We start from the raw sequence: 72089 nt of genomic DNA on the forward strand, positions 1-72089 counted from the left end.
ATGTTTCTGACAGTTACACTTCATCTGCTCCTTTGTCTTCTTTCTTTACAAAATCAGAGACATCCACTACTCTGTTTCTAATACAAAAATTCTACAAGAAAGCCAAATACCAGGTCTTCTAAATTTCCCAGAGGAAAATATTTTTACCCTGAAAAAGTCATTATTTTTCACATAGCTCTTGAATGTATTACACAAAATGAAGATATACACACAAACTCAGACTTTTCCAAAAGAAAAGAATCCTAACAAATGGCAATTTCAAATGGCAATTTCAATATTTCTAAATTTCTCTTGGCTGAGAAGTAAAATGTCTGCTTTCACAGAATCACAGAATCACAGAATTTCTAGGTTGGAAGAGACCTCAAGATCATCGAGTCCAACCTCTGACCTAACGCTAGCAGTCCCCACTAAACCATATCCCTATTTCCATGAACCTTGGTGGCAGTGAAATAAAACAACAAGTGGAGAATTGAGCTGTAGACTAGTGCTGGAAGCAAAATCTCTATCCTGAGAAATTCTTTCAGGATTTTCAAAATGTTTCCTTAAGTTCCTCACAGAGAGAGAAGTGCTCCTTGCATCTTCTCCTCCTTACCCTTGCCCCCAGCTACCCCTAGAGCAGGGTAATCAAAGCACCTACTTGGAGTGTGGGAAACCACAGGCTATTTAAATCAAGCAAGCCATCTGGATTTTGGTGGGGAATGAAGCCTTCTTTTGCCAGTCTCCCACACTTCTTCCTTTTGTCGTCTGTTTCCCCTGGCTAGCTCTGTTATTCAGGTTAGAAAACAAACAACAAAAAGGAGAGAAGAACTTTTGTTGCTAAAAAGAGAATAAAGTGATTCATGGAATAGGTTTTTTAATTATTATTATTATTCCCTATTTGGATGATAAGGCATCTGATGGATGGTTTAGAAGGAATATTTTTAATTCCTGATTTTCTGGTGGGTACACATAGCTAACATCTGGCAAGAGTGCTCAACACTTCACTGAGGAATTAGCAAAAACAACAATAAAAAATAGTCTCTTATTTCATGTTTTTTGTTTATTTGTTTGTGTTTTTAGTTCGGTAATGTAGAGAGTAAGATGTGGTGACCAATAAGCAAAACTTTAAGCTCTTCCTATCTGCATAGCACTTACATAGAGGATATTAGTCTGTTCCTTTAGAAGGTTCATTAGTCAATAAGTCTTGGATAACTATTTTTCTTCATTTTTCTTCACAGAAGTATATGCAACCTTATCCTTTTGCCATCTGTAAAAGTCCCTTATCACTGGAAATAAAATTCTCTCAAGTAATGGTTATCATAACATGAGTTAACAAATCCGTGCTCTGTAGGTACACCCTAGAGTGCCATAACCTCTGAGGTTTTGTGGCTCATAATGGCCTGAGGTGTGATGTTTCATTATGGCCAAACATGCAACTTATGGTTTACTTTAAGACCTTTGTTACTGGGGTAAGGAGATGAATTTATTCCAAATCAGTCTTTTCTTGCAGTATTTTCCCCCAAACTATTTAGGAGTTTGGACTGTTACATTCATTGAAAATACAATGATTAAAATCACCTTTGCAAAATATTCTGTAAAGGAACACCAAAGACTCAATTTCTGTGGCCCAGTTTTAGGGACTTACTATGCATGTGTGTGCACTGAAATTTAATGGACTAAAATAAAAATAAAAAAAAAAAAAATGACAGTGCATTGGGCAAAGTAGGGAAGAAATTGGAAGCTTTCCTGACAGTCATCAATCAATGACCTAGTAAAATTGATTTAGGGGCAGAAAGGCTAGGAGTGTGTTATTACTACAACATCTTATAATGATGTGAAGATCTCCCACTTGGATACCTGACTTCTTAAGGTGCTCTTTTATTTTTATTTTTGTAATTATTATTATTTTATTTTATTTGTTTCCCTCCAGGGGAGTCCTGGACAAATTACCTGTTTTATTCTGCACTGAGTAGCTCTGTGGGATCCTGACAATATATTGATCCCTAGCTCCACTCTCATGGTGGGCATTAACTTTCATTCTTGTCCCCTACACTTCACATTCATTTGAAAAAAAAAAAAAATGAAATCACCTTTCTGACAAGATCACTTAATAAGCCTCCTTAGCCTACCTCAACTGTGCAGGGGCTACCTGCTTCTATACTTCTTCAACTGTAGGACCAAGCTGGTGATTTGCCTGAGCATCTGTAAGCATGAAGGTCAGATACTATACTTTTTATCTCCAAAACAGATAATTTTACTTCCTTTGAATGAGAAAAAACACACCGCTTTTTCATTTTCAAGTGAAGCATTCCTGTGCCCCTGCTTTTCTCTGTGTTCTATTACTGAAGAGCTCCAATTCATACTTGCAGAATGCCTGGCTAAATGGAGCTTTTTAGGGATGCAAATTTTTTTATTTTTTTTTAAGGGTATACTACTGTTCATTTGCAAGTTGCAAAGATAATGTAATATCCAGAAGCATTAGATTTTTAATATACAAGCTCAAAAAAAAAAAATTGGAGCATGTCCATTAAGCCTTTGATGTTTGTGCTACAAAGCCAGTTCTGGGTATAACAATAAATGTAACTTAGTCATGCTTTTAATCCAGGCACTCTCCATCACGTTGAGTCAGAGAGGCTTTAGCAGAAAAAGGGTTGATATGTTTAGTGCTCATCTGAGTCATTGAGTGCATGTTCTTAAAAGTTTGTTAGTATTGATTTACTTGCACCAAAAGCCCCGTACAAAAATAATTGGGTTCAGAATATTAGACTGCTGGCAAATATGTGTATATATATATATAGGCAATATGCAGCTTGCATTTTATTTCTTGCTACATGAGTCTGGGAAAAATCTGGTGTAGTACTCAGGTACAACAGCTACTCTAGATAATAGCTAAAAGGATAAACCAGGCAGTTTGGTATAAATCCCTTTTTGTTCCATGCAGAACAGCCAGAATTATGCAAGCTTCTATGTTTCAAAAAATAGTCACCATTTTCAAATGAACTGGATTGGGAAGAGGCTGCAAGTGGTCATGTGCTTTAGGCAGTTCTTGAGAGCAGGTCAAAAGTAGTCAGAGTTGCAGAAGTCCTGTCAGACACAAAGCCGTGTATATTTATATGAAGTATATACATTTCCCTACTGTTCTTCATTTCTTTATCTTTACAACTTTCTTCTGCCAAACACAAGTTACAAAGCTGCACCCATATTTGTTCTTTGCCCTTAAGGGAGGAGCCCATTTCACTCAGGTACTGGTCACTTTTCAAAATAAACCATTTTATCAGCATAAATTTGGAGAATCAAAGTTGCAATAGGTGACTTTTACACGGATATGCTCTCCTCCTCATTGACTACAGAGCTTGCAACTTGGAGCTTATACAGGATGGTATCTGAGGGCATCTGATTCACCAGCTACAGGCAAAGACCCATATCCACACTAACCTAGGAAGAAACATGATTAGACTCATCTCAGTCGTACAGTAAATACTAAAATATCTGCCACTCTGTATATTTAGATTTTGCCTGCCACTTCTTACAGAGAAACAAAGAAGGTTCTGCTGGTGAGCCATCTGACACCTCTAGGATGGGGACAAACCTCTTGGTGCCTAATAAATCTCAAAGTCATCATGTGCAATCATGCTTCTACCACTGCAAATGAAGTGATGCTGGTCTCGCTTTCTCTTATGTGCACCCATAAATTGAAGTGTTTTTGAAAATATGAAAAATGGCCAGATTCTTGTTTGATATACTGTGTGTGCTGGTCTCTGAGCATTTCTGAAAATTGGTGAGCTTGGATTTGCAGGTGAATTACACTGCTTTTCCTTGTACAGAATTACAACTTAGTGAATCTTTTATTTCTGCAAGAGAAACTGAAAATAGGTCATCTGAATTCTCCATTACTATACTCTCTGTGCCCCTCGGAAATTGGAAAAATTGAGACACGTCAGTTAAATACTGCAGACAAAATAATATGCACATCAATCAACGACTGGAAACAGTGTCCAAAATGTTATTGATTGCAAGTTTTCATCAAATATGCATTATTCTAATGATGGACACATTACAAAGACAGACACTTTAGAGAAAAATGATATGGAAGGAGACTAAAAAAGATTGCAGTCTACTTGGTTGGGAAATGTGGTTTAATTTAAAAATCATATAATTGTTATGGGAAGAGTCATATAAATCAAACATTTCAATGTTGACAAGATTTTTATCAGGCATTCTAGTCCTCCGTAGTCTCACAAGTATCACCCAATGAGCATGTATAATAAAGTCAATTTCCAAGCTGTTGCAGTAAGAATAATGGCATAACTTTGCCTCTCTCTCTTTCATTATTGGGAAAGTTTTGCCCTATTTATTTGAACGACATTGGTGTGAATAGGGAAAAGTGCATGAATATAAAGAAACCATCCACTGTGCCTATAAACTCACATACAGTACATTGCCCTTGGCACAGCCACAGTTCTTAAGTTCTTACAAAGTCAATAGAAAAATTCAGTTCAATTTTTTTTCCTCCGTAGTTCAGTGAATTGGCTGGGTGGAAGAGTCCCCGCTTCTTTTTCTTATACTGGAATGAACAGGTAAAAAAACAGACTGCATGGAAAATGGCCGCAGGGAATATAGCAAAAACCTCTCAGCATCCTTCCTGCCTATACCACCCCATCTCTTGCACAGGCACCCATAAGGGCACCCATAAGCATGCACCCACTTCCCATTGATTTGATTTTTCTCCCCTATTTTTCGCTAAGTTCTGTGTGTAAATTAGCAGTCATGCATGGGGTTAGCTCTCGTTTTCAAGTTTGCATAAAGGAAGCTCTATATGCACTGCTGTTTATTGTGAAATCTTCAGTCAGCAATGAGCTTTCAGATGAAAGACACAGTAGTGGAAGACTGAGCATCTCTGCAGGCTAGTTAAGAATGAGTGTCAGTCTGTTTTGGAAGGGAAGATGGCAGCTTAAGGAAGATTCGGGCATTGCCTAAAGACTGAGCTAACTTAAGAGGAAGGAAGCCTGAGGACTTTTTTATTCTCAGCAGCAGTTTCTAATAACATGGTGAATCAATTTTACAGCACACCTTGACAATAACATGCAGTACTTTTTTTTTTTTTTTTTTTTTTTTTTTGAGTAGGAATTGCATTCTGAACACCTGGAGACTACCTTGTAGACAGCATTTTCCAATAACCCTCACAAAAAGAAAAAAAGTGACATCAGTGGGAGAAGGTGGAGAAGTAAGAAATGAAACTTGTGGCAAATAGGCCTTGCAGCAGTGTGACAACTGACTCTTCTTGGAGTTCAACTTTTAAATAGAAGGCTTGTGTGCCAGTTCCCTAAAATTAAAAATGGATCCAAAGGAAATGACTTCCCAGAGAACAAGCCGACCACTTTGGACTGACTGGACACAAGCCATCAACACAGCTGCCTGTGGCTCCAGCCAATTGCTGGTCTGCATGCTGGTAGGGGAGTGCTGTATCTTCCATAGAGCAGCGAGCATATGGGCCTTTCGACAGCTGGCTCAAACAGAGGAGGAGGAAAAAGTGGCAGCAGAACCCTGGGGTTTGCTTTGTTTAATTATGGTGGACGGGAGAACTTCATGTGCCAAGGAAGCACATGTAAGATGTGCCTGGAAAAGGAAACAGGAGATTGTTGCCAGGAAGGTGGGTAATTGTCCTTAGCCCTGTGCCATGGAAACATTTTGCATGAGGCTTTCTCTCATATTATTGAATTGATATTTTGAAATGACATATATTTCTGTCCTTTGAGTAAACTCTAAAATACATAAGCAAGCTGAAGCAATCTGCATGGTGCCAGCAGGGAAAATGTAGCATTCATTTTTCTTCTACTCATACCTTTCCTGAAGCCACTCAGAACTGGGAAAACAACAGCCTGGTGATACTTCTGTTGTTGGTTAAAAATAAAGTTTATTGTCATGGTCAGAAAAGGGAGAAGAGCTTTACAAGTGTGATACACAGATCGTATATTGTGTATCTGCACAGGTTGTAAATAGAGCTAGCTGCCTCACCATGGATTGGTCTAACATTGGTTCAAATTAGTGTGAGATTTTTCTGGGACACTTGTGGGCTGGAGAGCAAGAGTACTTCAAGGTTTGGTCCAGAAAGCTATGATTCTTACTGCTGTAAATGCAGGAAGAGTGGGCACTACATAAATGGCAGGAGTATTTGAATTACTTGCTCTTCCTCCTAGGGAGAGACCTTGAATGGATGACATTACTGCAAAATGCTGTGTTCTGGATGTATTATGCAAGATGTTTATTACAGCTTGATTAAAATTGTGTTGAAAATACACGTTGCCCTTTAAAGCGGGTTAGGGAGAGGGAAGAAGAAAAAAAAAAAAGAGGTACATGTGGATGTGCCTTTTTATTAAAAAAAAAAAAAAAAAAAAAAAAGGCAGTTCCAGATGGGGATAATCACCCTTTTGCAGTTCATCTTGTTACTGCTTGGTTTTAATAGTAAGTTTTATTTGGAAATACACACTTATTTATTATTATCGATCAAAAAAACTTAAGAGAATGTATTCTCTATTCTTTTCACAGTAATGCCAAACTTAGGTGACTTGCGTAATAGCATTTCAATATAGTTGTGGTTTTGTTTTTGTTTTTTGCTTTTTTTTCCAGAAGGGAAGGAAGACAGTAACTGGATTTTCAACAGTTTATCTTACACCAAGTAGTTCAGGTGGAAATTATAACATCCAGGCCAATCCTTTTTGTTTTGAATGATGCCACATCCCCCATTGTCTACAAATAGTTCTGAACCATTTTGTTTTCCGGATTGCATCTGTATGGTAAAAATGTAAATACTGGAGGATTTTTTTTTCCATTTGTTAATGAAGTATTTGCAAACAGTTCTTGTAATGCCCACTTCTTAAGAAAGTATACAACCCACCCCAGATTCCTAGAGTTGCAAGTACAGGATGGTTAATAAGTCGGCAAAGGTACAATACCTAAATGTTGGATCCACAAACATGTTTACAACATTGCAGTTTTGTTATGAAAGTATGTTTATAATACGGAAGCTCTGCATTAGCATATGACATCTATATGTTACTTTAAAATGCCTCATTTCTGCTCACAAAGCAGGGAAATCAGAAAATAGTTCTTGGTAATTGTCCAGAGTTACTCTGCGATCATTTTGTTCAAATATGCTTTTCATCTTGAAGTGGAAGTAGGGCATGATCCACATGCAGTTCCTTTACATTGAGTGAAATCTACTGTATATGACTCCATATCTGTACGATTAATGAGTTAGTCTTTGTAATCTGGTAATGAGATTTAATTCAATAATTAGTTCTCATTTTACATATGCTTTTTCCCTCTGTCTCTATACAATAATCTCGAATGACCAAGTGTAGTGTCCTCTCTAGCCCTCTTGGTGCGGTTGTTTTAGAAATACACAGTATTTCATTGTGCCAGCCAATATATTCCATCAGTGAGAGTCCTCCCGTTGACCCCATTAACTATAGGATTATCCATATTTCTCCCTGGGCAGGGCACACAGCAGAAGGCTGGGAAATAGCAGTGGGACAGTCTTGGCATGCATGCAGAAGACAGGAGCTTACGAGGCTGCTGAACACCATGCTCGCAACCCAGCACACGAAGTTGGAGGAAGAGCATTGAGCAGGGGGTTTGAGGAGCAGCTGCAAGGTAGCAAAGTGGAACAGAGCCAGGGGCTTGAATTTTACGTTTACAAGTGCTGCTGGAGCTGAGGGCACAGTCAGACAGAGGCTTTGTCCTCAGTGCCAGAAAAGGAGGGGAAAAAATAGTGTGTACTTTTCCCAAGATAACAAGTTTGTATCAGCTATCCGGCTGTAAAATCCTGCACAAACAAGACACCTATAGTTTCTACCACAAGTTCAATACAAAATTATATACACTTCCTTTCTAGGTTCATCTTGCTTGGATTATGTCACTGAAAAAACTGCCAGTACGTTATCTTGACTGGGACTTTTACTGAAAGATATGGCTAATATACAACAGCTGTATTGCTATAAAAAAAAAAAAAAGGACTAGGGCTTTTGTGTTTGTTTTTTTCTTTCTTTTTCCTCCTAGGAAGGATACAGTCTCACTACCCCCTGAAGAAGTGCTGCAGACATTTTCCATATCTTTTTGTCTGCCTGTATAATAATAAAATCAATTAAGTGGGCACCTTTAGCCTCCTGCTTTACTATACTGTTTTCTGTTCTGTTACTTTCAACCACTTTTCCTATCTGTAGCACCTAGCAAAATCTTCCTGAATTTCTTTCAGCTGAACTAGCAATAAAAATCTCTTAGTTATTCCTTGCTGGCTCATTTTTCAGTTCCCCACCCCTCCCACCAGCAACCACACCCCAGGAAAAAAAAAGAAAAAAATCTACAGATAGTGAACATGTCCAGCAAGATGCCCCTTTCTTCTTTTGGAGAAAAAATGCATGGGATGTTCTGTTGCCTGTTCTAACGGTAGAACAAACATTCATGCCAAAGCATTATATCTGTAGGCAAGAAAGACTTTAAAATCGTAGGTGTGCTCTTCAGCTCTCCTCAGTGAAATGGAAAGAGGTCTCTGTAGGGCCTTTTCTAAAACTTCACCTGTTATAAAATGTGATTTTCTCAAGCCATGAGATTTTCATGATTTCCTCTGGAAAATAACTCATATTTTAATGATTCCTGCTCATTTTCCTATATAAATGTAGCCTTTTTGACTGTGTCTTGTTACTACTAATTTCTATCCTTTTGCCATCTTGACATTTCCTTTTGTTTCCTCTTACTGCTGTCTTGGACATGTGGAGGTTAAGAAGCTATGAGCTCATTGTAGGACTTAAGGTAGCCTAAATTGTGCCCAAATTTCAAATTTTGTCTTCTAATTACTGGTGGATGATTTTAAAAGCAGAAGCTCTGCCTTTCTGCAGTAACTGGCACAGTGAGGGGTAAGTCTTGGAGGGCCAAAACCCTGGAGAAAGTCATGCTGTAGGTTTCTGTGAAGTGTCCTAAATCCAAACTCACGTTAGCAAATATGGCTAAGCTATACTCCAGCATAGTTTATTCTCGACATGATATTAAAATCCTCCAAAGTTATCCTGGCTGCTTGCTACAAGTGAAGGCCTTGAATTCTAAATGCTGTTGTGAGCAAGTGGGACAATTCTGTCCTTGATTAACCTATTAGGCCCCATCCTGCCATCAATGGATTACATAAATATAACTCAGAGCAAACCTACCCTGCTGAAAAGGGGAAATCTTGCTGCTGTTACTCCACTCATGTTCTGTTCTGGTGTTTCCAGAGCGATTGTTCTCCTCTGGACAAAGGAAGGACTTCCCATACTTGTGACTTTTTTTGGACTGGATCATAAAGAAGTGGAAACTGTCATAAAGTCCTCTATTTCCAGTTGAGCTACAGTCTTGATTTATAGGCAACCATGATTTATAAGCTAAATCCTTTATCCCTTAAGTCCCTTTTTGACTGGGAAATTTTGTCTCAAGTGTATGAAGCTGAAAAATAATTTTTGAAATTGAGATCTGATATAACCTCTTACAGAGAGCAGCATAAGTCCAATTAAATGCCTCTGAGGATCTAAGAAAAACTGTTTAAGGTTACAAATGTCTTTTAATTGTGTTTTCTGTTCTTCTGGGAGAATCCCATTTGAATGAGAGCCTTGAGAAAGCTCAAGCAACTGATCTCTCTAACCACAGTATAACTAAATAGAGCATCCGAGGATCTCATTGCTTCCCCTACAAATGCTCACATTTAAGATGTCAAGGCTGAGCCTAGGCTACACAAGGAGAGAGCGCTAAGATAAAACAAACATTTTGGGAAAGCAAAACAAAAGAGTCGTTTATCTCTCAGATTGGCCCCATTTGCCATGCTCCTGCTGCTATGAGAAACATTCTTCACACCAGGTCTTCTCAGGAGATTATCCACAGAGAGAGGAAAGTGGTTCCCACAGTGCCAAAAGTCACAGCATCCATCAAGCATTAAAACAACCCTTTCTGAGGCCTGTTGGGTTGCATATCTTGGGAATGCCATGATGGTGAGAGGGAGGTTGGAGGGGAGGAGAGGAAAGGGAGATTTATACAAGAAATTGCTGTTTTAATAGAAAATCCCCTTTCTTGGAAGCATGGAAGAAATATGCCACTTGTCCTAATGCTTACCTTCTTAGTCACAAAAGAAGCCTGCTGTTTGCAGACAGGAATTTGCAAATATAAACACTGTAGGCAAACTGCTGAAGCAGTGCTCTGTGAACAGCCTGCTGCCAGGGCTGCTGCTGCTGGAAATGATGCTCAGAGAGCTCTTGAACGCGTGGCACTGTCTTTCTATTCCATGTGCCCATTCGGCTTTGTGATAGCCAGCTAACTCAAGTACCACAAGGATACTTCTGGGTGCCTAACCTCAGTTATAGCTTTGTTGGAAATTTCACATTGCCATGGAAATGTCTAATGTCTGACAATTTTTCTAAGTATGTTTCAGCTAGCAAGATGTTGTAGTGGATTACCTGCCTTAGCAAAGGTTTGACCTACCTCCTCAGTTTTCCACCTCTGCTCTTTAAAGAGGCTGTTGGTAACCGTACATTTCCTGTTCAGGTACACACAATTGTACTGAAACTTTTAGTCATGCAAATGCATGAAGACTGAAATCCACTGCCTTGGTTACCTCCTCTGTAAGCTCCCAAGAGCTGATGTGTCTTACCTGTTTGCCATAACTCAAATGTTATGAGAAAGACTCATAACCTGTACAAGAAGAATGTACTATATAGAAAGGGCTAATAAAGCTTAAGGGCTGCTCAGCATGGAGTTCAGCAGCCTGAGAAGGTTCACAATGCTGAGCTTAAGACACAAGATCTATGCTCTGTACTGCAGTGCAATTGCTTGAATATCTCATACTTTTATTCTCCTGAAGACTGCTTCTTGTTACCAGTGTGCTCTGACAGCTGCAGGCATTTAGCCTTTATTTACTCAGATCTCACCACGTTGATTTGCATGTACGAATCATTCTGGGGTGACCATTGTTCTGCTTCCCACAAAATATACCTTAAGTCGTGTTGGTTATGGTTATGATGGCAAAAACCTGATGAGAAGGAATAACTGCAATTCTTCATTTCTAAATCTTGCTTCCATCTCTTAAAAAAAGACATGTCCAAGAGCACATTTTTATTCATAGAGGTTCTACAGAATAGTTGTCAGCTGTACATTAAGGACAAGAAGTGATTTCTGCAAACAGAGCAGTGATACTATCTTGGTGCTGTTAGAGAGAGGATAACTAGTGCCAGGATGCATAACTGATTTCTCTTAAATGTGTCTGTGAATGTGTGATTGCTTTGCTTTGTATTGCTCGTTCAAGAAACAGAAATGGGATTACCCAAAAGGCACTCGATGCTGCAATGACTCTGTAGAAAACTTCTTTTTCACCTTGTAACTTCCTTGAAACAGTTGGTTTGCCTAAGATTTTACAATCTGAGTGCTCCACTACAATTTCCTTTGCAGCATTGCACATTCCCACCCTGCCCTATACTTGAGATGTTATTGCATTTTACTACCATATTTTTGCATTGTCTTCTTGCACCAACGCTGTGTTGACCCTGGGAATTTTGCCCAAGCCCTGAGATAGCTGAATGGCCTATGCAATATGGTTGTGAATATCAATAATGTTAATATTCATGGAGATGACGGTTTGGTCTCAGGCAGCGCAGAGAGGTTCCCACCACCTGCTCTGTAGAATGATGTTTGCTTATTGATGCTGACTCTTGTCTGTGAGACTCGGCTGTTTTGTTGCCAGCTATAAAGCTGACGCTTACAACTGCTCTTCTGCGTAAAGAAATGATCATTAACAATACTTAAGATTCATAGTGCTCTATTGTAAACGCTGATAGGTCTAGAGGTAATTTTTGCTTCCTATTAATGTCAGGGATAAACCTGATGAGTTCATTAACGGGATTTATGCAGTTTGTTGCTGCTGACAAGAAAAATATTAAAGCTTTAGTTAACACCTTTTTTTCATGGGTACAGAACAGGCTGAGCTTTTGATTTGCTTATTTGAACTTCCAAGACACTGAATATATATCAAGTTTGCCTGTGTGTGGAAGATGCGCTTTTAATGAATATTAACAGCATTATTCACTGTGTGTGTGGGCTGACTTTGATGGTGACATGTAGAGATGGCCTTGTTCTGGGTTTTGGCAGTAGATGCAAGATGTTTGCTAGAGGAGTCGTGAGAAGCTTCAGGCCCCATTCTGGTACCTCATGGTGTTCAACAAACCCCAGAAATTGTGCTGCACTGGGGGCAGAATGATCCCCAGCTGTACAGGCTGGATACAGACTGGATATGGAGCAGCAGCTGTGCACAAAGGGGGGTCCTGCAAGAGCCTGTAGAGAAGACTGAGCCATATTTCCCTCAGAGGTACAGTACAAAAGGACAGGGAGCAATGTTCACAAGCTACAGCAAAGGAAACTCCAACTGGATATAAGGGCAAAACATTCTGCTGAAGCTGGTCAAGCATTAGATAAAGCATTCAGAGACATCACGGCATCTCCATCCTTGGAGATATTTATAACTCAGTTACCATTGGCCACAGGAAACATGGTCTAGTTTTTAAAGTTAAGCTTCAAGCAGAGGATCTGGGTGGAGAGTTCCTGATGTCCCTTCCAACCTCAATTTTTCTATGATTTTCTGAGTGTCTAATTTAAGCAAGTTCTTGGCATTTTTAAGTCTCCACTTGCTGGCCCTGCACATAATAATGTACATGGCACTGGGATAAGACCCCTGGGTGATGTTAGAATTTCATCTCTCTAGCAACAGTAGTGGTGCACCAGCAACAGTAAATTGAAGGAAGATCATCAGAGAAATCTCAGCCCAGGGTAGTCAAGGCTTTTAAAAAGGGGGGGTTGCAGATTTCCTTCTTCCTGCAATGCTGGGTTCTCTGAGCCTGACTTTGATCTTGCAATTCCTAAGGCAATTAACCAGCCTTTTGAGTTGTCCTTGTTGTGTATGCCCAGTGTGGAACGATAAAGGACGATGGCTTGAAATGTGATTTACTGATTTATATTAGCTTGAGGCCTGTTTCTCTGCAAACCTAATACTGTTAGTAGGGCAAGGAGACAACAAGCAGTTGAAACTAAAGGCCATTTTATGTGGCCTAATCAGAGGATTATATTGGAAGAACACGTACTTGGCATGAAAATAAATCAGCAATTGGAGGATATTTTTCCCTGGAAAATACCAAAGCTTCCATCTGAACTAATGCATTTTTGCATATTTGATTTCCATAAGCATCTGGTAAATAGAGGCTTGCTTGGGATTCAACAGTATGGAAACTACAAAGACTAACATTAATTTATTAAAAAGTAAATTAAAATCAATGAAAAAGATCTAAAGACTAGCATTGATTTATTAAAAAGTAAAATAAAATCAATTTAAAAGGTCTGGAGTGATATTTCATTTGAAGAATTTAGAAGGGGAAATCCACTCAATGAATTATTTCCAAACCATTTTGGGAAAGGAAAGACTTCATTAATTTATTTATTTATTTATTAAAAAAAAAAAAAGTGTTCCAGTAAAAATTGCCAGCATTGGTAGTTTTTCCCCCATGTATTTTATTGGAAAAAAATGGAAACATTTTTTAATAAATTTTCAATCACTGACTATCCTCAAGTTCTCTCAAGAATACAAATCTTGTGCCATTTGATACAGCACTAATACAGCAAGCTATTGAACTAAAATGTTTATTTACCTATTGTATCTGACAACAGAATTCACTTGGGTAAAATTTCAGTGTGATTTATCCCCTGAGCTTCAGTAAATATTGCTGCAGCTGTGTGCTTTAGGCCATTGAACAGAAAAGAAAAGAGAGACATTAATTGTATCTTTTAACATGGCCAAGACACACATTTACTAGATTACAGTAATCAAATGGTGTACATCCTTTTTAAAGAAAGAAAGGAAGGAAGGACAGACGGGTGGATGGACAAGTCTGTCTATGAAAAAATGCTTGTGTAGGGTATTGTGTACTAGATATTTTCCTCCTCAAAGACCTTGTCATCCTTTATACCGGTTGTCACTCTGTCAATGCTAAGATTTGATTAATGTGGAAGAAAACAGGTAGAAAATAGTAGCAGATGGAAATTCTGCACCCAGGCAATAGCTTTTGGTGCTTTTTTGGCTGCTGATAGAGTAAGTGAGGACTTCAGAAAGGGGTGTATATTAATATGACTGCATATGCTTGTTCACTTCCAGAGCATGTAGTTAAGGCAGGAGTGATCAAACCTACTTTTCAGGACCTAGCTGACTCAGTCCAGTGGACTTGATGTAGCTGTGTCTTTGGCCACGTCTATAGCTGTTTCGTTTGGGAAGGTGATATCCCAAAACATTTCTACCACCTTGAGCTCTTCCTTTGCGTGTTTGCAACTCTTTCACTTAGTCATCTCCAGATAAGACAGTGGTGGCTGGAAGCCAGGGGAACATATTAAATCATCTGGCACATTGAGCAATGATCAATGTCTTTACACAATGCCTGTATATTTAATAACTTTCTGACTTTGCCATAGAATAAGCCCAGTTTTTCTCTTTTGCTAAACCTTTTGCCTGATTTTGTTCATGTCATTGCTATAGCAATGCAAAATTTCCTTTTAAATAAGTACTCTGAATAATTATCTTTGATTCTTTCCTTCCATTAGCTTCAGAAGAAAATCAAGAAAACACAAGTTGCTGTCTTATTTCTATCTGGGACATGGTGTTTACATTTAAATAAAATAATTTCTGGATCCTCATTTGGCAACTGGTGGTTAGATCTTCACCAGAAGCGATGGCTTGGCTGACGGCACTTTGTAGGTGTACATCATGCAGTGCTGTCTGCTGGAGGGAAGCAGTTAGGGAGGTCAAACACATTGCAAAGCATGCTTGCTAGAAATGTTTATGTCATTGGAACTTAAGTCTGCATGTTCTTGCAAGGTCATAAAATATAAACTTTATGAGCCTGATTCTTCCGTCTTTTACAACACTGCACCACTGCTGACATCTTAGGGGAAAAACAGATGCACACTGGCATGAATAAGGATAGAATCTGTTCCCAAAGCACTTGCTGTTCTATATCTTAAAACTTTTCTGATGAACTAAACCTCATGTAGTCTCTTTGTATGTACTTTTTCCATTTAAAGCTCAAACGTTTTTGTACAGAAACTCTCCCACTCGAATGTAATGAGGCACTCATGTGGCTTGGAAACTCTGAGAATGTACAGTGGTATTCAACTCTCCTGACCTTTGCCATCTAAAATTTAGACAACAAATAACTGAGGTATCTTCTGTGATGAAAAGCATGGAGCAGCTTCCTCACAGGGAACTACTTAGTAACTTAGCATTCTTCAGCCTGGAAAATAGGACAGTTGGTTCAGTCTGAGACAGCTGATTGATGTGAGGGTAAATGCCTATAAAAATAGCAGATTGGGTGAGTACGTGTGACTGATTACTCATTGCGTCCAACACATGATCTAGGGGGCATCAAATGAAAATACCATGTGGCTGTTTCAAAACAAACACAGGAAAGTAGATTTTCTCAGCATGCAAGGTTAGGTGTCTCATTCTTTGTCACAGCAGTCATCATCATAGCTCAAAGTCGGCATGGGTTCAAGAATAGGATAAATTTAAAGGAGAAATTTTACATATGTATGTCTCTTAGGAGATCTGCAGTGGCAAGTTGTTGAAGGCTGAAACAATATTTCAGAGAGCAGCATATATAAGTTCCTTGTGTTTTATACTCAGAGCACTTACTTGGTTTTGGCTACTGTGGCAAATACAGTGGGCTGGGTGGAGTGTTGGTCTGATGTAGTATGGCTGTTCTTGACAATCAAAGCAGAGAGAGAAAGAAATCCTATCCATTTTAAATACCAACCCCAGGCAGGGTTGAGTCAGCCTCTAGCAGTACTTCGTAACTCCAACAAGACCTGGATGATTGACTTAAGTTGACTAAATTTGTCTTTTCTTTTCTTTTTTTTTTTTTTTCCTGGAAATACGTTGGAAGTATGTTAAAAAAACTGCTGTTTCTTGGGGAAAAAACAAGTATATAAAAAAAAATATATATATAAATATATATATTTTAAAAATCAACAACAACAAAAAAAAAAACATAAAGAACAATTTAAATCAGAAAGCCAACTTGACTTTAGGAGGCTAAGATTTCATCTGTGAGGATGGATGCCGCCTGTTGTCTTTACTGCATATGTTCTGGTAGCCTTGTTGTGAAGACACTGAGTCAAAGATATCATATCCTTCTTTTCATTAGGTAAAGCAGATGGCATGTAGGCAAACATGCAGTTGAATTTTCCTCTCCAGGAAACACTTAAAACTCTAAAACACTTAACCTGTTTGCTTGTAAAAAGAAATGTTTGTTCATGCTTATTTACATGCTTGTATGATATAATAAAAAGCAGAAACATATTTCCAAAGACATTATGAGGTCTGATGATAGGAATCTGATACAAAATATAAAATTCTGACCAAAAAAAAGAGGTATATGTTTTTTAAGAGGGGTAACTAAACAAATAAATGACTAACCTATTAAGGCATTTGATCCTCTGTTAATTAGATTTCTAAATAAAGACTGGACATCTTTGAAACAGATGCTTTGCCACTCAGCTGAAAGTTAGATATTTGATGCAGCTTTTCTAATGCAGACTTCCTTGTGTGATAGCAGGAGATAGTTTGGCTTCTGTCATGGTTTTTTGGCTTTAAAAATCTATGAAATTTGTAATCAGTTTTGGTTCTTAGGAAAGAAATAGAGGCACAAGAAGATCAAGTGATACATCCAAGTTTGTGCTGAGATGGAGACCAGTCCTCCTGACAGTCAACTTAGTGCTTTGATGGCTAGACTAGGTAGCTCCTTGTGAAGAGCTTTACAATTCTCCGAGTAGCTCTACAATAAAGACTTGACTAAAAATCTTATACTCAGCTCCTCAGAGACTGTAAGCAGCATAACTGTCTTCAGTGGAAATACACAGATTTATACCAAGAGCCAATTTACAAAACCTGTCAAGGACAGTGTAGAAAAAGGCATACTTTTAAATCTTGTAATTGTTTCCTGTGTTAATTTGTAAGAAAGGGTTGCACACAAGTAATCTAGCACTGAGCTGAGACAGCATTATCTCAGATTTTTTTAGCTAATCTCCCATCTGTAAAGCATGCTTTGTTTGGATTATCTACAGGGCACACATTTCTCTGTGAATTTGTTTTCTTTGGGTAATGGGAATATATTCAAGGAAATTAATTTGCAAACAGATACAGTCACTGCTGGATGAATGGATTCTCTCTGGCACTTGAGGTGTAGTGCTGCTTGTATCTGGATTGCTGGCATGCGCAGGAGTCTTCAGATTGCCTGCCAGAAATCTTCCTATGATGTTCTGAGGAAATGTATGTGACAACTTTGTAGTTTGGAGAGTGGATAGGCAACTTCTGCCAACCACCTGAGAGCTCAACTGGTTTGAGTTTGAGAAGAGGAGAGAAAAGTCACACAATAACATGTCTCTTTTATTGCAACAGCAGGCAGTAGCATACATGTGACTGCCAGCATGATTTGTGCCCATCACACCTTTCCTATTTAAAGTCTTTGTTTGGTCCTGCTGTGGAAGTGTGCAGTAGAGATGGTTATGACCTTATTTGTTTTACTCGACAGTATAAGCTCCAGTATGTTTTATTTCATGTTTATACTCTAGGCAAACTGGAGACTGTGCATCCCTCAGTTCTGAGGGATGTGTGCTGAGGCTGAACACAGTCACCAGGCATTTTGCTACCTGTAGGAAGAAGTAAAAAGCCACTTCAGGATCCCTGTTATTTACAGAGCTGTGAGTTGTCTACAGCATCAAAATAAAAATCAGAGGTGAAATGGAAAAGAGGTAAAAAGGGCAGTCCACTGCACTTGTAGCAGATAATGCAGAGAATCAGATTTAAAAACATCTTAAAGAAAGTGAAGGATTTGATGCATTTATGAGCAGAAGAGAGACTCTTTAAAAACATTGTCTCTTGAAAATCCTCTCTCTTGTTTTTTCATGCCCTAGGTGGTTGTTTTACTGACCTGTCTTTTTGGTTGTTGCTGTACTGACAGAGAGAAAGAGATGGGGAAATTCATTCCTATTTTTAGCTTGGTAGAAGTGCTATTCCTGATATAAAACAAATAGCATCAAGGCTCTGGCTTCTGTTAGAAGGCTCTTGTTTCTGTTTAGGGCTCAGCTTTTAATGGTGATATGCTTGAGAAAAGTTTGCTTCAGAATAAGTGCCCAGTTACAGACTCAGAGGCAGGTGAGATGTCTTTAAAAAGGTACCTGGTATAAGCTAGTTATCCAAGCTCCTTCTGTAGTTGCTTCAGAGAGAAAGGCATCTCCAAAAGACATTTTTCCCACCTTAAGATAAGTGTCTCAGTTAGCGAGATGTCGAACTTCTGACTTTTGGCAATAACAGCAGTCTTGACACCTAGGTTAAGCTAAATGTCTAGTTTCTAGATGGCTAAGGTTAGGTGAGATGAATCCCATCATTAGCGAGAAGCTTAACTCGATTTATAGCTCCTGGATTTTTTTTTCTTTTGACTAAAGCAGCATTAAAAATGTTCTCATGAAAGTGAAAATTTTTGAAGTAGACATGTGGATAGTCCTTTAATTTTTATTCCAGTATATTTTGTATAAAAGAATAATCAAGACCTGTCTGATTCTGATTGAGTCTGTTTCTCAGCTGGATCAGATGCCTAAGGTAGTGGATATGATAGAGAAAGATATGATATTGGTGGACTTCATATTGAGGTCCAGAAGGATCAGGAAAAATTGTCAAATAAGACAGATTCCACTATGCTAATGAGCAAAAGTGTAAGGTGGAAGACCATCTGGAGCCACTATAGAAAACTGAAAAAAATATATATTAAAACAGATTCCTCGGAGTATAAAGATGATGAATCCTCTGTACTGTGAACTCACAGAGCTAGGATATAGTCTAAGTTAAAGTTTTTGGTCTTGTAAATATATACTTAAGTAAATATGTTTGTTTCTGTAGTTTTCTTAAGGTGAAGGACAAACATATATCTTAAAGCTTAACGAAAAATTATCTTACCGAAAATCATGGTTTTATGTTTGGTTGGACCAAATGACCTTACCATCTCTTGAAGGGTCAAATTTTCAACTTGTATAAATCAACATACATCTGTTGAAGTCTTCCTTGTCCTTCCCACTTCATTTTTCACAATCCTTTAGTTTCATACGAGTGCTGAAAAAAGATAGAATGACATCTTATGTCCTTGAGAGATTTAAGGCCTTCTGTTTAGCTATATCTAAAGAAAAATGTATTCCAGGGGACCCAATTACAATATCTTTATCCCTGCAATACAATTAAAGCATGACTCCATTTCTGTAGCATAGAAGGGACCTAAATTCTGTCTTCGACCATGCTAAAGCCTCTTTATTCAAGGTTACAGCATGGTTTGGGAATATGATTGAGGCTTTTTACACAGTAGAAAGGATTGTCCTTTGACTGTATTCAGGTCATGTTTGAAGCTGCCCACACAACAGAGCCTGTGACCTTCATGGGAGCACAGTGGTGGGGCAGAGATCCCCTCTGACAACAGTATTTTGTAATGTCATGATTTAATTGCAAGGGTCACTTCATTTGCCAATAAACGTGAAGGCAGAAGAGGAACCAATGATGTTGTGCTGTATGCGAGGTGACGAGTATAGCTCCTTGAACTGAGTCTATTATAAAGGTCTTGTAGTGTAATGTGGATGATGAAATTCAGGAACAAGCAAAGAGCTCGGAAATATGTATCTGATTAAATAGCAGTCAAAAAATAATAATAATATATAGAGAGATATATATAGTTTGCACAATCTGAGCCCCTCTGCAGTGGAAATGGGTGTGAGTTAGACCATCAGGATTGGAATGCAGTCTTCTATCTAGTAAGAGGAAGGCCTTTGCAAATATGTTCATAGTAAAGACTTTGAGGGCACAACAATGCAGATTTTATGATGCTAAAACCTTTCATGAACCTGTATGAGTCTTTATGAGTCAAACTCTGTATGTGTTGTTTTTGTTTTTGTTTTTTTTTTTTTTTTATTTTAACTGTTCAGTGGGGTGAAGAATACTTCAAGGATGACAGAAAATGAAAGAATGCTTTGTTCTGACATTTTCTAAATAAATAGTGTCATATTTAAAAAGCTTTTTTTGCATGTTCTCCTTCAGTTTTACTAGAAAACTTACAAGTGTGGTTTTATTAGTATAATATAAAGGAGTGAAGGAATTTATTGTACCAGAATGAAACCTTTCACTTCATCTGAATATTTTTGAGCTCCTCTATTTCCAAAAAAAAATGAAGTTAAATTGTAAAATTCCCAATCACATGCTGACGAACATTATTTAAATTAAAGCAACATTATTTCAGTGAATTTGAAATACATTTGCAATTAATGTCAATAGTTATAGCTTTTGCTTGCAGCTTTCCTAGCCATCTTGACTGACCTCTCAGATTACATGCTTAGCATTGTGGGATGCTACATCAGTTTCTGTTTTGAAGAAGGTAGGCCCTACAGAAGAAACGTTGCCTTCCAATAATAGGAGTGCCAAAGAAAATGGATTAACTTGCTTGGAAATGTGACCTCGCTAGCTTTCTATCATATTTCTCAAGTCATTCCTGGCCCAAACAGCTGAAAATTCTGGAGGATCAGAAGGCACTTTAGGATTCCCCAGCCTTCTACACCTTAGTGTTGGCACATACATGTATATTGATGCATGCTTGTACATCACAGGTACACACAAAATATCATTTCACTGAATAGAGAAGAAAAGGCTAATGGTCTTCAGCCCATTCCATGCACAACTTATATCCTCCTTTTCTTTATTCTTAAGCAAAGAAAAAGCAAAACTAAATGTACAATGCTACATCATTAAGATCATCTTAATGATATCTGACAACCTGCCAAAAGGCAAAGGAGAAGGACAGGACAACATAATGCAAAACTGCACAATAACTAGTGCTGATCTGCCAAAAAGATGTTCAGCCCTTATGGGAAAAGGTTTGGATTAGCACAAAAGTGATGTTGTTGTGCTTTCCATTAGTTGTCTCCAGAGAGATGGTGGGATTTGTGTGATGAGAAATAGCTTCAGATCATTCAGTCAGAGAAGGAAAAAGGGGTGGAAGACTTGGCTGAAGTATTGGAAGTTTAAAAAGGTCCCCATAACAATTAATCAGTCCTGCCTCTTCATTCTGTCCTCTAGCATGACAAATAAACTACATCTTAATGAACTGCACTACTACAAGTACAGGAGGACAAAGAGAGCTGAATAGTATTTAAGCTGCATATGTTAGTCACCAAATATGTTCAAAAAAGCTTGTCATACTATATTTAATGGGGAAGGAATTTTAGTAGAACAACTTCATGAATTTTATAGTAGATATTTATGCCAGTGCGAGCCAAATTGGTATGAACAGTAATCCAGTCTCTTAATCTGCAGTGTGCCAGACTCAGCAAAGACTGGGATCTGCTGAACAAAGAAGCCCTTGGTGGTTAGTCTTGCCTATGTAAAGTCAGTAGCCCTTGGCCGTCGTGGTCATACCATCCCAGTGCTCTGCCTCCTGCCTCTGCTCTGCGTTTGCTCTGCACCTGCTGCCAGCAGTCAAGAAAACGTGTGAGAGTATCCTGATGGTCACAGAGGTCTCTCTTTTCCCTTGTTTCTGCTCTCCCCTGGGAAAACATGAAGCAGATAAGAAGAGACTTGTGTAGTGGCAGAGCTTTCCCCACAGTGGACGCCTGCACTCCTGCTTCCAGGAAGCAGAACACCAAATGGAGCTGGTTTCTCTCAAGGTGAACACAAAACATTTCTATAAAACATTTCTTCTCCATCATTTTCTCTCAAGAAGCATGCATTTATATACACTATCTGCTAAACTAGATCTAAAAAAAAAGATAAATTAAAAAAATTAAACCCATAGATTTAGTCTAATCAAGTTATTTATTTATTCTCTATGATGGTAGGGGGAAAAGGGAGATTTTTTTCCCCCCTTTTTTTCTTTATTTTGGAAGTGCTGGGAGCAGAAAAGAATGGGGCTATTTACAATCATAAATGCACAACTGTGTATAGTAGTGATTGTTAAAAGACTAGAGATTATAAAGTATGATGAGTGGGAGAAAGTGATAGGGGAAGAGAACCTGGAGTATTGTGAGTGGAGAGCAATGTCTTGGGAGCCTGACGGAACACTGGAATAACACTGGAATTGTAGTGGAAAGAAGAGGGAAAGAAAGATAATGAGAATATGGGAAGCAGGAAGGTAGTTAAACCTACCCAGGGCAGCAAGAAGTAGAAGGGAGTGAGAACAAGAAATGAGACTGAAAAGCTCTCTCTAATGTATGGCAGGGAGAGTGCATAAGAGCCTGAGAGGATTCGGATGAGGAAAACAAGATGATTACATAAATTGCTGATATGGCTGAATGGCAAACATAAACCATTTTGCTTATACACATGCTTGTGTTAAATAAAAAAGACATTCCTTATCTTTGAAAGACTGCCTTCATAGTCATGGTCCCCCTTTTAGGGCTATATGGGTGGTAAGGAAAACTATATGGAATAGACACTTCATGGCTGAATGCATCCCTTTACCTCTTCCTGCTGTTCAAAGTCTTTCATATCTGATAATTTTAGCAGTTGCATAGCCATTTGAGTGTCTGTATTTCACACTATATATGGTTAACTGGCTCTGAGAGCCTACAGGGAGGGTTTCTTCTCCCTCAGTAGCCTCAATATGCAAAGCAGTTCACTGCTACACATCTACAGATGGTGCGCAGCTGAGGTAGATCACTTATGGACAAACAGTTCCTGCTTGGAACGATCACCAACATCTAGGCGCTTTCCAGAATGTAGGAACTTAGGAAAAAATAGTATCCAAATTTAGATACTTTTATTTTGATTCTTTGATTCAAGGAAAAAAAAAAGAAAAAAAAAAATCCTGCTGATTGAACCAATACTTGTTTGCTTGATCTGTATTTATAGGGTTCAGAAAGTAGCTGGAGTATTCAGAGCTCTGCCATGTGCTAGCATCAGGCAAAGTTCATTCACATCAGATTTTTCCCTCCTCTTCTCCCTTTTGGGTAGCATAATGTAAAAGCCATGTAAATAGAAGTAAGACGTTTAGATGTAGAGCTTAGGGATATGGTTTAGTGGAGGACTGTTAGTGTTAGGTCAGAGGTTGGACTCGATGATCTTGAAGTCTCATCCAACCTAGAAATTCTGTGATTCTGTGACTCTGTGAAAAGTAAAAACCAAAGAAAACATTAACCTTCCAAAATCCTCAGTGATCTTGTAGCAACCTTCATGTACCTTTTCAATCTGAAAAATAAAATAAAAGGGAAAACCAAAATATGGAGTCTCTCTCCTATTAGCAAAGACCTTTCAGTAAGGATTTTTAAAATGCTAGAATAAAGGAATGTATTTGTTACATTTGAGAGAGATTAAAAAGCTTGGAGAATGGTGTTATTAGTGATTGTAAAATTAGCATTAAACTATGTTTATTCATTTTATCCTCACCTGCGAAGGTTTCACTCTTTTTACACGTTAGGAATTCTCTTGGTCAGTAGGCATGGGAGCAACCAGAGGGGAAAAGTCAGACTGCTTGTGAGCGTGTTTTTCCCTTGCATTTTTCCACACTCGTAATGATTCCCAGATTTGCAAAAATCATATAGAAAAACATTCTACTGTGATGGCTGTTTAAAAGTACAAAACACACTAAACGCAGTGTCTTTTAACATAAACATTTTAGAACCACAATTTTATTTTGGATGATGGAAGGTCAGAGCCCTCATGCTTCTGAGGTGGGATCTCTGGGGATCGACGGCTGCATCCACAAGGCAATAGCTACAAGTCAATAGTGTTCTGCACAGCACAGTTCATCTCCTAAGCACTTTCAATTGCAGACCAGGCCTAAGCTCTTCTCTCAGACTCTGCATCTTTTTCCTTAATGTTAAGGGAAACCTTTTATCATACCTTTCTTTTTCAGTCTCCTCTCTGTAAGGTGAACCTGCAAATCCATTTCTGAAACTCAAAAGACTTGCAAATATGGCAATAAATTCCAAGTGAGTTGACCTTTAGCCCACAGCTGTGTATGAAGTTGCCTTTATAAGGCTGCATTTCATGCAGTGTGTGGGTGAGCTTTAATGGGGAATCTAAATTCTGTTTAATTCATTGGTAAAACGCCTCTTGGTTGATGGAGGGGAGATTTTATTCCTAATTTCTGCTAATCACAAATTCCATAGCTTGCTTACTGACCATTGGAGACTTGAGTGTGGCTCTCAGTCACACATTTAGTGCCTGTCCTTTGTAAGCATTGAGTGGGTACTTCTGAGTGCTACTACCAGCTTTTAATTGAGAAGAAACAACTGTTATGTCCTGGAAAAGGCTGTGAAGAAGATTCAGAATCTTCTTAGTAAATCAGTGATATTTGAGGCTATATGAACAACTCTGCTCTTCAGAGTTTGAACATGAAATGAATATTATCATTACATCAGAAATCTAGTTTGTTTATCCCTGCTTGAGTAACCTTTGAATTATTATCTACATCTGGTGCTCTTTGCTTTCAGACAATGTCTCATCTCACTAACTTGGTTTCCATTACCTTACTTTAGTATTTATATTTTTTATACTTTACTCTGTTTAAAACCCTTGGCCCTAAAGTTTATTCACAAGTATTCACGTTTTTTTAAAAGAAGCAATCAGAACTGCTGTGCCAAATGCTTCTTACATAGTCACACCCCAATACAAAACATTTTGCAGTCATAAAATTATGTTAAATAAATGTTATTACTGCAAAATCATGCACTGAGAATTGAGGAGGTACCAAAAATTACATTCCTCTCGATTTTACTTAGCCTTGCAAATTAACTATTATTATATGTAGTGATACTCAAATATCACCAAAGATCTCAAAGATACTCAAAGATCACCAAATAGAGTTTCCATAGCACTACTGCTTCACTTGTGTATAGGCCACAGCATGCCCTGGAAGTGAGCTGGAGCTGCGTAGTGGAATTGTCTCTTTTCTCTTAGAGTCCTTGAAGGTTTGTTGTGGAAAATCAGACGTATGAGCTGTATGAAATTAGGGACTAAAGGAAGGAGATTGTCTTGTGATTAAGAAAGCTGAAGGGCACCTAGAGATTTGAATGTAGTTGTACTTCTGCCTGGAGTCCCAGCATGTCATTTGGCAAGTCACCAGAGTTATTTGTCTCTCTTGATATGTTTCTCATTTTCTGGGGGGATGGTGTTGTTTTAAATTTTGGTCCTGAAATCTTATCAGCAGAAGAGATAACCATTTATAGCTGCTATCTAACTAAATAGGAGTTAGCCTGCACAACACTAGCATGCTTGTTTCTTTGATCTTGTTGAACTTCATTTTCCCACTTACAAAATACTACTGTGTGCTCACAGAAGTGTTGACAATGAGCATTTCTGAAACACTTAAAAAAAAATGTGGGAAAAAAAAGCTGTAGTAAAGCTGACAAAGAGCAGGGCCTAAAGAATTCATTGTTCAATTAAAATTTGGGTCTCATGCTAAGTAGGAGTTGCTCATTCATGATTTTAAAACCAAAAGTGCAACATCTGCAGAATCAATATTCTCTGTGAGAAAATATCCATTACTTCAACATTTTTCAATTGTTTCTCAGGGAAAACCTAAACAATATATCCCTTCAGCTTTAAACAGCATAGTGTGGAATCCTGTCTTAACGGAATTGTAATTTGGGGCTGCATATGGTCCTATGCTAATAAATTAGCAGTGCCTGGGAATGTTCTCAGACAGTAAAATGCTGTTGCCTGTATCATAAAATTGTAAAGATATTTCTTGGCACAACTTTGTCCTGAGCTGATTAGCACTTTTTCTGAACAGTTGCATGGTCCAGGGACCATCCCTAGTAGGCAGTTACTATGTGGCTGTCCTGTTTTGAAGGACAAGAGAGTGTAACACCACGGTTGTATGTCGCTCCAAGTCTGATGGTCTCAGAAATTATTTTGTATTATGAGATCCAATAGAATACAGCTACTTGGAGTATATCATGGAAAATATCGCTTATTCAGGTGATGTGAAACTTGAATATGATGAATATGACTCTTATGACATAGCAAACCACTGCAGGGTAATACAGTTTAATATACGTAATTTTTATCTAAGGGCTGAGGAAAAAGGGAAGGAAGACAAGTGTATGAAAGCAAGTCACACACTGACATTTCACTGCAAAAACACAAATGATTCATCAGCTGAAAATATTTGAAAATTACAACCTACGAAGAATTATGATGTTTAAACATTTAATTATGACGTAGGATGGCAGACATTTTTGACATATCAGCATTTCCTCTTTGCAATTATTCTCCTGTAAAGATCGATCTTTTGCACAAGAACGTGAAGAAGGCTATATCCAGGGCAAATTGGACTCCATAAAGGATTTCCACCTTACTTCTGTTTTCTGTTAGAGTTGCAAGGTAGACGTTGCTCAACAGCACGTAAAGGATGTGCAACCACCTCTCTGCACACAGCAAAGGGCAGTGATGTCCAAGGCCATGGAGATGTTCTTCTACATCCAGCCCCTGAATTAATGAAGTGAAATCTGTAAAAAAAAGTTTTACCAACTGAGGAAAAAGTCTGGTTTGATAAAAACTCACAGGAGAGTTGCCTGTGAAACCACCACTAAAAATAAAAATAAAATAAAATAAAAAAAGTTTCCAGTGCCATTTCTTTTAGGAGTAAAACAGCAGAGAAGAGCCTACCCACTAGTTCAAAGTAATGCCCCAGGCTAGCAAGGGAAAAGCACAGGAAGGCATCCCTGGCTCCTTCACAAAGAAACGGTCATTACTCCCTTCAGCTGTGACATCCATCACAAGGAAGATGTGGAATAAGCTTTCATCTTCATCCCATGAAGCCCATCCCTTGATGATGGATGAATCATTCTCATCCCTACCTTATCTTCTCTCTCGAGACCTCATGTATTTTTTTGTTATTTTGCCCTCCATAAAAGAACCTCCTCTTGAATGAACCTTTTGAGTTAATTTCTGCTGTTGGAGTCCATCATGTCCTCTTCCCTTCTCTGGTCCCTCAGTATTGCTCCCAGTGGGCAGTAACATCCCCTCAAGATTGCCTTCCCTCCATTTACTTGGGCAGATTTTTTTCACAGCCGTCACCCACTCCTCAGGCTCTTTCCTTGCTGGTGGCTATTCTTGATTGTCATCCTTCCTCCTGCCCTCCTCCACACTGACCCTTCAGAGGGGTCTGTAGCTTCCTGTGGCTTCCTTCTCTGCCACAAAGTTCATATTTCTCTGCAGATATTTCCCTGCAGATTCTGATACCATTTTGGAACAGGCCTGTGCAAGCTCTCATCAAGCTCACCTGCCCTTTCTGCTCTCTGATAGTATAATAGCAACATGATGCAGCTGGGCATGAGTAGCTGCTATTAAAGCATTGCAGAATCATCTGCCACGATGAAACATGTCAAGGGAGAGAAATTGTTCTTCACCCAATGGGCAACAGTGGCCTCTTCCCTCGTCCTGTTACCTCACCCGCTGCAAACGACAGATGGGACTTACTGAGTGAGGCAACTGCTACATGCCCTTTTCTGTCCTGAGCTTTCAGATGCTCTGGACAGAAACCAAATAGATTATCAGATATGACTCAGGCTTTGTTTACTGCGTGCTGTACAGCCCAGACCTGGATGTTTGCAAGTGTTGTAAACCGTGATGTTCTCTCCCTCTTTGTTTTGCTTTCCCTCCCCAGCTAAGGTGCAGACAGTGGGCACTGAGAGATTTGCAGGAGGCATTCATATGTTGTTTTCACTCTTACATCTTACATAGCATGTGCATGTACAGAATCAAGAACCTTCACCAAAAGAGTTGGGAAAAGGACACATATTCCCCCCTTTAAAAAGTTAGGTTTGCTAACTTTTCAATTACTGTTTCTAAACACTTTTTTTTTTTTTTTTTAATAATGTATATTACTTGAAATTAGAGTTTATCCTACCATTCTGACCAAAAACCTGTAAATGTCACACATCTGTCTGAAACTCATACATTTTGTGCCCACTTCTCTGGCTGGGTTGGTACCTCGTGCTGCAGTGCAGCATCAGAGCACTGTATCAGGCTGGCCCAACTGTATGAGGCCACACAGCAGGAGAGAGATCTCCTCTGGGGAAGGGTGCTACTGGGGAAGGCCTTCTCCAGCTGCAGCCAGCTGCTGTCCTGTCAGGTAACTGGACTTGCCAGACTTGTCCCTGGCACACAATACTGTCTCACAGGTGAAGTTAACCATCTCTAGACTGGAGGAAATGCAAGGTGCTGCTCTCTCAGGCTTGAAATACAAAATAAACTTCTCCATTAGTCCAAGAGACTCTGCTCAGCAGTATCCCACTGTGACTGCATGCTGCTATCAGCCAAGTGGCTCGGGCTCAGATCACAATTGGTAGGTCTCCATTAGTATTTCACTATGTATATATGTGTATATATATACATGTATCTATAAAAGAACACTATTTTTCATGAAAATTATCCCTTTTGTCCTGGAGAAACAAAACTTTTTCTCCCCCCGGAGTTCCTTATGTTAGTGAAAAAGAAACAAGGGAATTCCTTTGTCTTTGCCAAGACCAGCCTGAGTTTTTCTCAAAGTCCTGAACCACAGCAGGAACTTGCTTGGTCTACAAGGTGCAAAGTCCTGCATCTGTGAAAAGGTGATGTGATGAGAGGAAAATATGGCTTGGTGAACAGAGGAAAACTTTTTGCTTGGTTTTGGGACAAAGAACAACGCTGTACATTAGATGTGCATCTGATACAGTCCCTGGTAGTTATTTACAGTGAAGACAAGGAGCAGTCTTATGAATGTGTGTGGGATTGTAGGTATCAGCAACTTATTCTGTCTTATGAATATCAGAGTATTAATATATGTGCTACTTTTTTCTAGTCTATATCCTGGGGCTTTCGTAACTAAGGCTGCAGAAAGAAAAGAGACCTTTTTATTATTCTAACCAGTATGCTTAGACAGGTTTTCAGGTATCAAAACCTTTTTGTGTTACTCTCTTTTCATCTTCTTATAATGAAGTACACACGAAGAAAGCCGGGGAGTTAAAAAGCCACCATCCACCATCCAAACTGAGGTTGCTGGGTCCTACAGACAAGTCAGGAAGTTCCACAACAAAGTAAAAGTTTGTATGCACACCCTTATTTCAGCTCAGCCGTATGGGGGGACTTGGAGATGATCTTTCATCACAGGATCACATGCTGTTTTTCCTGCAGAACCCTGCTCATCCAAATCAGACAAAGAAGATCCCCCCCCCGGGCCAGCAGCTGGTGGTCTTATTTCTGGCATACCAAAACTGTTTTCAGTGTTTCAGTTTTCCACTTCACAACATTTTAGCGTAATGCTCTTGCATGTTAAGAGTGATTCGCCACCTCTTCTTGCACAGCGCTGTCACTCCAGGTTTGAGAAACGTCAACCCCCACACACACCCTTTGAAAAGCCTTTAAAATGTAGCCTCAAGTCTAATTTACTGTTTCTGTCCAAGATCCTGGAAAATTGTACTTCAGCTGCAGTCACACCTCTGTGGGAATGCCAGTTTCAATCCGTTTCAGAGAGGGCTTTGGAACCCTTTCCCAGCCCCAAAACTGCTTTGCCAGCTGTTTCTTCCGTGCAGGAAAGCCGTGACCATCTCTCCCCTCTAATTCTCTTGGAGTCCTCTGCTGCTCTTGACACAGGGGCTGGGCAGCTCCTCTCTGACCGCTCAGTGACTCACACAGATCTGGTGCTGCTGTTCTTGACAAGTTTTGAATGTCAGCCTTCTCGGTCGTGTTTTTGTATAAACGTTTGCACTTTGGGGAACGTCGTCGCAGGACTTATTCAAACTCTTGGGGGGGAGCATTATTCTTGGGCCCCATGCTGTTTAAAAGCTTTAAATATGCTGCTTTGGGGGACGGTTCTCAATCACTGCACTTTCTCGTGTCAGTGCCGTGTAGCTGCAGCTCAGTCATTCTGCCTCTTACTGATGATACCACCTCTGTGAGAGACTGTGGCCTGGTCTCTGTCTCAGCAGAGACCTTGCAGAGGTCACACGTGAATTACAGCTGAATATCAGCAAAACCCCAGCTGCCACTCTGAACCTCAGTAAATGCTCATCCTGATCATGTATTATCACCCACTCTATCCTTACCAAAGGACGTGAGTGTATTTTCAAGCATTTATCAATTAAGTCTCAAAATATCTTGTTGAGGTACTGCAAATTAGGTGATAAAGGGATCAATTTACCTAACACTGATATGCACCTACTTCAGGAATTAAATAGCACATCATAGCTATTGAACAACACACATTTAAATCCCTGCATGATGGACTACAGCTACAAATGAGGAAATTAACTCCTGCGCTGCAGCTCTGTCTTGTTCATCCAACAAAAATTGCAGCCAGGAGTTCTTGTAAGTGAACAAAGAGGGGACAAATGGTTTTCTTTACAGAGCACGAAGCACAATTTTTTTTAATTGTTGCTGGGGACAGGGGCAAGTACTCTGACTTCAGAAAATGTCCAAATTTGACAGTCTGGATCTTTTCTTTTGCCATGGTAACAAGGTACTCCAGGGTTCCAGTTTCCCATCATTTATGGAAAAAGAATGTGCAGCAACAAACCTTCAACAGAGGATCTGAGCTTCAAGAAGAGGTAGAGGTGGTCTTCTCAGGACTTGAAAACTCTGTGCAGAAAGCCCAACAGCCATACATTTGTGATGCTTCACAGAGGGGCCTTCCTGCATTTGTGTGCCAATGAAACCCAGGCCCCAGCAACTGTTTAGATGAGCTGGCAAAAAGTCAGACAGATTTGTGACAGAAATCCTTTTTTTTTTGTGGCTCATTGGCAGCTCATTAAATGATATTTCTGAGAGATATTTCTGTATCAAAGAATTGACAACTTCTGATGCAAGCTTGTCTCATTGGAAAATTCCCAACTGCTTTCCCATTTTCTTTCTGATAACTATGATAATGTGACAATCTCCTCTTTTAGAGCCCTGATCATCTTTGTGGCAGGGTAAATCAGGCACAAAGGTGGCACTGTCAAATCAGCCACTGTTTTGCTTTACATTCCTTGATGAATGTCCACAAGGTGTCTTTCTATCATTTAGAAACTTTGGTAGAATATGGTCTTCAAAAAAGAATAATTTAAAGATTAGGTTTCATGTTCTGTGACCTTGGAGCTTGATTACAGCAATGATTCTCTTGCTTTATTCTCTGCTAATTGATCAGCAAGTTCTTGTTTATGCGTAATGCAGCTGCAGCCATGGATTTTTGGCTAGGTCTTGGCCAGCACAATGCTTAATAGCTGCATCTTGGTAATACTGCTGCTTGGAAAATCATTTTAATCGTGTGTGTGGCTAGCCACCTTCCTGAGCAGCCTCCCAACTTGTCTGCACTTATACTAATACTCTCAATACCAGGAAAAGAAGCTCTACTATTACTGTTTCTCAGGTGGGAGAAGAAAAAGGTACTCTTTCTTAGGTGATCCATCACTCATTGATGCTGAGAGCAATCAAGCTATTGACTGCTGAGCAGTGAAGAGTTCTTGCTTGTCACTGTCAAGGCTCCTTCGTTTTGTATTACTGTGATGCTCAGTGAAGCAAAAACTGGCTTCTCAGCCCACGGCTTATGCTGTGCACATGGGGTGGGGAAAGCCAGGATGTAAAGCTTCTGTGTGGTAGAAAATGGGGTAGCTCACCCATGAGAAGCCAAGATGCACCCACCTGGAACAGGGGACTAGAGCATCATAACTGAATGACTTGGGCGTTCATCTTGGAGCTCAGTGACTTCTGACCAAACCTCTGGCCTGAACCAGAAAGCAATGATTTGTTCTGGCTCCTGTGTGTGTATTCATTAGCCACAGAGTTACTAGTTTTTGAAGATACAAGAAGATTGCATCCTTCATGGGCAAGAAGTTCTACATTGGATTTGAAAAATCAGTCCTCTCAATATTTAAAAAATCAATAACATTTTTCAGAAATAGAAAAATAATACTTTTTTTTTTTTTTTTTTTTTTTTTTTTTTTTTTTTTACTTGCTGGTTCTGCTTCACCAAAAACACACGCAGCCAGGAGGGGTAAGGGCTAAACATTCCTCTTCCAGAAACAAAGGTAACACCAGGCAGTTTTGCATTTCTTAGGCTCTGTTGTATTTTCTTCTGAAATAGAAGGTTTTTAACTTCTTTCTGCTGCGGTTCATGTTTTTTATACCAAGTGCCAAGCACAGATGGATAGGGCCACTGGCCACTGTACAAACATGATGGTGGCAAAACTGATTCAGTAAATCCTCCCACGGATTTTGAAGCAAATGGATTTGAGATCCCCCTTGTTTTCTTGGAGTGTTTAGGTCCAATACAGTGCATTATAGAAGAGCATATTGGAAGAAATGGGTTGCTTTGGATCTGTGTGAAAAGCCCACCCAGAATGGATACACATAATAAGGCTTCTAACGATTTACTCACTGTTGGGGCTTTGTATTCCAATTTAAGATTTTCTATTGACTGGTGCCAAATCCTGAAGATAAGATTTCCTCTCTTCTTTCATTTTTCACTGTGAATAGTTGATAATCTAGAGCCTTACAGAAACCTGTTTGGACCCGACAGCTTTTGTGCTCCCCTGTCAATTCCTCTCGGTGTTATACTTCTATGCATGAATGCTGTAACTTTACAGCATGACCTGCAGACAGGAACAGAGGCAACTGGAACCTACTAGACCATGGAGTTCATTTTCCAAGCACCTGCAGCTCCCGTTGAAGTTGGGCATGTTGGCAATTTCTGAAAATGAGACCCCCTCCCCCACCTTTTTATAAGAAATGTTGCCAAAAGCCTTTGGGGCTGAAGTATTGTTGCAGGAAGGCTGATAGTTAATAAACCTTGTCAACCCTGCTTTGTTCTTCTAATCACATCTTATGGTGTGTTTTGGTTTAGTTTTTAATCTCATCTGTTCTCTCCTGTCTCTCTCAGCCTGTATTTTTAGCTTTATGACTGAAAGCCCTTGATGGGAAATGCATACACATGCATCACTTGCAGAAAAGTGAAATGTGCTTCTACCACTATTTTTTTAATTTACAGTACATACTACTTTTATTTTTCCAGGAAAGCTTTTTCTGTAAAGCATTGCCCTGTTTTTGCAACTGGAAACCAAAGCTTATTTTTCATAGATACACAAATGTTTTCGTAAGCAGATTGTTTCTTTTAATAAAGAACAGATGCACCCAATTTTGTCTAACTGCTGCTCGGGACACAGCCAGCATGAGTCCTGACAAGCTGCAGGATTACATTCTGTGGTTTAGAAAGTCCACTAGCAGAAATCAATAGAGCTGCAATCAATCCAGCTATGTTAATCATCATTGGATGTAAATTGGGAGTCCACGTTCTCGGTCCCCTTCTTTAAACCCAGGGGAATCTCCTTTATATTAGTCAAAGTTAATGATTTAAGAAAACGACCTGTGTGTCCAATGCAAATATCCCGGTACAGATAACAATTTCATCTACATTTTATTAATAAGTACCAGAAATACAAAAGTTGCTAATAACAAGGTTGCACTTACAGGCAGCATTGCTCATGCTGCACTAACAGATTCCCTTATTTATGACAACTGTAAACAACTGATTTAATGCAAAGTAATAAGGTTGGGGAAAGGTAGGTGATTTCTTGATTGTACAATGCATTTGTAAGTACATCAGATCTGTCAGTGTGGGAGCTCCAGGACAGCCAAGTCCTTTGCAATGCCTACAAGGAAGGTGTGTCCCTTCAGCTTCGGCTGCAGAAAATTTTCTTTTCCCTTTGGTCAGGCTGTGGCAAGCCTGCCAAAATAACTACTGCAAGCATCTGCATCATTGATGTTATCTTTGGACATCTATAATCAAACTTGTGACTTCAGGCAGAATAGCAAATGTGCTTACTAGTTTAGTACCAGTGCTGCAAATCTGTCCCCTTCTGGGCTGTTTGGTCCCGAGTGCTGCGTGTCCAACAAGCATTCACAGCAGCCATGCTGTATGACAGAACTGGCTCTGCTTGGCTGCCTTTGCTCAAGAGCCACCATGCAGCTAGAATAAAAAGGATGCCAAAGTGAAAGGGTCAGGCTAGCCACACACGTTAATTACCCTTTCCCTGAACAAAGTGCTTAAGCCAAGGGGAAGTTTCCGTAGATGGGTGCTTAGTGCTGCCACTAGAAATCAAGCTATTAATCTGTCTTGGGGGAAAAAAAAAATAGTTGTTGATCTTCTACTCAGCTGAATAACTACTTCATACAGATGTTGAGACATAAAGACAAAACTCTGAGTGGCAAAGTCAGCACGAAGTGAGAGGAAAACGTAGGGAAAACCAAGGGCAGTTGTGAAAAAGTTGCAGAGTGGCTTGTTGGAGCACGAAGCAAAAAAAAATGGCCTATCTTTTCATACTCAGTGTTGGATATACACAGAGACATTAAAAGATCTGATGGCTGCAATCTGCTCTAACCTTTTATCTGTGAGGAGTGATCTAATAACTCACTCTTGGCTGTACCAGTTATGAGTTATCACTTCGCTTCGTGAAGATGAATGTAAACGTCTTCACGGCTCTCAGCCATCGTGCATTCAGTAATTCTCTGTGTGCGCGAATGAATAAGCTACGTTATTAAATTAATAATAAAATTTGGCTTCACTTAAGTTACAGCAGGGGTTGTATTTTTCTTTTCCTCTCTTTTTATTAGTAAACAAGAATTTGTAGCTGCGTGAGTGTTAATCATGAGCAACTAAGTGCCTACCCACATCCTGCCTGTATGCTGATGCAGATGAACTGATAGAAAATTATATATTGTAGATTATAACTTTTTTTGAGAAAAGTAAAAGCCTATATTTCATACAGGAAAGGAAACTAAATCTCAATTGCTCTTCTGCAGCAAGTAGACACCAGCAGCTTTTTTCCTGTAAAAAATTAAACTGTCAAGTCATTAAATAGGGGGTTTAGTATGGTACCAGTAAATCCCTCAAAAGTGGTCTTTACAGCATTTAATGACTGATTTGATGTAACATTAGCTAGCGCAGTTTGCTTGGGATCATTAAATAAGTGTGTTATTAGCTGTCAATAGTAACCGGTTTTACATGCATTATTTGGTAATATATACCTTACATATATCTCATACACAGCTAAGCATAAAGGTAAGACTCGGTGGAAAACAAATCACCTAACTCTATCAATTTTTACACTTCATAAATCAGATTTTAATATTGTAATGATTCTGGTGCATACTGTAATTAGAAGAGACAATCAGTCTTCCTATATTTAAAACATGTCTCTGTTACTGGAGTTTGAAACTACAGATCTTATTCCAAATATACTGCTGGTCAAAAAATAGCCCTTTTCCACATGCTACCACCCTCGCATTCTCCCCTCCCCCGAAGACTTCACTGAAGTCTTTGCTTCACTGAAGAAGAACGTAACTTTTCACTTCTAGCCCCAAAGTCCTCTCTTTTCAGAGAAAACTCACTTTTCCACATCAGGCATGTTCCTCTTGCATAGAAATTTACTCGTCTGCAAGTCCAGCTCTCAGGCAAAAAGCCTGTAACATGTTTGAGCATCTCTGCAGCCCCAGCGCACAGAGGGCAAGGGAGCATGATGCTGGCAACAGGGGTAGAGGCACAGGGCAGCCAGAGGCCAACTGGCATGGCAAGCAGCTCCCCCTGCACCGTGGGCTTCAGCTCAGGCAACTTTTGCAACTCCTCCTCACAACTGGAATCAGGTCAGCTCCTCTCCCCAGCTTTATCCTCCGGCTACTTGTGTTTGGCAAGAGAAAGCCCTTCTCATCGTATGAGAAGACATCTTCTGTGCACACCTGGAGAGGTGATTCAAAGGATGTTGTTTTACTCCTGCTTTTTTGGGTTTTGGATTCCTGTTTTGCAGATAGCTTATACTGGAAGAAGTATGTCTGGTTCATCTCTGCATTTTTTTCCCCAAGGCTACGATACTGCGTATTTCTCCCATGGGGTTTACTTGTACAGCTTGTTCCAGTTTCAGAGAGATGACTGATTCTGCTAAGGTACCAGTGCATAAAATTGGAGTGCCAGGAGGACTGGTAACATCTTTAAGATAAGAATGGTCTTTTTATGTGTAATGAAAAGGATTCCTTCACTTAACAGACCACGTTCTGCAAATACCTCTGCTCAACTTTTGCACAAATATCAGACCATGATGCTTGAAACAACCTAGCCGCAGAGACAAACAGTGATAGTTTCAGCTACTGAAGCCTTCATAGTACAACAGATGCAAGAAATAATCTTAAATGTCTGTAGAGTTTACGTATTTACAATCTGAATTTGCAAAGTATGTCCTAAATGTGTATGCTTTTAAACTGCCTTCATCCAGTGTGGTGGCAAAGCTTTATCTGAGGTCGGTGGTACAGGATCAGGTCCCATGTTTCAGCACTGCTGGAGCAGCTAGCACAACTTCAGAGCAGTTAAATGCAGCATGTAAGTGTCCTAGTGTACACAGTCAAGAGAAGTGAGCTCCTGTTGTTCCCAGCACTTCCCCCTCTGAAATGGGGCTTTCTCCATTGTACTGTGTCCTGAGCTGGCTCGAGGTTTTTAGGGATGTGGGGAAGACCAGTTTTGCTGCTGCGAGGGCTTCAAGGAGTTAGGGAGGAAGTTTGGGCTAAGCTGCTGCTTCCACAAGAAATGAGTGTGGGGGAATGGTGATAGCTTGGACTCCTGTTGCTCCTGCCATCAGTGAGGGGAGAGCAGGTTTCTGGGAGGATCTGCTCCATGCCCACCAATGCATTGGCCATCACAAGGACAAACCTGTTTCCCAGTGCAGTAATGACCACTGTCTCCAAGGGTGTTTTACTCTGTCATAACTTCATGTTTTCTGCCAAGCCTGCCTTCTTTCCTTTAGAGTTGTCTCCTCACAGCCAACTTTATGTAGACCTTTAAGTATTTGATTGTCATTTTTCTTCCAAATGCTGTTTGATGCGCAGCTGCAGTCGCATTGCTCCATGTGTCACTTTCTGAACGTACAGGGAGAGGTTAAACAAAGAGCAACTCCAAGGGAGAAATGCATCCCTTAATAAGAAACTCGTTGAACAAAGTGGAGCCTTCTTTCCCGTGGTGTCAGATCTCATGGTCAGATTCCACGGCATCTAATAAGGCCTGGGTGCCACTTGAAGATGTCTCTTCCGTGGAGGGAGCCATTTTTCAATCAAATGTTTCTGCCTTGCTGAATTCCAGCGTTGAATAAAAGGTGAAGTTATCCTGCAACCTTCCCCTCTGTGGGGATGCTAATAGGATCGTTCTTGTCCCAGCCACCTGTTTTCATATAGCTTGTAGGAGCTTAGTATTTCTGAGAGTGGTTTTGACTTGATTTGACAGACCAGTGGTTTCAGAGCAATACTGGGGAGATGGATGCAGTGCACATACGTAAATGAATGTATAACCTCTGTTTCTGTGGGGAACCAAGCTAGGAAACACTTTTGAAATAACAAGATTATTGTTTTCCAAAAATAAAAAGTATAAGCTCATATAAGGCACAATGCAGGAAATATGCTAAATGCTGTGCAACACCAATGAAATAAAACCTTTCTCCACTTCTTACAGAATTGCTCAGGGTTGATTTATCACTGCACATTTTTTTAAGTCAATGAAAGTCTTAGGGCTGTAAAATAGTTTCCACTAGCATGTTTTTGTTGTTTATCTAATTTGTTTCCTGATGAAATGTCTATTTTTTTTCTGCCTTACATTTTAAGGGGAATGTGAAGACTGTGTCAACAACACGATAATCAGTTCAAACTAGGTTTTGAGGTTTTGAGACTCCCCATATATTCAGGCTTTTATTCAAAAGCTAAAGGATAGAGAATTCTTCAGTGTAAAGAATTCTTTTAATTATTATTTTTTAATTAAGAAGCAGATTTGAGAGGAAATGAGAGCATTTTTCACATCTATGTAAAATAACTTCCAATTAATCCTAATTTTAATACTGATTCAAACGGGAGAAGAGACTAAATCTGAGCCCATTTTAAAATGCAAGTTAGGATTTTCTAGAATAGCCGTATCAGAGAGACAGGTGTGCAGAGTGAGGTAAGATGATGTCTACAGACCAGGAGTTTGTATAGGGGTAATGGCAGGGCTTCCCTTCTGCTATGCAAATGTCTATATGTAAAATGACTTCTGGAAAAGGTGTATAGTAAGATGAATGTGCGTATTTTTATCAGTTTTCTAAATTGATATTATGCTTACTGCTGAGACGGCCCACCAGCTCCCCTAATATTCAACCATGTTGAACACAGTCTCCCAGCAGGCATCAGGAAAAGAAGCCAAAGCTGACTTTTATGGTGTGCCTGTCCAGTCTGGTAATAGCAAGCAACTTCTGCACGCTTTGTTGGGTACTCTACACCAGGTACGTAAGACTTCAGCAAAACAGGACTGTGCCTTTGGTAGTGGACCATGCTGTTCCACAGGTGCTTTACACATACAAACCACTGTTGTCTGTCACGCTGTGCCACCAGAGTGGGAGTTGCAGAGTTAATGGACTGAGTGCTTAGCTATGCTCTCCTCTTGGACCAGCCACTGAATTTTATCTTTAGTAGACTGTGCTGTGTTAGCAACAGTGTTTCTATTAAGTTAATTTGGGTTTGAGTGGTTTTCACTCATACTTGTGCAGGCTGGCTAATATCTCCATGAGCTGGTCTCTGATTAATCTTGTCAAGTATATCCTACCATCAGTGCGTACCAAGTTCTCATAAAGTACTGACGTGTATTTGTCAGCAGATTCAAGTATTTTCTGTGCACATAGGCAAAATTTGGGTCTCCTTCAGGTCATATTCACATTTCATAATAGGAGTGCAAAAAAGGCCTGTAAAGATGAAAACTGCAATTGCATACCACTTATTAGAAAGAAGAAATAGCTGAAATATATGATGACCTTCAGTATCTAGACTGCAGATTAAGTAAACTTACTTCCCAGCATATGAAAGAAATCATCTCTACTAATAACCAGAATATACTTCTCCAAAATGTAAACAGCACTGCTGGTCTGCCAGGGCAGAACATTAAACAAAGAAGAGAAAGTAATTATGGTAATAGCAATCCTTGTTTACCAAAAATATCATATGTTGAGCTGGAATTAGTTGAAGCTCCTGCATAGCCTGCAGAAGACATGATCGCCTTCTGGGTGGTGCTCATGCCCAGCATTGGGGCGCTTTGCTTCTTCCTCACAGAAACAATAGTGCTGTCTGGAAAGCATGTCTGCAGGTCACCAGGTCCATCCAGCTCACTTCCACTCAGACCTTTGTTGTTGCTTTGTCTAGCTAAGCCTTGCAGACCTCAGGGGCAGGGATGCAGCAGCCTCTCTAGCTAGCCTGTTCCTGTGCTACACCACTCTAGGTGAAGAGGGATTTTTTTCTAAGTTTTTATACCATCTGCCAATACAGACAGAAGTTTGGGTCAGACGCCTTTTCACTTTCCTTTCAAGTACACTCAGGCTCCTACCATTTCGCTTCTCACCATCTTCATCAGACTTTACTCCAGCTCCCTCTGCTTCTCCTTGCAGGGCACATACCCATGGCCCCAGCCCACCAAGGTAGGTCTCTGCAGGACCCTCTCCAGTTTCTCCCCAACCCTTTCCAACTGGGAGCCCCAGGTCTTGATGCAGCATCCCACAGCAGCTTCACCAGTGCTGAGCAGAGGAGAACAAGAGTTTTCCTCAGCTCCTCCTAAAGCAGCCCAGTGCCTGGTTTGCAATGACTCCATTGCCTCATCCTTAACTTGACATCTGCCATAACCCTCAAGTCATTCTCTATGTCTTGTCTATCTGCTGGTAACTTGCTGTTTGCTCTTTCTTGAGTCGTTAATTTTATTTGCACGTGCCCCTTATCCCTGCTGTTTCAGCGTCTCTGTCAATTTGAAGTGAGAGCTCTGTGTAATCTCCAGGAGACTGTCTCGTAGTATTTGTTTGAACAGTACTCAGTGCAGTGGGGTCCCGTAAGCTTGCTTATATATATATTTACTAACAAAATTGAGAGGTCTGGCTTTCTATTGATATTTAAATCTACACATTAAATAAACTAAGTCATGTTGTTATTTTAGAACACCAACAATAAGAACCATGTTGCGAAGGAACTGGCATGATAGGAATGCAAGGAATATAACAGATTCTTGTCCTGTTTTGAATAGACTTCAATTTGTGTAAATGTCCAATGATTCAGTAGTATCAGAGTCTGCTTCATTGACGTGGAAGATAACTAATCACAGCCCACAATCATATTACTAAATACTGCCCAGGAATATTTCTGAGCACTGGAAAGCAATCAATGATAGGCTTCAGTTGTTAGAAAATATCACCATACATGCTTTTTGATCCATACCCACTCCTCCCAAACAATTCCCAGCCAAGTTCTGGGAGTTGGGATTTACCAGGCACTATTCCCAATAGGTAATTTGTGGTCACTACCTCTTAGAGATTAAGAGAATTTAGTAGCATAAATCTGGGACACATCATGGAGCTGGATTCAGTGCCTAGGAACAATGCTGGGCATGTTTAATTTACTAGAACAGACATAGCCATACGTGCCTGCCCTGTGCGATTATGTGGAACTCCAGTTCAGTATTCATACAAGAGCAGTAATTGAGAAATAAATAACTTTTCTACCATGACTGAAAAGGTGAGTAAGGCCCATGTTGCCTGCAATGAGGCACAGATCAATAAAGTTATGCTAAACAAAATAAAACTGTGTTAAGATGTAACAGAAATTATGTGAGTTGTGATAATAGGCTTTATTAGTATTTCCATAATAGTAAAAAAGGACTCCTGTGATTTGGAAATAAGGGAAATGTGCTGCTCCTTGCAAAACATATTTTTATGTCAGCTCAGCTCTTTCACCAGCCTTTCCTAAAAAAAAAAACAACAACAACAACAACAACAACAACAACAACAACAAAAACTGTCTGGAAAATTTCAAGCTCTTTATGGCCTTTGAGTTCTGGCCAGCTATTCACCTCATTCACTCCCTGCTCCCCTCTATCCTGCTTCCCCTTTCAGCATCCTTTTCCATGTGCCATCCAGGGCAGGTAGCCTTCAAGTTCTCGCTCCTGCACACTTACTGCGGCTCCCTCGTTGCTTTCAGAGCAGCACAGTCTGAGTGGCTGGGAAGGAGGTGGCTCCATCCCCCACTGAAGTTTGATCACTCAAACGAGGAAGGGACCAGCTGTGCATCAAGGGTCACTGTGGTGATGCTGGGGTTGCACGGCTCAGCCTCCTGCTGCTGCAATGGCAACAACTAGCTTGTTAGGCTTTGCTACCTTCCTGTAAGCACGTACAACAAACTCCCAAACTACTTCACCTCGCTGCATTTCCACCTCTCTTCTCTATATACATTTTTTCTCCTGATTTCTTTCAAAGCATTTTTACAAAAATACATAATAACGTAAGGTACATGCTGATGTTTTTTAGGGTTTATGGTTCAGCCAAAACACCAACAGTCGATGTTTCATCCCTTGACATAGTCATAAGAAATAGCTCAGCTCCTGAGAGGCCAGGAGGCACCATGTTAGCATCCAGTAAGGAATAATGTGTAGCCTGGGGGGGATGTGTGCTGGTGTGGGCAGAGAGGACCTGAACATGTGGGGCAGGTGAAGAGCAGTGGAAGAGCTTGCAGTATGAAAACCATCACTGGGGCAGGTGCACATAAGGAGGAAAAAAACACCTACGACACGTTCTAGTGACAGAAGTCCAAGAAAGAATGTCTGCAGGATTTATTTTGGATGTGCTGTGCTCTGAGAGGAGCTCAGAAGTGTGACCGTGGTCTCCGGCAGGGTGATTCACCCCTATCACCCTTCTGGTAAACAGGGCTCTGAACAGTCTTTGTACATCAAATAGTTGCTGTAAATATTGCAGTTACCATATAATTAAGCCAAATTAATGCATTCAGCTGAAATTCAGTTCATCTCTGCACTGAATAGCTGCATTTCCTTCTGCTCTATTCTGTTTCCCCACTGTAATGAAGCAGTGAAACCCCTGACTAAAACATAGTGTTAGGAGAGGTGGTCATGTCAGAGGGACCAACACATGTGAGAGAACAGGACTGCGTGATTAAGAAATTGCTACCTGCAAAAAGCTCTGTGAAGATTCTGAAGAGCAGAGTTAAGTTGTCACTCCATGCAAAAGCAGAATACTTTGACATATTTAAATGGAAAAATAAAATAAAATAAAAAAAAAAAAAGAGAGAGAGAGAGAGAAAGACTTGCAGGGTTCTTTGCTTTCATTTTTAGTCTCCGCGTTGACTTTTCATTGCCATTCAGGATGGAAACTGTCCAAGAGGCAGAATGGCCTGCAGGAAGGACTCATGTTGCAGCCTCCCTGCTGCCTGGCATTATCCTACAAGGTGCTGGAGCAGCTGCAGCCTGGGCAATGAGTAGCCCAGGGTGCTAATAACCAAACCCTTTCTCACTTAACTGAATGTCTACAAGTGATAATTCACTGGTTCCATTTAAATACTTTGCCGCATTATATTTGCTCTTGAAGAGGCTTTAAAAGAAGATTAATGATGTATTCTGCACATGCATTATCGTTAGTAAAGGTATGTGACGTGTTAGTAGTGCTGTTCAAGGCTGTTGTCACATTCCACCTTGCTTCAGCAGGTGTTGTCAGAGCTGTGTGAATGCCAGTAGGCAGGCTGTTGAGCAAAGGGTTTACTTCTACACCTTATTATTTTTCTTTTCATTTGTGGTTCATCATTTTTGAAAGAGCGGTATTTGCTTTTTCCATCAGACAAAGTTCTCTGTCTCTCTGTCCTTTATCTTTTTTTTTTTTTAGTTTCTGGAAGCTTCTTTATTGGATTTTGATGAAATCAGACTGTTTTAGAGCCCTTAGATTGGCTGTCAAGGTACTGTCTTATTCAGTAATTTGCAGATGCAAAAATTCAGTCTTGCTTCAATGTGTGCATGTGTGTATATTTTTTTTTTTCAAGCACCTCTCTAGTAATCTAGAAAAACCAGTCAGCATAGCTTATCTGAAAAATTAATTAAGTACCCTATCTAGTACACTTCAAGTATTAAAAATTAAGTCACACTCAAAGCCTCACAGACAAAGTTACTTCACTTATTTTGGTGGAAAGAAAAGTGATCCTGCCTATGTCAAGGAATAAAAAGTTTACTATTGCCTTTCCAAGTCAGAATAAAAGGTGTTATTTTTTTTTTCAACAGAGCCAAGTACACACAGTTGTAGCTCACCAGCTCACAGCGGAGGACTCGGAAGGGTATTGATGAAGTTAATGGGTTTTCAATAGCCCCTCGGAGACAACCCTGTGGAGTTCACTAGGTGAATTACTAAAATTGCATGACTGCCAGCAGTTTTGAGCTGAAAATGCAGTGTATTTAGATGCAGTATAATCATTTTAAATAGTGCATTGTGTATCAATACAGTACCAAGATGGAAGCAGGAGGGAAAAAAACACTGGTGAAAACACCCCAAAGAATACAGTCTTATGTTTTGATCTGAGAGACATCAAGTTTGGCTTTTTGAATGTGCTGTCATGCCTTTATTTACAAAGGATGCTTCTGATGGTGGTGGCTAACCTGCCTCTGGGCAGAGATACAGCTGAGAGTTTCACAGCCTGCATGAAGTCGTGGTGATGATTAGCCAACATAAAGCTTGTTGGGAAGTATCTCTGGAGGTTAATAAGAAAGGTACAAATGGGAAAACCATGGGTATAAAAAGGGATATAAGAAAGGTGTATAAGCATGGGAGACAAGAGACACTGAAAAAAAAAAATAAAATAAAATTCATAGTAGCAACTCTCATTATGTTGCATCCAGCATTGTTAGCAGTTTCAGGAACTGAAGGGCAGAAATTAATTAGGTATTGAGTTCCTCCAGTTCCCGTTAAGAAAAATCATTGGGTTTTGCTCTCTTCCTTACGGACAGCAGCATCATAGAGAAGAAGAGAGACTGCTGAGGGCTGGCTCCTGCATTTGCCTTCCTTCCGCTCCTGCTCTCACCTGCAGGGTTAACTGAACAAATCTGGGCTGCGTGTGTCTCCATCAGGGGCAGGGCAGTGCTGCAGGCTGAGCAGCAGCCGGTGCCTCAGGGTGAGGTGGGGTGGGCACCTCAGCAAGCAGAGCAGGGAAGAGGCAGGCCCTGAAGCACGGCTGAGCATCACTGACAGAGCTTGCTGGAGAGGAAAATTAAGCACTGGTCTGGGAACAAGCTATAATTTTCAGAGCCTGTTCTGCAGAACCTAACTTACTACCCCTAGCACAGATCTGTGCACCGCAGGTGCAGAGCTCATTCCCTACTTTTTCTAGGTGGCATGTGCAGTTTCGAAATTAAGATATTAAAATCTGGCACTGTGTCTTCAGTGAATAGGGAAAGCGTGCGTTCATGCTGAACTAGCTATCCCACATAAAATCCGACAACAGGCAATGCAAAGGAGTGGAGTTACAAGCCCATATTCCATCCTGGTGTTACACTACCTAGATTTTATAAGGAGGAAGCCATTTAGTCTTGGGTTACTGCTCTGGGAATGGTAGGGGGAAATTCTGAACGTGATAATCCTGTTAACACGAGGGGGAAATGTTGCAAAACAGGGGAGGAGGATATAGAGGAATTCACATAGTAGGGGTTGTTCTTGAGATGAAATTACATTGCAACTTCCTGATATTTGCAAAAGAAAAGATTAACCTAATCTTCTAAAACATGTATGTCTGATATTTGAATCTAGATCTGTTGAAAAAAAATTGTTTTCAGCCCTTCTGCTCTTATACAGCCTACTGTGCTGCAGCATTTTTTGGTTAGTTTTGTTAGTTGTTAGTTGCTTTGTTAGTTTTTGGTGTCTTATTTTTGTTTGTTTGTTCTGTTGTTTTTTGAGATCTAAATTCTCCTAGGGAAACCATTATAGCATCACATAAAATCCTTATCTCCTGCTGGGCTAGGTTCTGATGCTCTGCTTCATGCCAGTAATAGCTCATAATGTACTTAGTTCACTGAGAAACACAGAAAAGCTCATAATAAAGAATAATGAAATGTTAGAATCTAGCTCAAGGTGAGCACCTCATCCCTCCTTGTATAAGAGCCACCAACACTTGTGGTATGTTCCTGCAGAATTCATATTAAACATTATTCTGAAGTCCAGTTCATTAACTAGATAATGAAGACTGAAAACATATTTTCTATAGATCCGAGGACATCAGGGACAGCTCAGTTCCCAATATTTTTCTCAACTGGTTTCAGTATGTGGGCTTTAATGACAGAATCAATGTGTTGCAGGAAGGACATCGAGATTTTAAAGTATTGCTGTATCACACTTAATTTGCAACGCTTTTCCTTTTCTGTCAGCACAGTTAAGATGTGCAATCTTGCAGTGATTTAGTCAGGAGCAAAATGTTTTCAGGCATTTCCCCATATATTTTTTTGTGTGTGTAAGGAATAATAAAAGTTCGCTCATAATTTTTTTATGTATAAATACAGCTGCTTCTCATAGCCGTGAATGATCTGTAAAGGGCTCTGGTATTTGGATTTCTTTTATTTTTACAAAAGAAAACATATCTATAATTAAGCTTATAGCATAAAGGACTTTCTTATTGAATTTTTCTTTTGACATGATTGATTTCTGTATTGACTCTGGGAAATAGAAACTAGTAAGTGGAATCTGACACAAAGGAAATATTTGGACTCTACGGTAATGTCATTTACTACAATAAGAGCTGAACTAGAATACAAATTGCCACCAGCTTCTTCTGCATATGCAAATGCATTTTTTTCCTCAGGGTCACAGTTACATCCTGTTTGAGGAGGGCAAATAAACACAGACAGTGATTCCCCTGTCACTGCAGAGGGGATGGGTGGGAGGGAATTTGTTCATAATTAGGGCACCTGGCACAGAATTTTGGCCTGGAAAACATTAGCATACAATGTGTCAGAAAAGCTAAAGTCTCCCCCTGCTCTTTCACATGGAATAAACATGAGAATAACCTGCAGGTGAGTGCATTTCTGTGCCAGCCTGAAATAAGCTTTGGCTCTGCTCCTGTTGCTATTATTCACCGCTCCAGATGACCAGTAATACTGATGTTGTTGTTAATCTGCACTGAGCAGCGGTACTACTGTATGTCAGATGCGCTATCGGTCATAAAACTGCAAAGTGATGATGTTGATGTTCCAAGTGAATTTTTACCTACTGCATAATTTCATAAAACAATAAACACAAATCTCCTGCATTCATCCAGTAGCACAGTTAATTTGCAGAGCATCAGGTGAAAAATCACTGCAACTTGCTCACCTAATAACAATAGCGGTCAGCCAGAATTGCTAATAAATCAGGCTTAGACACTTCAAGACATTCTATCTAGATTATTTATTTTTTCATTAGAGGGCTTGCTTTTGCGATTTGTTATTCCTTCTATTATTTACATTCCACTGATAGCCACGTTTTGCTCTGATACAGCCCAAACTCAGTTGAAGGCAGAGTCCCTGCCTCAGGGATGTCATCACGATCTGGTCTGTGCTTTGTACAGTGGCAAGCTCTGCATGGAGATGGTGGCAGCAGGCATTTTCCCTGAGCTCATCCATGTGTGTTCCCACAAGAGCCTGGCACAGGGACCACAGATAGGTGCTGAGGTCAGGAGGAATGGGTCCAGAAACAGGGATGCATTTTGGGGCTGAGAGGCTACCGCGGGAGAGGTTTAACTCCAAAGGGCACTTTGGGAACGCACCTCTGCTGGGTTAGAATAGGCATTTGTAAGCTGAGAAAATTGAGACAAGATGTGGAACGAAATGCCAGTCATTTCTGTATCTGTGAATTCTTAATGTGCGGAATAAAACGTTAGCATGTAACATTTGACTGTTGGAAAAGATGAAAAGAGGTTATTTTCAAATTCCCCAAATGACATGAGTTCTGCAATTAGAAGTAAAGGAACTTCAAAGTCTCCCAAAAATGCTGCAATAAGTGTTGTAATGCCTCGGGGGGAGAAAAGTAATAAAGCTGTCATGAGATGGGGATCTTGCTTTGCCTTCCATTTTGTTTCTGGGCTGAGCAGCCTTCCATGCAGCAAATAAATGCATATACAGCTCCAGCCTTCCTGAGCCTCGGACGTCTCAGGGACCTTCCCTCTCTTGGCTTTCCTCTGCTGCTGTTGGAAACAAAATCAGCAGAGCTGCTGTATCTGACGGCCCAAGATTTAAACAGAGAGCTGGGACAGACGGGGGAGGGCATTATCTGCAGCGCGTCTTCGGAGATTCACTCCCCCAACCCTGAGCTGACAGAGCTCAAAATTTCTGATTTTCCAAATGTGCTTAAGCTCGCCTATTTCTCTTGCCTCTCTCCGCAGATGGAGTGAATGGAAATAACTGAGTTGCGAGGAAAGGCTTTAGTGTTGGTATGCCAGGAGACTTGCAGTAAGAACATCAGCGCACCTATTACAACATCTTGCTTGTCTGTGCCCTGAGTTTTAGACGGGGATATTTCATTTTATTTATTTAAAAAAAATCAAACCTAAATAAAAAGCTAATAGCCAATTTATGAGCATGACTGACTAGATGGGAATTTGCTAGCATTAATATATTCTCATTAGAGAAGTTTTATTGTGCTCTGGTCGACAGAGAAGACATTTGGCCACAAATAACCATCAGTTTAAAAGCAGGACCAGCTCCAGCAGTGGTTTCCCACTGCACTGCCAGCAGCTTCTGCTGGGAAACCCCCTTTTGGTCCAGGTGGACCACAGGAGCCAAGAGCTTGTTCTCGTGGTCTCCTTCTCATCTCCTGTCACACCACTGCGTGCAGCGGGGCTGTGCCTGAGGATGCCACCCATGTGCAGACCTACCAGTGAGCAACAGATTGCAGCATTTGTGTTTGGAGCTTGCAGCCCAACTGCTTTTTACAGCCTTGCTCTTTGTAGATCCATCGCGTGACTGGAACGTCTCCACAGCCACCGCATGGGAAAAACTGAGTTAAAATGCGCCAGCCTGGCTTGTGAATAAGCCCTCCTGGTTATTAATGGGTTTCCACAAGGACTCGACATGTAATGCTGAGCTCCAAGGGACCATGGCACTGCAACCCAGATGATACATTGCAGCCTTGCAACAGGCCCGAGCTAATAATTGGGTATACCCTCCCTGTGAGGGAGACAGCTGCAAAGATGCAAACCCCAAAGTCAGAGCAGTTTTTCCACAGCTAGCAGAGATTATGTAAACCCTGAGCCAAAGCCCGCAACATCTATTTTGTTTTGAACAGACGGCTAAAATCAGAATGATGAAATGTTCCAGATTCAGCAACTATAAATACAGGGATGACATGAACTGCAAAATTAATAGCAGGGCTTCATGTAAGGGTTGCTACCTTACAAAATAACACCAAAAAAAAATAATAATAATAAAAAAAAAGGTACAGCTACTCCAAATATGCACATTTCTAAGTAAACTGTCTAGAAAAGAAAGGAGAAAGTCTGGGTTGCCCACGACTTAGAAAGACACTTCGGCACTTGAATCTTAGTTTTCATTGACTGGCTGATGCTGTGGGCTTTGAGATGCTCTGCGTGGCAGAGAGAGGGGCGCAGCCACTCACAGTGCTCGGGGGCATCCGTGGGGTGCTCCATGCAGCAGCCCCTCTCCCCACCTCTGTCATGGCCTTGCTGGAGGGTAGGAGCCCTGATATTCCATTAGGAACTTACTTAAGTATCTGCTCAAAGCTTAGTATGCCAGTGGTTTCTGCATAGGCAGGAAACCCTGACAGTGTTGTGTACAAATAATAACGTGATAGCTTTATGCATTGCATGGCCTCTAAGCACTTCAATATTTCCATATTCAAAATAAATAAATACATAGACATTTTTACAGTAAACGCGTTGAAAAAATGCAAATTAAAAATCTAACAACAGTGAACCTAACATACTGCGCGGTTTGGAAATATATCCCTCCATGTCAAAGTGTAAATCAAAGCATCTTTGCAGGATGCAAAGAATGTTGGAAATTCTGAGCAATCGTATTTGGATATATCTGAGCAGTTTAAATTATATTATTTACAGTAAGCTTTTCCCCTAGCATCAAGAAAAGAAATGTAAACCCATCAAGGAAACTATAAATATTTCGAGTTTGCATCTAGTAAATCATGACAGTGCTGAAATATTATAGCTGTTTCTCATGCTGCATGATTTACTTTCTTGAGGACAAAATAATATTTCCTGAGATGTTTATGCTATGTAGCAAGTCACCAAGAGAGCAAAGGTTACATTACCTCTCACTTGCTTCACAGTTTGATGAGGAGTTTCATTGAAAATGGTCTTCTTTCTGTCCAGTAACCATGTTCAGTATGGAATGAGAAAAGAAAGAGAGAAAACTTAGAGAAATTCGGCAAACTGAAACTGCGGGGTGAAGAGTTTCCACGAGGTAATCACAAATATCTGCAGAAAAGCCTTGCAGATGCTTATTACCCTTTTGTACAGGGATTGCAATGCTTCTGTGCACTGTGCATTTGTGTGTAACACTTCATTTGCTATGTCTGCAGTGCCCAAGCTGCCATTATTCAGCAGGCTTCATTTACCTCAGCAGCACTAAGCCAGGTTACATCAAACTGGTTACATTGCTGGCACGCAGTTCTCAGGGTTGTTTAAGAAATGCATAGCCCTTTTCTGTGGGGTTAGTAGAAGCAGAAAGCTTCCCTTAAGATGGAACATTATGTGCTTTTGTTGGCGAACCACCGTGTATTTACATGTAAGTATCTGTTGGCATAAAACACTGATTAATATATACATATGTATATATATGGATGGATGTATACACACAGGCACAGACAATCTTACAGATTCAAAAAATTGAAATAGGCATTATGTAAAAACTGGGCACACAAGAAGCATGGGTGAAGCACCCCTCTTCCAAACTGATAAGTGAGAGTGACTTCAACCCATGGTGCTAGGAGTGGGACGGACACTGGGTTGTAAACATATAATGTTCCAAACTTGGGAAGGATGTGCCTTTCCCTATCCCCCAACTTTTGCTACTAAGGAGCCTCTGTCATTTGATACGTGGCGTCTTATAATAGCTCTTTCTGTTCTTTGAACTGCTTGGTTGTGAGAGCTAGCAAAGCAAGAAAAAATAGTGCTGATTCTGGTGATGATGACTTATTAAAAAAAAAAAAAAAAAAAAAAGGAGCATATTAACATTTCAAACACATTAAACAACAGGAAAACAAAGCCACAAAGATCTCTGAGAAAATCCACAGCTGGTGTTAAGTGGCAGAGTGTCACTGAGGTGCATGACGTCTTCGTCTAGTTCAAAGAGAAATTAATTCAGTGAAGCTCTCTAGTTTTATGTCATGTAGGTCAGACTGGAGGCACACTGTTGTCCCCTGTGGTTTTATATAGACTGCAGAGAGTGGCCAAGCTTATGTCCTTTCTCTAAATAGCACCGTGTATTCCCTTGGCTGGAACAGAATCCGGGGCTAAATGGACCATTGATCTGACCAGTAAGATACTTCCTATGTTTTCATGATCTTATCTATAAATCTCCACCAGCTGATAGCAGGAACAGTTCCAGCCTACAGTTATGAAATATTTATCTCTCTTTTTCTAGACTGTATCTTTCCTCTTGTATTCCACCTCTTCCTTTACCCGTATTTATTTGTTCTGCTCTTCAGTGAAGTTGTAAGTTACCCAAGGAAGGGCAAATCTTGCACGTGCTTCCTGCAGTGTGACTAACATACTTCCAAGCAATATAAAAGAGAGACTGATAGATATTGTATTCTCTAGGGCCACCTATTTTACTTCCTACATTGCAGAATTCCTTAATCCTGAAGCAAGGATACAACTAGTAAAATGTACGTGTCAGAGGAAGTAACCACAGGCAGCATAACCACCACAGTTGTGCTATGGGATGGCTTGGCAGATTAATGCCTGTAGCTCCAACAGGATACGGTCTCAAAATCCACTTTCCTCTTCCAGAAAAGCCTGCCTGTAGTTGATGGAAAGCATTATATCCAAGAGATTTTGTTTGTAATAAAGTCAATATGGCTTTCAGGTGGTTGAAACCTGCTTGGCAGACAGTCTGTGTGCAATAGCCAGCTGGAGAAAACTCCATTATAGACCATGGGTAGAAAACACCCAAAACACTGCACATGGATCTCTGTCAAGGGAATTACCAGTACTCACATGCCATAAACAGAGGCCAAATTGTGTAAAATACAGAAGGAATGGAGCACCTAACTAACAAGGTGAAAGTAATATTTAGTGATCTATGTAAGCCTTAGATTTTCTTGATTAAAAAAAAAAAAAAAAAAAAAAAAAGAGCAACAAGGGTCAGAAGCTTGCACACGCAGGAGATACAACTGGGTCAGGCAACATGGGGACCAAAAACTGGGCTGTGAAAATGGGAGATGGTGGAGAGACCACTGGCTGTTGGGTGAGCAGGGAATGACATTTCATGGCTATTTCTATTCCAGTCTTGCTGTAACTTGACGCAGTGCATCCATAACAACAGTTGCCCCCTGCACTTCTATGCCATACAGGCAATACAGTGGCCAAAAATTGCCAGTCTTTTGCTTTGATGTTGTGACTTGCAAACTTTAATGACATCTGAAATTTGGTTTTTGGATTGGGATCTTCCTTGTTAAGCATGCTGAGCTAGAGAAGCTGGAGAGTTCCTACAGGTGAGCTCCAGGAGGTAGAGTGAGATGTTACCCTCTCCTCTCTTACCCTCCTCCCATGACACGTTACACTCCTGGTAAAGGAATCTGCAGAAGGGTTCACATCACAGTCCAGCCTAATAGATCAAAAGACCATGATTTTTTTAGTGAAGTTTGTGCTGAGAAAGCATCCAGTGAAGGGATGCAGGTGACACCCCAGTACACATCTGAGGCAGCTGTAGGGCAGGAGCCCCTCGCAGAGTCTGGTAATAACCCTGCAAGCCACTGCAGCTCCATTCACCAGAGTTCGCCTGTCAGAATCCCAAACACCATTTAATCTCTGCGGTGCCTAATGTTTGCTGAACCAAGACAACTATTTGCTGTAGAGTTCTGAAAGCCAAAATTTCCCCTGAGGTTTTAAAAACTGATAATCCAATATTAGGTAGGATAACATTAAATTAGGGAAATACAATCTCATGCTTCAGGGCATGTGCCAACTTCAAGCTAACGCAGGTAGGTAGGAAGCAAGCTGAGCTGTGAGCATGTTAAGCCACATATGTCATGTACCTTCTCCTGAAGCACCTAGTACTAGGTGCTTTCCAAGGCCAGAGACTGGATGGGAGAGATTTAATCTGGTCTGGTAGCTATATTTCTTGTCATTTTAGACTAGCTGGGTATTTTTGTATCTTTTTGCTGTTTCTTGACTTCTTATAGGTTATGTAGAACTGTGCAAACAATTGTACCATGCCCTGATAAAAACACAGCATAACAAATAATCATGTAAGCAGTTTCAAGAAAGAGCCGTGTTGTGATGTGCTGACAAACTAGCACGTATTTACGGAGTGCTCCCACAGTAAATACAACACTTGGCACTTAGATCTACTGCAACGCTACTCTGCATCTTTAAGCAATTAGGATATGCCTGAAAAGGTGCTATACAGAATCAGTTTAGTCCCCATTCATCATGAATGCCCAAGTAGCTTTGTGTGTGAAAGTAGCATGAAGAAAGATGAACGAAGGACTGCCAAATAAGTATGAATGAGGGGCTTTTTATGTTGTTTCCTAGTTATTTGGAAGGACCTTGCCATATAATACAGTACCTGATTCTCCTACAGCTTCTCTTGTAACAGTGCATATGAACTGTGTACATCTATGTATCTATATCATTCAGGCAATATTCATTGAATTTAATATGGTTTGTTTTTTGGTTTTTGTTTTTGTTTGTTTGTTTGTTTGTTTGTTTGTTTTCCTCTATCACCCTTTGGTGATACAACATTAAAGAAAGAGCTCCAATTCCAAACAAAACAAAGCAAAACAGAAACCAACCCACACACTAAAAGGCTATTTAACACATATTCTCTGTCTTGTTTTCTATGGAATGCTAATTTCATACAAAATTAGGGGAACCAATTTCTTTTTCCCTGGAGTAGCTTCTAAAATTATAGGTCTTTTTTCCCAACCTGCATTTTCCCCCTCTAAATTTTCAGGTGAACAGATGACGAGTAAAAATTAAAATGTGTCTGAGCTATACCCTTTTTCTGCAAACGTGACAGTCACTAGGCACCTCAGCAAGTGTCCACAAATAATCATGTTACCCATGAACTTCAGAAACAGATCTCCAAGAATTCATGTATATAAAAGCAGCACACCAAAAACTTAGATATGGCCGATTCTATGCTGTTTCAGAGATTTTTGTACACAACTGAGATACAAACCCCAAACAGGGCAACACAGATTTTACTGGGAACACACAGATTTTAACTTGGAATATTTTTTTTTTCTGTCCATTTTCCTTATGCACAATGAGCATAATGGGTTCAGTTTTCAAAAGAATATGAGAACTGAGAACATATTTTCAAAAGTAATTCAGACACCCAAGAGCTGGAAAAAATACCCAGCTGTTCTCCAAGTCAGTTAAAAATGCATGTAACTGTGCTAATGAGACACTAGACCTCAGTCTGCTCAGTAGGGTTGGACTCAACACCACGCTTAGATGGATATGTGCCTTCCAGATGGAAGTATCTCACTTTTGCCGTGCACACACACGATTGATCATGCACTAAAATTACTTGTGATGATGGGGGTACAGATGTTAATTTTGCCTTTTGAGTGCAACCAGCAACTGATTTGGAAAGGAAAAAAATAATAATAATAAGGTGGTTGTTCCCACCCACACCCTGCAGGAAATCATTGCCCACTCAGAGCATCTCCATGCACCAACAGCTGATCTGGCATTTGCCACAGATCCTCCCTGGCAGAAACTGGGCTGGGTGCAGAAGGGCAGCTGGAAGTACCGCCAGCAGGAGGGGGACTGCCCAGAGTCTTCCTGTAGCAAATGAGGGAGTTTCTAGTTCAGCATCAGCATATTTGTTTTAGGAAGGTCATGCCACCGCCTCTCTTCTTACCCTTTTCATCTCACTCCTTCAGTTGTGACAAACTTCAAATAACTGTTTATGTGCTCATGCTCTGAGGGACAGAGTAATCTGTGCAGGGACTGCCAGAAGGAACACAAGGAACACAATAAAGAGCTCTAATAAACTGGGTAGCAAGTCCTAAATGCAGGTTATGTCTGTACTGGGTACTGGAAATACAAAATTAGTCAAGTACATTTTTTTTCTTTTTTCTTTTTTTTTTCCAAAGTCATGTAACCAAGGAAAAAAAAAAAAAAAAAAAGTCCAAAATAAGTTCTCCAGACTCCCTTCCCAGTCAAAATAGAGCCAGTCCAATTTCTGCTGAACTTCATAACTTTAATAAGCAATCTTCCTTTAAAATCAATACACAACCAATGTAGCAATATGAGGAGTTTCATATCACAGTATAATATGATAGCTGAAATACTGCCATCCTCAGTCTTCTTTGACACCAGAGGTCACGTTTATGAAAGATTTTACTCCCACTCTCCTGTTACCTGATCCACGTTCCTCAATTCTGCTTTGAGAGGTTTGGAGAAAATCTATTACAAGGAACTCCTAATATCTAGGTGGAGATTAGATGATTTTTGCCTCCAAATAAAAACTGTTAGCTAATAAAATCTGCTTTCACACCCCTCAATAACTGTGTCCCATTATTCATTTGGAAAAGAAAAAATATTGAACTATTTCATGTCCACATGAAATAGAAACCTGCTTTGTCCAGTGGCAGAATGAGTGTCTCCTGCAGGCTGAACTGAGTGAGGCAGTTCTGCTTTGAGGAAATGCTTCCTTTCATGCCTCTCTACAAAACATGAAAAAAAAAAAAAAAAAAAGAAACAAAACAAAACAAAACAGCATCTATAAATAAATTCTAATCAACATTTTAAAAACTGAATTAAAATTATTTCTTTTGATGTTGTGACATGTTTGGGTTGGTTTTGACTATTTTGAAGCTCTTTTTATGTTTGGCTGTCGTTTAACATAAATTATCTTAAATTTTAACTTGACATTTTGAACCAACAACTAGAATGTATTATTAAGAAAATGTTGAAACAGATATTGCTTTAAATGCCCAATTCAGTCTTTCATTCACATATATTTTGGCTCTGAAAAATTGGAAATGAGTCAACAAACCTTTTCATGGCAAAGCAAACTTTGTCATTGTATGGACAGGCTCTACATGAGGTAACTTAAGTGCAAACAAGTTTGAAGTTCTGGTTCAGATACCGATTGACCTGTTTGCAGTTGTTAATGAACTCTAAAATGCAAAATTAAGTTTCACATATCTGGCCACATCAAAATCCTAAAAAGTCAGCCCAGTATTGAAAATAATTTCTGATACATTTTAAAACAGAAGTTTTCTAATTCCTCTACCTTGTTTCTCCCACTAAGAATCCGTTATTGTGACCCAAATAAAAAGAAAAGCAATATGAAAGAGTTCAAGATGCTTATTTTATTAATTTTACTAAAACTTTATGAAACTTATGTCTTCATATTACTATTGCTGTTATTTATCCCTTTGATTCTAGAATCAAGTATACTCTAAACTCTTTTCAGATATTATCTTATGTTTATTTAGGCATCAGTCCCTTGGCCAGTGCATCCACACACATGACAGAAATACTTATCTAAATCCTTTGCAGGATCAAGGCCTCATCCTTTAAATAAGTAGTGGCTATGTAGTATCCGAGGTCATGTAGTACTCAGTAAAATGAAGTTGTTGTCCTTTGGGAAGTGCCTTAGACATCAACATATCAATTCATAAAATAAAAAAGAACACCAAGAAAGTGACCCAAAAGAACACAAAATAAATTCCAGTACTTTAGAAAGGTAGGCTTAGTTTCTTTGGAGAAGGTTGTAGCTATCTTCTTGTACTGGGTCAGCCTCATTCAGGCAGTCAAAGTGGAGCTTACCATAATTTAATCTCTTGTTGTTTTTTGTTTGTTTGTTTGTTTGTTTGTTTTTCTGTCAAATTCCATCCATACTCCTTCTGATGGACAGTCCAGAAATATTTCAGAATAGTGTTTACTGCTACAGGTTTGGTATTTTTAGCAGCCTTCAGGATATATGACCTTATACTTGCAATAATCTATTCCTCATTTAATCACCTAACATTTCCTTTGTTTCTTTTACTACTTCCATGTCTTTAAATCAGGGTTTAAAAACATGTCTAACGCTTGTTGACTTCAGCTGAGGAATCTGGCCTTTATTGCTACACACAGGGAAAATGGGAAAATAACTGATTAACATGCATTAGCATTTTCTACTCTTTGGCCTGGCTACTGTTCAGGTCAGAAACTTTTTTTTTTTTTCTTCGACATACTAGGGTACTTCTGAACATTTTGAAATGTCTTATTCCTTGTACTTGCAATAGTCAACAATTTGAAGTGTGTGTGTATAATTAATCATGTCAGAAACAGGAAAAGACATATGGCTGATTTTTTCTTCCTATGTAAATTAAAGCTTTAATATTTCATTTTGGAAAGAATATGCCAGACCAAAGGAATGCCCTCTGCTTTTTGCCTTGATAGTCAGGAGACATGAATAATATTATTGATGTGCAAACACAAAGAGCTGGAGGCTTGTAGCTCTGTTTCTGTGTGATTAAAAACCTGCAGGAGGTACTTGGTGCCAATAGGCACAGGATGTTTATGATATAAGGGAGTAGAAATGACAACTGACCTTTCCTGGAGACATAAATGAGCCTGCAACAACTTTGGGGCTCAATTTCCCTGCAAGTGCCTCTTTCCTCTTTCCTCTTCCCACCCCACATGATTCCATCATTTTGGATCCTACCCTCAGGCCTCCTTTGCATCATATTACTGTGTCATAGTCAGCATGTACATTTTAATCAGTGAAATTGTTAGCCTCCTGTAAGAAACTATCTTTTCTTTCTATCAGCATTCCTCACAATGAAGAGGATGTTCTTCCTCTGCTCCTGCCTTTGCTATCCCCAGGTATCATGCAAGGGAGCATACTTAGGGCAGCCTCAGTCCTGCCATCCCTCTCCCTGCCCCCAGGACTTCAAAAGAGCCTGGAAGTGACAAACTTGGAAGCCTCAAATATTTTTCTTTTGCTTGGTTCAGTTCCTCCTTCACACCTTAGCTCAGCCACTGAAGTAGCCCTGTGGTATGAGGATCACTCAGGTGGTTCCTGGGAGCATCACAGGTACCCCAGGTCCTCAACCACACGTAATCAGTAAAAGTTGCTGCCACAATGCCAGAGGGAGAGAAAACCAAAATGAACTATTTGCCTGCAATTTACCACATATTAATCTACGTGTCCACTTTTTAAGCTTAAGGAAAATAGACTGGCACTTATGCTCTCTGCGGAAAATAACTGGCGGATAATAATTTGATTAGACAGAGGTGCTGTGATAAAGATGTGGTGATATGATATCAAAAGAGTCTCTGTTTTTCCATGTGATACTCTGCTTTCATTTGTCCTTGCTCCTTTTGCTCTTTACAAATTGTACAAAATGGTAATAGTAACACTTATTGGCAAAGTATTTCAAGGATTAACGGTGCTGAGTATTGCCCTCATTTAATAGGGGGACAGGCCAGGCTATGTCAGCTATGATACAGCACAGTAATTGTACCACAGGCACCTTTAAACTCCCCTGGCTTTAGTCTGCATTATGCTCCTAACCTTAGAAATGCAGTGCAATGACTTTGGAGTCATCCAATCTCTATTTCATGTAATTCCACTGCTCAGTGCATAAACAACTGTATCAAATCAGAAATCCTGGTATAATTTCCCTACTGGAATAATTTAACCTTTCTCTTAGACAAATATACTAAAATGTCAGTAAAACTACCCTCTTTCCTAAGCTCTTCACCATCTCTCTCTCTCTCTCTTTTTTTTTTTTTCTTTTGATTTTCTTGCTGTGGTACAGTTGACATCAAAAACCTTCTGCTTATGTTCTGCTTATGAAGCCCAGTCACAATTGCTCTGTAAGTTGTCCTGATAAAGCTGTTGGGTCACTGTTTTCGTCACTTCACTTGTTCCTAGAAGTGAAAGACTCCTAAATCTCTGGTGACATGATAACAGTCTTGCAGCATCTGATGGCCACAGGTTGGACCCTGCTTAATTGCCGTTGTGCTTCACCACTGATAATTGTGAAGATAATGGATTTATTTTAAGAAATAAAATAAAAATTCCCAAATCGAAACTTTTAAATTCTGTTCCTGCTGGACTGCAAAGGCAGCAACATTCCCTGAGATGAATAGCAGAAGACAGTGTAACAAATTAATACAAATGAAGTCATTCCTGAGTGACTCCATCTGCTTTGGAAATGAGGCTCGGACTTTCCAAAATGTGGCCATGATCCAGATAATTAGGCCTGACTCCAAATGAAGCCACACAGGTAACTTATAGCTTCATTAACTCTCTTCGGGAAGGCAGGCATCCAAAAACTAACCTTAATAGAGCAGCATATGATCCATTGACAATCTGTTTGATATTAAAAAATGAACTTTGTTTTTACTGTGTTACATGAGTATTAGGCCAATAACATAGGCAGAACAAAATGCAAGGGACTGGACATGTTCTTGTATCTTGCATTACATGTCAGTCCCTATATCCAGAGAACTGGGATCATAATTTTTTGTTTACAAAGTTTAATCAAAATACATTAATAATCTACGAAACCTAAGCAAGGCACATAAGGTGTCTGCAAGTGTCTTTCTCTGTAATCAACAGGAGGATTATTAGGTAATAACAAATGTTATTCATCTTCATAATGGCTAAATGACAGCCTGCTTAAAAATAACAAATGACTATTCTTCATCGAGTATTACAGGGTGAATATGACCTTCACGTACTTTAAGCAAACAAGTCCTCTTTTCAAAGACTTCCCTAGTTCTTTAATTGATAATGATGAGATGCTTTATCTTTGCTGAGAAAAAACAAAAAAGTTCTAGTATTGTCATTTATTTTAGGCTTGGAGGCATTTTATATAGCCCTCCCTGTCAGAAAAGATGCTGAGATATAGTACCGATTTTTTCATCAATAATAAATTAATGCATAATTAAAGTGGTTAGTGAGGTGCATAATGAACTCCTGTGAGATGTTTCCCCTTAATGTTTATCAGTCTTCTGTGTGATTTTTTCCTGTTGATGTGGTGCTGTTTTAATGCAAAAGAATCGGAGAAAATTGGGCTGAAAGAAATCCCAAAAAGTTCTGTTGTACATCTGTCCATCCCGAGACAAGAGCAGCAATGCCTCAGTCATCCCTAGCAGATGTCTGTCTGATATCTTAAAAACCTCCATTGTTGATGGTTCCTCCCCCATAAAAATCAGTTCCAATCCTTGCTGCTAGAAATGTTTTCATAGCATCTAACTTTAATCTCCCTTGTTGCTATTTAAGTCCATGTGTCTTGCAGAGGAGGCCTTCAAGACGGAAGCTCTTCTGTAGATTTAATCTTACCTTCTAACCAAGTTTCTTTGAGCCTGAAAAGACTAAAGCAATGTGTAGCAGCTTACATGCATCAGTAGTCAGACTGATGAGGATGGAAGCCTAAACAAATGCTGTCTAATACAGTAAAAATAGTCATTCTTCCCAGCAGAATATATGTAGTAAGACTTTTTTTTTTTTTTTTTTTTTTTTTTTGAATTTAGGTGGTTTTGACAATCCAGGCTGCTCTGATCTGTGCAAATGATGGTTTATCTGAAGTTTTGTCCTTTTACAAATAATTACAGCCAGAAAAAGTATCTGTGCCTCCTGCTACAGTAAGGTGCAGTAGTTGTACCTTCAATTAAGGTAAATTAGGGCAATTATTTGTGAACATTGCCTATAGATAATGGGAAGGAAAAAAAAAAAAAAAAGATAAACTACCATGCTTGCTTCTGCAATTTGAAAGATGTTTCTGCCTTTGCCAAGTCACAGCCATATTTGACTCATTTACCATACAATTTACACCCACAGGATTTAAGATGAGGTAGAATTAAAGCTTTCTCCTACTTCTTGTTTCTCTCACAGTACGCTGGGTGTTGCAAACAAAATGTCATTTGCCAGAAATACTCAAAACAGAGAAAAAGTGATACAAGCATTGGTGGAGATCATTTTACCGATCTTAGACAATCATTTGGAGTGAAGAGAGTTGTGCATTAGAAGGAACCTTTTAATCATTCTCCATAAAAAGCAATCCAATACTGAAACAAGTGCAATATTGGCTTTGCTTAGTCTCATATTAATTATAGCACAGCACAATGCTCTCTGCTAAATTTTTGGTTTTCATTCGAAGGGAAAACAGTGATCTGGATCATTCCAGCTTGGTCTAGTTTTCATGTTGTTTCTTGTTTGTTTGTTTGTTTGATGGTAGTGGTGGTGTTGTTTTTTGTTTGTTTGTTTGTTTGTTTGTTTCCTGAAAATCAGCGTGTGACTATTTGTCACTGAATTTTTCTTTATTCAGGCACAAAATGCAGGCATTGATTTTACTTTTTTCAACATGCTTATTTTTTCAATAAGCATTCAACATGCTTATTGAATTATGTTCACAAATTAGCTAGGAGTCGAGTAAATACCATTGCAAACAAAAGTAAATTATATCTTTTTTGGTTTTCTTTTATCTCTTCCTGGTCTTACAGGTATGCCAAAATGCATAACCTGTGTTAGGTATGCACACATGCACCCAGACACACTCACACATATGCATAGAATGTTTCTTACAAGTATATACATTATAAATTTATTCTGATCATCTTTCCTTTTGACAGATATGACATAAAAATGAACTGAAGGACATTCATTAGATGTTATTAGTAACTGTTGGGATATCTGTTTCAAGTTAACTAGGCATGGTGAAGGCAGGCAGATGGTTTGATGTTCTCTGACAACACTTGGTCAAAAGCTAACTGCTATTTGCTGTACAAGGAATATAACAGTTGTGCCTTCAGCCGTAAAGAGATGATTTATTAAAGTTATCAGTATCACCTCCTAAATCACAGCATTTTCCTGTTTGTACCTAATTTGGGAAAATCTGAGGAAGAGCGTGGTGCAGGGGAGTACTGTCTGGAATGATTTTCCCTTCTGGAGTTTCTTCTTCCAATTCACCCTCCTTCTCGGGAATATTTGCTGTCAAATTCTGTTTTCTATATTTTTTTTTGCTTGTGTCAATATTTTATGCCCATTTGTCTCCTGTGTGAAATTACAGAATTATCAATGTGTTTTTAATGGGAAAGCTCTGCCTTTCTTGTTAGAATGGTGAATTACAGAGCGACAGGTAATGTTGAGCAGAAGCCTGTTTTCCTAACCTTTCTCCATAGCAGAATTTCAGTCATTCATTAAAGAAGCCGATAAGAGTATGAAATTAATGCTAATCACCTCTCCTCCTATTATTTATTGGATGCAAGATGACTGCACAACAAAGCCTGCAGTAATGTTAGCAACTACAGGGTCACAAGTTTCATTACATTTCACTTAGTTATGGAAGAGAAGGGGCAAGACAAATCTGGGGAGCAAGGCAGCCTCAGCTTCCCCTGCCAGCCACCCAGGAAGGGGTGCACAGGACTGGAAGTTGTGCTGAAATGCAGTGAGGTGGGAGCTGGGAACAACGAGCATGGGCTCTGTCTCTCCATGACTCAAGCTTATTCCTGTTTGTTGCTGTTTTGCTCAGGGCTGGTGACAGCCACCCTTGAGCTCCCAACAGGCAAATAATCCCGCTCACTCCTATTCCCCTCCAGTCCCTCCAGTTTCCTATTCCAGTATCTTTCTTTTTTTTTTTTTTTTTTTTTTTTCTGGTGCTTTGTGGATCAGTTTTCTCTCCAGAGAAGGCTGCATTTTGGGTAAAGAGTGCAGTGTGTGCTGTAATCTGAAATCAATGAAGCACTCGGAAGTGAGGAAATGGCACTAAATAAATCAGTTAGCTATCAGTATTATGCTTGTTGCTCAATAGCATAATTTAAAAAAAAAAAAAAAAAGCTGTATGCAGATGTTTCTCTTTAGTAACTGGGTAATTCTTTAAAACAGAAGGTTGTAAAAGAGCTTATGCTTTTCCAAGTTTAGCTGAGTACCTTTCAGCATTTTTGTAAGGATTATAGAGGTGAGCAGGGAAGTGCAGGGAAGTACCTGATCCTTTATTTTGGGAGCTGAGGTTCACCCAAGGTTTTGTATTAGGAAAGGTGTCTCTCTGTACTCCAAGAGTTCAAGTGATTTCTGTGGCCAATTATATTAAGAAAACATAGGTACAAGTAAATCAAGTCATTAATTTTAGTAGTTTCATGAGTAACTTCTACATGAAAAGCCATGTGTATACTTTTATAATGCAAACTTCATAATTTCAGTTCTGAATGGGAGAACTTAAATGAGCACAGAAAACTGATAAAAAGATTTCTAGTCTCATTGAACCAAATGCAGTTGATTATAGGTAGTCTTTATTTAGTCTATTGGGAACGTTCCTGAAATGGGCCCTACAAAAACATTTTTGTGTACAGCTTTCCTTCAGTCACTGTCTACAAAACCCATAGATTTTGTGCACACAGATACCTGATGATTTTAGAAATTAAGAGTGCACAAATCTTTGCCAATACTGGTGCACGTTATAGACCTTAAGAGTCAGGATTTTGTTTATTAGCAGCCTTCCTAGAATTAATCAGCCCAAGATAACTGTATTACATAGAACCCATTTAAAGACAGATCTATTGAAAAGTTTGTGTTTTTTTTTTTTTTTAATTAGAAAAAAAAAAGTATTACAATAACTTTCTGATGTATGTCTTCATAATCACCATATTTCTTGAAACAGACTTTTAAATGGACCTCGATTATGCAGGCACAATGTTTTGTAGAAGCAAATGATAGGATTTAAATGCCTGATTTGTCAATGCAGTTCTTGTTTTCATCCACAAATCAGATATCTATTATCCTTATTTATGTCTATCATTTAAAGGCTATTTGGAAAACAAGGCCTATCTGCAAGTTTTCTCTACGTTTATATGCCTTAGTCTTTCCTATGTCTTTCCAGAGATACGGGACCAGTGCAAAGAGATACAATCTAAAAAAAAAATATGATACAATCAGCCTCAAGAGGTAAGAGGAAAGTTAGAGATTATTGCTATATTAACCCATGCTGATTGGCAGTACTAACTGTTGTAAATATCTTTCAAAAACTTCCAGAGAAGCAGATGTGGTGGGTGTTGTCTGAAGAAAAAAAAAAAAAAAAAAAAGAGTTTTTTGGTCTGTCCATTACCTATGAATTTTATGAATTATTTAAGGAGAGATTATATACACTGAAGCTAATTTATCTGCTAAGCTCTACAAACCCTAACTGTCTCCATCCAGGCCACTAACCTGCTTAAATTTACTGCTAGCCTAGAGATCTCTATGCTCCATGGCATCACTACACTTTCTTGTTGCTCTTATTACTTCATTGCATACCTCTGAAACCTCATTTACACTTAAGGTGCATGGGGTTTTGCTTTATCCAAGTTACCATACTCCCATTTTTCCTCCCACATCAGCCTGAACAGTGAAGACTTTCCTCAGATGTTTTCAGATACCAAAAAAAAAAAAAAAAAAAAAAAAAGGAAAGAAAAAAACTAATGCTTATTTGGGCAAATCAAAGACTGTTTCCTCCAGGGCAAAGATGAAACACTCCATTGTTACACCAGTATGAAACCACTTGCTTATTTGTTCTGGAAAATAAGCTGCATAATATTGAAACAATAGTTACCTTTTGTTTACTTAGATCTGGCAACTGAACAATACTAGAAATCTTGGAAGTCCATACTCAAGACCAAGCAGTACAAAAAAGCAACATCTCAAGTTTCTTTGCACCTCTCTTCCAAGGAAACAGCACTGTTGATGTCCTCTTTTCCTTTTCTCCACCACTGCAATCAGCATTTTCTGATTTTGTGACCTTAATGTGGTCCTCTGTGATAGACTCTCATGTTGGATGGGGCTTTGAGCAACCTGATTAGTGAAAAATGTCACTGCCATGGCAGGGGGGTTGGATGAGGTGGTCTTTAAAGGTCCCTTCCAACCCAAACCTTTCTATGATTCTACGATTCTATGATTCTTCCCTCATCAAGTCTGGATCTCTGCACAACACATGGGAAATGTAGAACTAAAAATACTGTACCAGTTCTAGCTGTACCTAGCCTGTTTAGCTGTGTGCATGGACAAGTGACTGTGGAAGAGCACTCAGAGATTCCTCAGAGCTTGACTCTCCTGACAAATCTCTCCATATATAGATCACACCTGTGGGCTAACCCTCACCTATCAAAATGGCACTTGGGGAAATAGCTTCATTTGAATTCTGCTGCCTAGTCATACCTCAAACAGCTTTGGTGAACCTAGAACTATGCATGGTTTAGAATTAGACCTGTTTAACTAACCTGCTTGTAAAATCTCTTTTTTTTTTTTTTTTCCTGAAGAGTGGTGCATCAGACCTTAATTAAGATACCCTAGTCAGATACGTAGTCATTGCAAGTTGTCCTCAGCTCAAATGAGGCAATGACCTTGATTATTGGAGTCAGCGGTCAGTTTTTGCTGACAGATATGTTGCCTTTTCTATTCAAGAATGAGAAGACTCTTGGCAGGACAGGAGAGATGGCCAAAGAGGATGTGAGGAAGAAGTCATGAATATGTAAAATTCCAGGGCAGCCAGTGAGGCAGCAAGCAGGTGTGATGGAGCCAATGCAAGCAACACTCTGCTCATCTGTATTAATGTACATTTGCACAGAGTTAGGATTGTTTTCTGGTATCTTTTACAAGTTACAAAACAAGGAGAAAAACAGTGGGCAATATCTGATTTCCTATTACATTGCCATGTGTCACAGAATTTTGCCTTCTCTCTAGTCAATAGTGTTACCACATGAGCTCAGCCCCTAACCCACTTACATAAGAAAAAATCATGCCAGGGAACACTGCATGAGATATGGAACATATTACTTACTGCTGTTGTATTTCTCATTTAAAAAAAAATGAGAAGCTGGGCATTCAGGTAGCTTGCTTAGAATAATTACTTTTAAATACAACATTATGAAAGTCAGAAATGGACTGGAAAAAAGGTAATGGTAATTAAATTAAATTGCAGCACTTTTTTTTTCTCAAAGTACTTGTTTAATATTGAATGAATTATTTAAAAATAACTATGGACAACAAATTAAAAAAAAAAAAAAAAAAAGAGCAGGTGAACTGAGAAGTAAAAGACAAGTGAAACTTAATATTCATAGGCTTTTTCCTCTGGGTGTTAGAGATGGTCAGGAACTTTTCACTGCAACATTTCCTGTCAGAGAATAGTATTTCCTCAGAGCAAAACAATCTCTGCGGGAAAATGTCAATTATGACAAAATGGGAAGGAGGGGCAGTAAATGAATCCTTTCAGTGGTATCAAAACATTGTGTTTTGAAGTGTTTCTGAACATTATCAGCATGGTGTTTCTTTTAATTATAATAATTTTATGGTCTGGTTTAAAAGTGAAGATTGGAATAAAACATTCAAACGCCCTAAAATGGGTCTTTCCAGCCTTCCCAAAAGCATTTTTTTAAATTTTATTTTGTTTCATTTCCTTTGTCTTCAAAATTACGTTTTTGAAAATTAAGTTATAATTTAGTGCAAAAATGTCTCAACATGTAAATCTTAAAGGAATGAAGTTTCAGATTTCATGGGGCTTTACTTAACATCTGTTCATACCTTTTGTCCCCTAATTTGCTTTAGATGGGGTCACAGTTGTCTCGGGAGCTGGCATATACGAGAACAAAGATGTTCATGTGTGTGTTTTTTTTCTTTCAAAGGTTCATCTTTTATTCAGTGGCAAACTGAAACTTCTTCATTTAAGAAATTTCACCTTCTTTTCTCACTGATCACCCATTCCATCACCATCCCACCTGCCCCATGTAAGCTAAATCAGAACACAAAAGTAATTGGGGGGAAGAGAGGTTTAAAATATATTTTTTTTAAGGTAGTGTTTTTTAATTATTGTTTAGATAATTATACTTGTAATGTAACCTGAAGAACAGCTGTCAGTGCAACTGGAGAGAGAAGGACCAGTGGTGGTGGGTAAGTGGGAGTAAAAGTGATGAGGAGGGGAAAAAGAAAACTCTTCAACCAGCCTCAGTACTGAAGAAAACGTAGACTTCTGCAAAGGTTCAGAGCCATCCACAAGGATGAGTGGGTCTTTATTTATTTAGACTGACTTGATTAAAACAAGATAATCCCATTTGGTAAAGACAGACATTAATGGAGTAATTTCATCTACCATAGTGATCTTTGCACTGAATGTAACGGTGTAGTTGCTTAAACTCTAAGTGCTCCTGACTTTAGTTTAAGTTTCCACTATTTCTAAGACATTTGTATACACTGTTTACACATAAAATATACCCCTATACTACACGTGTCATCAATATCATGGTTAAAAATAGTCAAGCTGTCTCATTTTACCAATGATTGAATAGACACCTAAGTGGGTTGGGATTTGGTATGAGGACTCTCATCTCAGAGGTCAAGGGTTCAAATGTATTCCGAATCAATACTAACTGAGAGTTATTACCTTTGGGTGGCCTATGTGAAATGAATGGTAGTTCTAGCCTAATTTCTAGTTGACAGATGTCTGTGCCATCAAAAAAATCCCATCATTACATTTGGCAGTCTTCACATAAGCCTCAATGCAGAAGCCAAAGACAGACTGGGCACAGAGGTGGAATTAATCTCTTATGAAAGAACTATAGTGGGTCTTTCCAAAACAGAGATAAAACAGATTATTCAGGCAGTGTGAGGAGCACTGCAGTGCTAGTGTTTGCAGTTTGCTTCTTCCTCTGAATAAAGAGAGGACTGAATTTTCATACATTTTTCAATACAGTATGTTTTCGTAAGCCTCAAATTCACTTTTGTAGGGGAAAGTATGCGAGAGGTTTATTTGTGGTACCAAGTTAAAGTTGTGTCAACGTCTTCATTATAAACTGCACCAAACCATAAAAATTTAATCTGGGCTAAAAGTTGGCAGAGAGGTTCTTAGCTCATAAGTATATTTCAAACCACATTAAAAAATATGTTAGGCCACTTATAAGTTAAAATACCCAAGGCTAAATAAAAATAAGAAAAAAGTCCTTTCATCTAAGAGTGGAATGCAAAGAGGAAATCAGCTGTCAAATATTCTGTGGTTTAAAAAATATTCCTGTGTCTGTGCATCAAATGAGGAAGCTTTGACAAGTCTTTCTGATTAAGTCTGAGGATACTTGAGAGGTTCTTCTTGCTTGAACTGTTGGGAATATGCTATCAGCAGGTCCTGGAGACAGACCACAGAGAGCTTTAAAAAATGTGAGTGATAACATTTTGAAATCACTGCAGAACTTTACTGCCACGAAGAAAAAATATGTAGATTTGGCTTACTCCCAATGGGAAGATGAGCTGCATAGTTTTGTGCAGCTTGAAGGCGTTAAATTTGCCTGGTGGGAAGACCAGTTAAAAGAGAATTACAGCAGTTTAAGCATGAAAAATAAGAGTATGCTGCACATCAGCACTCTCAGTTCTCAAGCAGATATTGTGTGCCTTAATTCTTGCTGCATTTCTCAACTTAAAAAGAAAGATGATTTTAAGAAAAAAGTAGCTCTTCTTATTTGTGCATAACAAAAGCACCATATTTTTCTACCTTCAAGTGTCCCCTTCATCCTTTCAGAGATTGCAAGCCTGAAAAAGGGTAGATCTTGGCACCAAAAAGTTTATCAGATAAATGCTTTTAAATGGGATGTAAAGGTCTGGATCCTAAGTCCGCTAGGGCTGTTTCTAAGCCCTGGGCCCTGTGATGCTTCTCATTTTCTGTGGCACTTTGCTGCTGTGCATTGATGCCAGAAGAATGGGACCTGATGTGATCATTCTGGGAAGGAAACCCAGGGATGCAGAAAGCTGCTGCCTTCTCTAAACTGGTCCCAGCACAAGCAACTGGGAAGGCAGGAACCTGGAGCTTGATGGGGACAGCTTCTCACCTGCAAGTTATGTCTTGCCCAGACCAAATGGATATTAAGCACAAAGCAGTTGTGAACCATGTGCCCCAGGAAAATGAAATCTCATCAAAAACGCTGAACAGTCTGAAAACTTATCAACATTCTCCATTAGAAAGGCTTATGTTTTCTGTGTGTTTAAAGAGGAAAGAAAAAAATGCCTATTCAAGGCACTTCAGGGAGCAAAGGCACATTTGCAGGAAATGTACTGGATAATATATTTTTTTCCATCTCTAAATTCTGTGGAGCTAAAATGTAGATAAAAATAACAATCTGGGAGTTTGGGATGTGATGTAAGAGTTAGTATAGAAATACAAATATTCCATATGCAGTTTCTAGAGATCATACTGTCTTAGAAAAACAACTGATATCCTGAAATAAAAGTTGTAACTGAACATTTGTAGTGGATCAAATAATCCTCAGGCGAGCTACCTAAGTAGTCAGTAAAAAGAAGAAGGGTACTTCATCTTGATTTAGCTCCTAACTCAAGCGCTACTTCTGGAGGCCCATTTCTTCATGATTACACTGTGAATGCACATGATTGTGTTTGTGCCCAATTTGAAAGAGCTGGGGTCTGGCTCATTACTTAAAGAAGAGCTAATCTGGAAGAGAGAAACAATGTTAGCTCCCTAAACAAAGAGAGACTTCGGTGTGGGTGCCCATGGCTGTGTTCTTGCCGCAGCGCAGGGCGATGCTGGGGCTGCCCCATGCTGGCCCCAGTGGCCCCACAGCAGGGCACGGCTGGGCCCAGCAGCCAAGATGGCGGCGCCTCGCCTCAGGGACAGCCTGGGGAAGAAAGGAGGGCGCCGCGCTGCCCAGCAGCTGGCAGAAAGAAAGGAAGAAAGGGGGAGAAACAGCCCTGCTGGCACCTGCGGGAGAGGCAGGTTTGCCCAACGTGGTTTATTGCTCTCTCTGTCCAGATCTGGGAGCTTTTCCACCTCATTTTCACCTTCCTTCCTCAGAAGGAAGGGAGACCCTGTCCTTCTGAGAAGGGGCAGTGGGAGAGTGGCTGGTGGGTACCTGGCAGCCAGCCCAGGTAACCCACCACAATCTCACAGCAACAAATGATTTGCCAGGGCCTCAGGGTGTACTTTGCTGACTGTGGTGTTTAACCATAGAAGAAGAAGTTGCTTATTGTCTCAGATTACCCTTGAAAATTTGATTGTTGTACAAAATTCAGCATTTATGAGGCAGAGGGACACAAGTTGCAGAAAATCAGCCCAACCTCTGCCCAGTCATATGTCAGAATCCCAAAAAGATGGTTTGCAACTTATGCATTTGAGAAAGTAAGTTGAAGGAACTTGGTGTCTGAAAAGAGAGCTCTTCTAAAACCCACCAAATAACATGGAAGAAAACAGGAAGGCTTATGTCTGACACTGTCGCAGAGGCACTGGTGTAAGGAGGGAGTTTTCTCAGTCCACAGTGAGAGGTGTCAGGTAAAGATTTGCCCTTGTCCCTGTGTGAAAGTCCAAAAGACAGCTACATAAAAGCGATGCTTCTTGCCCAGCAGGCTGCAGAGTCCAGGGTACTTCCACTGGGCAAGAAGAATATGCTTCTTTGAAAAGAAGGAGGGGACTCTACCAGGAAGTATTTGTTAGGTTTGTTGGTTTGTTTTTAGAACATGAAAGGATTTATTGGTGTTTAGTGTTCTGTTTTTGCAGTGTTCTGATGTGCACACAGCTAGCGGGATGTACCTCTCTCCTCTCTAGTTCTTCCATACTGTGAAGGAGAGAGAATGTTCCATGTGTCAGATTCTTGCTGTCTCAAGGCATCAGAGATAACAGCAAAATTACAGTGTAATTGAGCCTTAGTCCTCTTTGCTACAGGGAATGCACAGTTCTTTGAATTTGTCTCCATCCACAGGAATTTTTTTTTTCGTCCAAAAATCTGGGTCTGATTTGTTGCCTAGTCTAACCGAAGGTAGCAATGTGTGTGCTAAGATAACATATCCTATGTATCTCCTACTCACCTTGATTTATAAGTTTTTCCTTGGGAAAGTTCTGACTGCTCCTAAGAAACTGGAAAAGCACTTTGTATCTCGCCACCCTTGGTAATCCAATCACCTAATGAAGCTTTTTATAAAGGGTTGATGTAGCAATGTATCTAACCATGTCATTCAGGGTTAATTTGTTTCCAGTTACATTTGCTCAATAGAAGAGTAGTTCTATGAAAAAAATAAACAAACAAACAAATAAATAAATAAATCTTAAAATCTGGATTGCTTACAGGCCCCGATCCATTTCACTTCCCTGAGATACCTCCAGGAGGAACCCAATCTCCTTACATTCATTATCTCCTCCTGCAGCCAGTGAGGGGGGGAGAATGAGGGATAGACAGTTGCAGAGAACAGCGCTCATCCTCCTTGCGTTTGCTATTAGCTACAGGAAGAAGCGTAAAGAGACAAAGTTCCTCCTGAAGGTGTTTCAGCTAAGCAGGATGAATCCGGTGAGCCTGAGCCAGGAGCTCATAAACTCTTGCTGATTTAATGAGCAACCTAAATAGCAAAGGCTGGAGCCAATCATTCTGAAGCAGTTTGAGCACTAGGTGAGCTCTGAAAGCCCCATGGTTCCTCCAGAAGTAAAAAGCAATCAGAATATGTGTTGCACTGAGTGGAAGAAGAGGAAGAAGCTAAAAATGAGAGTCTGGAGGTTGCCTGGAATTGTGCAAAACACGGGGAAGAAAGTGAGACAGCATTTGACTGTTTCTGCAAACAGCATCCACAGGTGCATTAAAAAAGGGAGACATTCAGAAGGTAACCAGTTTTGACAGTGGCTAGTCTGTAGGCATAACATTTTGTTGTGCTGAAAACAAGAATGCTTGGACTGTTAGGAACAGATGCCAGAGACTCTGGGAAATTACATATATGCAAAGTGACAGCTAAGGCAAAACAACCCCCCTGATTGATGGGAGTTGGAGGCCCTAGGGCCACCACCACTTCACAAAAAGAAACTGTACCTACCCACGTCAGTAAGGCTGGCTGTGGATTGCCATAGTATCACAGGAGGCAGTGGTTATCTGCGGTTGCCTGAAATTGTTAACCCAGACATGAATGTCACCTTGGAGTTTTGGGGAGGAGAGAGACTGGGGCCACCTGGGATCAGCCAGTTCTCTGAGGGCTCCTCAGCCAGGCAGTGAGCCCAGCAGGCTGAGGCGGTGGGGACATGCAGGACATGGGCACCAGTGTCGTGTCATGAGGGATACTGCCTCCTCAGGCCAGTGGTGCTGAGATTGGAGGGGAAGTCTGAGCACTTGAGCAACTGTGCAGCACGCTGGGTGAGCCCCTGGAGTAGGTGTAGGTGTTAGTCTGGCAGTGATTCTGTAGGGCTGGGTGGGTGCAGGTGGGCAGTTTAATGGTAAGCCTTTGTGTTACAAGGGAAGTTGCTGAGGAGTATGCTCAGCTCCCAAGACAGAGGTTGTGCAGAGGCCTGAAGAACTGTTGAAGTGATGCAAAGCTGTTTGGTACTGGTCACAGATGCAGGAGGTGGCTCTCAGGAGTCTTAAATCCTGAATGACTAATGAACATTGCACCCTGCTAGTAGTGGCACCTCCACAGAGCAGGGAAGAAGCACCGTAGGCAGCACCCATATGTTGAGGGTCCTTATGAGTGCAGGGATGGAGAGGAGGAAGGAAGACAAGCATGTAAATATGTATATGCACAGATTTCATCAGGTCTACTGGTTGGAGACTGGAATGAAAAAGATGTGCAAATATGCCTGACCATCAGCTTTTAAAGATACTGACCATGAACCAGAAGGCAAAGGGACAGGAGTTGCTTCAAATGAGAATATACAAAGTCATTTGCAAATGGCAAAGGCCAAGGACCGGGACTTCAGTAAAGCAAGTGCTGTAAAACAAGGCATATCATTTCAGACACTGTCTCTCACCTGCTTTGTTCAAGGTTGCCCTTAAGTCACTGAGTGGTACAGAAGAAAAATGAGAAAGCTGTTCTGGGTTCTCAAAGATAATTACCAGCAGTTTCACTGGTTTGTTTGTTTGTTTTTTGTTTGGTTTTATTTAACATAACTCAACAACTGATTTTTACAAATAAGATAGAATCCCTGAGGTTCAGTGATGAAAAGGTTATTACGAAGACCTTCATGCCTGTGAAGTGATTTAATAGGAGGGAAGAAATGTACCGAAGGTGCAAATTCAGTAAAACAGAAAATCAAGAATATGACATTTTTAGCGA

This window comes from Netta rufina, assembly GCF_964035555.1.
Source record: "Netta rufina genome assembly, chromosome: 2".
Lineage (NCBI taxonomy): Eukaryota > Metazoa > Chordata > Aves > Anseriformes > Anatidae > Netta > Netta rufina.